Source organism: Phacochoerus africanus, chromosome 15 (assembly GCF_016906955.1).
Source record: "Phacochoerus africanus isolate WHEZ1 chromosome 15, ROS_Pafr_v1, whole genome shotgun sequence".
Lineage (NCBI taxonomy): Eukaryota > Metazoa > Chordata > Mammalia > Artiodactyla > Suidae > Phacochoerus > Phacochoerus africanus.
In genome coordinates this window covers 111769944-111840798 of record NC_062558.1, presented here as the reverse complement: position 1 = coordinate 111840798, position 70855 = coordinate 111769944, and the positions used below count along the sequence as shown (strand labels likewise).

General features: G+C 46.2%; 2 protein-coding genes and 2 pseudogenes across 4 annotated transcripts in view; 2 read left to right on the top strand and 2 right to left on the bottom strand.

The window, feature by feature from the left end:
* Positions 1-27115: 27115 nt before the first annotated feature.
* On the bottom strand, positions 27116-30488 carry LOC125117000 (uncharacterized; annotated as a pseudogene). Its single transcript, XR_007132454.1, has 2 exons — positions 30442-30488; positions 27116-29325 (listed from the first exon to the last, which is right to left on the bottom strand). The product of XR_007132454.1 is annotated as an uncharacterized LOC125117000 (transcript).
* Positions 27116-43556, bottom strand: SCD (stearoyl-CoA desaturase). Its single transcript, XM_047760840.1, has 6 exons — positions 43105-43556; positions 42304-42586; positions 37417-37547; positions 35847-36052; positions 34140-34372; positions 27116-31175 (listed from the first exon to the last, which is right to left on the bottom strand). The coding sequence occupies exons 1-6, from the start codon at positions 43129-43131 to the stop codon at positions 30976-30978; spliced, it is 1080 nt and encodes a 359-aa protein (XP_047616796.1). The 5' UTR covers positions 43132-43556; the 3' UTR covers positions 27116-30975.
* A 5039-nt stretch (positions 43557-48595) lies between these two features.
* Positions 48596-49871, top strand: LOC125116012 (60S acidic ribosomal protein P0-like; annotated as a pseudogene). Its single transcript, XR_007132230.1, has 2 exons — positions 48596-49093; positions 49373-49871. The product of XR_007132230.1 is annotated as a 60S acidic ribosomal protein P0-like (transcript).
* Positions 49872-68101: 18230 nt separating this feature from the next.
* PKD2L1 (polycystin 2 like 1, transient receptor potential cation channel) overlaps positions 68102-70855 on the top strand; it is a 35302-nt gene continuing 32548 nt past the window's right edge. Inside the window, exons 1-2 of the mRNA XM_047762678.1 lie at positions 68102-68571; positions 69224-69337. Coding sequence (XP_047618634.1) covers positions 68337-68571; positions 69224-69337 — 349 coding nt within the window. The 5' untranslated portion in view covers positions 68102-68336. The remainder of the gene's footprint in view (positions 68572-69223; positions 69338-70855) is intronic.

Sequence of the window (70855 nt, the reverse complement as noted above, 5' to 3'; positions counted from 1 at the left end):
CGACCTATACCACAGCTCACAGCAATGTGGCATCCTTAACCCACTGAGCGAGGCCAGGGATTGAACCTGCATCCTTTTGGATACTAGTCAGATTCATTAACTGCTGAGCCATGACGGGAACTCCTGTGTTATTTTTTAATATTTAAAAAATTTTTTTTCATCTTTTCTAGGGCCACACCCGTGGCACATGGAGTTTCCCAGGCTAGGGGTCTAATTGGAACTGTAGCTACCAGCCTACACCACAGCCACAGCAATGCCAGATCCCAGCTTTATCTGTGACCTACACCACAGCTCACGGCAACACCGGATTCTTAACCCACTGAACAAGGTCAGGGATCGAACCTGCAACCTCATGGCTCCTAGTCAGATTCGTTAACCACTGAGCCACGGCAGGAACTCCTAAAAAAATGTTTTTAATATAGTCTATATATTGTATATATTACATACACTTTCTTTTAAGTTAGTTGGACTCATATTGTGGCAGGGAATACCATGCTAAGGAGTTTAGATATTGTTAGGTAAGTAAAATGACACTTTCAGGCTCTAGTGCAAGAATTATATATATATATATATATATATATATATATATATATATATATATATAAATTATAATTGAGCTTCCTAATCCATTCATTTGTTGATGGGCATTTAGGTTGTTTCCATGTCTTGCCTTGTCTTGTGAATAGTGCTGTAATGAACATACGGGTGCATGTATCTTAAGTTTTGTCTGGAAATATGCACAGGAGTGGGATTGCTGGATCATATGGTAGTTCTATATTTAGTTTTCTGAGGTATTTCCAAACTGTTTTCCATAGTGGTTGTACCAATTTACATTCCCACCAACAGCCAAAGAGGGTTCCCTTTCCTCCATATCCTCTCCAGCATTTGTTGTTCATTGGCTCGTTAATGACGGCCACTCTAAATGGTGTGATGTGGTACCTCATTGTTGTTTTGATTTGCATTTCTGTAATAATTAGTGATGTTGAGCACTTTTTCATGTGCCTGCTGGCCATCTGTATGTCTTCTTTGGTGAAATGTCTATTTAGGTCTTCTGACCGCTTTTCAGTTGTGTTGTTTGTTTTGTTTTTGAGTTGTATGAGTTGTTTGTATGTTTTAGAGATTAAACCTTTGTCGGTTAAGTCATTTGCAAAAATTTTCTCCCATTCTGTGGGTTGTCTTTTCATTTTTTTAGTAGTCTCCTTTGCTGTGCAGAGGCTTTTGAGTTTAATTAGGTTCCTTGGTTTATTTGTGTCTTTATTGTTTTTATTCTAGGAGGTAGGTCAAACAAGATGTTGCTGTGATTTATGTCAAAGAACATTCTGCCTATGTTTTCCTCTAGGAGTTTTATAGTATCTGGCCTTACATTTAGGTCTTTAATCCATTTTGAGTTTCTTTTTGTGTATGGTATTAGAAAATGTTCTAATATCATTCTTTTACATGCAGTTGTCCAGTTTTCCCAGCACCATTTATTGAAGAGGCTATCTTTCTTCCACTGTAGGTTCTTGCCTCCTTTGTCATAGATTAATTGCCCATAGGTGTTTGGGTTTATTTCTGGGCTTTCTATCCTGTTCCATTGATCTATATTTCTGTTTTTGTGCCAGTACCATATTGTTTTGATGACTGTAGCTTTGTAGTAGGGTCTGAAGTTAGGGAGCCTGATTCCTCCAGTTCTGTTTTTTCTTTTCAATATTTCTTTGGCTATTCGAGGTCTTTTGTGTTTCCATACAAATTTTAAAATATTTTGTCTAGTTCTGTAAAGATCGTCATTGGTAATTTGGTAGGGATTGCATTGAATCTTTAAAAAAACAAAACAAAACAAAAACCCCCAAAAACCCTGGGAGTTCCCATCATGGCACAGTGGGAATGAATCCAACTAGGAACATGAGGCTGTGGGTTCGATCCCTGGCCTTGCTCAGTGGGTTAAGGATCAGGTGTTGCCATGATCTGTGGTATAGGTTGCAGATGTGGCTCAGATCCGATGTTGCCATGGCTATGGTGTAGGCCAGCAGCTGTAGCTCTGATTAGACCCCTAGCCAGGGAACCTCCATGTGCTGCAGATGCAGCCCTAAAAAGCAAACAAAAAAACCAAATCTGTAGATTGCCTTAGGTAGTATGGTCATTATGACAATATTGATTCTTCCATTCCAAGAACATGGTATATTTTTCTACCTATTTGTGTTGTCTTTGATTTCTTTCTTCAGTGTCTAATAGTTTTCAGAGTATAGGTCTTTTTTCTCTTTAGGTATGTTTATTCCTAGGTATTTTATTCTTTTTGATGCAATGGTAAATATGATGATTTCCCTAATTTCTCTTTCTGCTCTTTCATTGTTAGTATATAGAAATGCAGTCGATTTCTGTGTATTAATTTTGTATCCTGCAACTTTACCAAATTCATTGATGAGCTCTAATAGTCTTCTGGTAGTACCTTTAGGATTTTCTAGGTATAGAATCATGTCATCTGCAAGTAGTGATTGTTTTACTTCTTTTCCAATGTGGATTCCTTTTATTTCTTTTTCTACTCTGATTGCTATGGCTAGGACTTCCAAAACTATGTTGAATAATATTGGTGAAAGAGGACATCCTTGTCTCATTCCTGGTATTAGTGGAAATGCTTTCAGTTTTTCAACATTGAGAATGATGTTAGCTGTGGGTTTGTCATAATTGGCTTTTATTATCTTGAGGTAGTTCCCCTCTGTGCCCACTCTCCAGAGAGTTATTTTTTTAATCAGCAATGGGTGTTGAATTTTGTCAAAAGCTTTTTCTGCATCTATTGAGATGATCATATGGTTTTTATTTTTCAGTTGATGTGGTATATCATATGGATGGATTTGTGGATATTGAAAATCCTTGCATCCTTGGGATAAATCCATGGAATATGATCTTTTTTATGCATATTTGTATGCAGTTTGATAATATTTTGTTGAGGATTTTTGCATGTGTGTTCATCAGTGATATTGGCCTGTGATTTTTTTTTTTTTTGTGGTGTCTGTCTAGTTTTGGTATCAGGGTAATTGTGGCTTTGTCAAATGAGCTTGGGAGTGTTTCTTTCTCTGCAATATTCTGGTAAATTTTCAGAAGAAGAGGTGTTAACTCATCTCTGAATGTTTAGTAGAACTCAGCTATGAAGCCATCAGGTCTCGGACTTTTGTTTTTTGGAAGTTTTTAAATCACATTTTCAATTTCAGTACTTGGGATTGGTCTATTTATATTTTCTATTTCTTCCTGGTTCTGTCTTGGTAGGTTGTACCTTTGTAAGAATCTGTCCATTTCTTCTAGGTTATCCATTTTATTGGCCTACAGTTGCTTATAGTAGTCTCTCATGATCTTTTGTATTTCTACAGTGTCAGTTATAACTTCTTTTTCATTTCTAATTTTATTTATTTGAACCCTCTCCCTTTTTTTTTCTGGATAAGTCTGGCTAATAGTTTATCAAGTTTGTTGATCTTTTCAAAGAACCAACTTTTCGTTTTATTGATCTTCTCAATTGTTTTCTTTGTCTCTGTGTTTTTAATTTCTGCTCTAATCTTTTTTTTTTTTTTTTGGTCTTTTGCCTTTTTTGTTGTTGTTGTTGTTGTTGTTGTTGCTATTTCTTGGGCTGCTCCCGCGGCATATGGAGGTTCCCAGGCTAGGGGTTGAATCGGAGCTGTAGCCACCGGCCTACGCCAGAGCCACAGCAAGGCGGGATCCGAGCCGCGTCTGCAACCTACACCACAGCTCACGGCAACGCCGGATCGTTAACCCACTGAGCAAGGGCAGGGACCGAACCCGCAACCTCATGGTTCCTAGTCGGATTCGTTAACCACTGCACTACGACGGGAACTCCCCTGCTCTAATCTTTATAATTTATTTCCTTCTACTAATTTTGGGCTTTGTTTGTTCTTCCTTCACTAGATGTTTAAGGTCTAAGGTTATATTGCTTATTTGAGTTCTTTCTTCTTTCCTGATGTAAGATTGTATTGTGATAAACTCTCTCTCAGAACTGCTTTTGCTATGTCCCATAGGTTTTGGATTGTTGTATCTTCACTGTCATTTATCACTATGTATCCTTTCATTTCCTCTTGGATTTTTTCAGTGATCTATTGGTTGTTTAGTAGCAGCATATTGTTTAGCTTCCAAGAGTTTGTGTTTTTGCTGTTTTCTTGTAGATGATTTCTAATCCCACAGCATTGTGATCAGAGAAAATGCTTGAAATAATTTCAGTTTTTAAAAATTTACCAAGGCTTGATCTGTGGCCCAAGATGTGATCTCTCCTAGAGAATGTTCTGTGTGCACTTGAGAAGAAAGTCTGTTCTGCTGCTTTGGGGTAAAAAGTTCTATAGATATCAGTTAAGTCTATTTTGTCTAGTTTATCATATATGGCCTATGTTTCCTTATTGATTTTATGTCTGGAAGATCTGTCCAGTGCTGTAAGTGGAGTGTTAAAGTCCCCCACCATTATTGTGTTTCTGTCAATTTCCCCTTTTATGGCTCTTAGTAGTTTCCTTATATATTGTGCTGCTCCTATATTGGGTACATATATACTTACAATTGTTATTTCATCTCTTATATTGATCCTTTGATCATCATGTAATGTCCTTCTTTGTCTCTTGTGACCTTCTTTATTTTAAAATCTATTTTGTCTGATATGAATGCTACTCCTGATTTTCTATAGTTTCCATTTCCATGTAATATTTTCTTCCATCCCTCACTTTTAAGTCTGTATGTGTCCTTAGATCTTAATAGACAGCATATAAATGGGTCTTGTTTTTGAATCTAATCAACTAGTCTTTTTATTTTAGTTGGAGCATTTAATCCATTTACGTTCAATGTAATTATGGATAAGTATGTACTTATTGTCATTTATTTAATTTTTTATTGCTATTTTGGGTCTTTTTTCTTCCCTTCCAGTTTTTGTTGTTTTCTCTTGCAATTTGCTGACCATCTTTAGTGTTATGTTTGGCTTGGTTTTTCTTTTTTATGTGTGTGACCATTATGGTAATTTGATTTGTGGTTCCCCTTATATTTGAATATGCCCATCTATGTGTGTGCCGAATTGTTTCTGCTTACTGGTCTCTTAATTTCAAATGCATTTTCAGGTCTGCCCTTGTGGCTCACCACCTAACACCTCAAATGCATTTTCATTGTTCTGCTGTTCTTATGCTTGCTAGTTTAGATATCATATTTGTCAGTGGGTGATTTCCTACTTTTAAATTATCTTTGCCGTTACTGGTGAGCTTTTTCATTTTTAACATTCTTGTTTCTAATTGTGGCTTTTCCTGTTCCGCTTAGAGAAGTTCCTATAGTAGTTGATGTAGAGCTGGTTTGGAGGTGCTTTTGCTTGTCTGTAAAGCTTTTGATTTCTCCATCAAATATGAATGAGAGCTTTACTGGGTAGATTATTCTTGGTTCCAGGTTCCTCCTCTTCATCAAGTCAGATTTATTTTGCCACTCCCTTCTGGCTTGTAGAGTTTCTGCTGAAAGTTCAGCTGTTAGCCTTATGGGGGCTCCCTTAAATATGATTTGTTGTTTTTCCCTTGTGACTCAATATCTTTTCTTTGAACTTATTTTTGTCAGTTTGATTAGTGTGTGTCTGGCTGTATTTCTTCTTGGGTTTATTTTGTATGGAATTCTCTGTGCTTCTCCCGCTTGAGTGTTTCCTTTCCCATATTCGGGAAGTTTTCAGTTATAATCTCTTCAAATATTTTCTCCGGCCCTTTCTTCTTCTGGATCCCCTATGATGTGAATATTGGTATATTTAATGTTGTTCCCAGAAGTCGCTTAGACTCTCCTAAGTTTTTTTTTTTCATTCTTTTTTCTTTATTCTTTTCTGTAGCAGTGATTTCCATCACTCTGTCTTCCACCACACTTATTCATTCTTCTGCCTTCGTTAACCTGCTATTGGTTACTTCGAGATTATTTTTCATTTCAGCTATTGCACTATTCATCTTGTTCTTTAAATCCTCTAGCTCTTTGTTAAACATTTCTTTTAAGTTCTCCATTTGTATCTCTATTCTTTTTCCAAGATCTTGGATCATCTTTACAATCATCACTCTTAATTCTCTTTCAGGTAAATTGCCTATCTCCTCATCATTTAGTGGTTTTTGTGTGTTTTTGTCTTGTTCTTTCATCTGAAATCTTCTTCTTTGATGTCTCATGGTGTCTACCCTTCTGTTTATCATTACCTTGACAGTTGTGGATCTTGAAGCAGGTGCCAGTCCTGGAGTTCTCAGGGGTGATAGTGGTTCACATGTACCCAGAGCATGTGTTGGGAGCAACAGTATCACACTTATTCTCCTGTAGCTGGGTGGCTGCCAGGAATAGGGATAGGGTTTGTGAGGCAGGTGGTAGTATTTCACCATTCACAGGATTGCTTTTTTAGGTCTCAAGGGCAGCAGTGTCTCTTACAGGCCTTCCCATAAGAGGGCTATTTGAGGGCTATTTTTCATGGCTTGCAATGTCAGCAGTTTCTCCTGCATCCTCTCCCTTTGCCAGGTGGGCTCTAGGGGCTGCTCTCTGAAGATATTGGAGCAGGTGCCACTGTTCTGCCAGCACTCCCTTTGCTTGGCCACTCTAGAAATCTCTCTCTAGAGCTCCAGGGGCAGAGGGCTTCTCCCTAATTGTTGCTCACAGGCTCTCTTTGTAGATGCAGGATGTGTGTTTCTGGCAGTCCCTCCACCTGCCTTGCTGCTGGTAGGAATGCTCTCTGTAGAGCCCTGTGGATTGGAATGTGGGTTAATGGGCCTCCCTCAGCTCCCTTGGTGTGAAAAAAGTGCCACTGACATGAGCCTTCGCAGGGCCACTGGCAGAGGCCCTGTATCTTGGGCTTTGTTCTGGTTGGGCAGCCCACAGCTTCTTCAAGGAGTGGGCATTGGTGGCCCTCTCATGGGCACTGCCACCAGAAGTTTTTCTGGCACTAACAGGTGCCTCTGTAGATTATATGGGCAGAGCCAGGATGCCTGTGTTTTCCCTGATCTCTTAGGGGATGGGCAGCACAGCTGCCACCCAGCTGGGTTGCCTCCACTTAGATGCTCTCCACTGCGGTCGCCCTATACTCTAGTCCCTCCAGGCTGTTTCTGCAAGGCCGACCCCAGTTTTTTCCCCCACATAACTGGCCCCAGCTCCCTCTTTGGGTCTGATCTCTAAGGCCAAAGTTTTAATTCCCAACACCTGCTGGCACCCGCCTATGGTTGTCTGTTGCCTGTAGCACTGACCATTTGTGGAGTACTGTCTCCTTTTTAACTGCTTCTCACCATTTGTCTGGAGTTCCTGTTCCATTTTTGGCTGATCTCGTCACTGGTGGAAGAACTTCCTGGGGTGACGGAACTATTCCTCTTTTCAGCTCACTCCTGGGAGAGCAGATCCTGTCTCCTTTCCTTTTTTTTTTTTTTAGGGCCACACCAGTGGCATATGGAGGTTCCCAGGCCAGGGGTCGAATCGGAGCTGTAGCCATTGGCCTACACCACAGCCACAGCAATGTGGGATCTGAGCCGTGTCTGCAGCCTACACCACAGCTCAAGGCAATGCCGGATGCTTAACCCACTGAGGGAGGCCAGGGATTGAACCTGCAACCTCATGGTTACTAGTTGGGTTTGTTAACCACTGAGCCATGATGGGAACCCCCTATCTCATTTCCCTTTGCTTCTTTCTCTCTTGTTCTTCTTCTTTCTTCTGTCCTATCTGGTTTTGTAATGTTTTTCTTGTTCTATCATAATCTTGAGGTCTTTTGTCAGTTTTTTGCAAATTTTCTGTACAAATAGTTCCACATGTAGTTGTATTTTCAATGTATTTGTGGGAGTAGGTGAGCCTTACATCCTGCTACTCCACCATCTTAGACCTCTTCCCTATAGTTGAGCTTTAAATCAGCTTAGAGCAGTGCTATATAAGATATTGAGCAAAGGAGTTCCCATTGTGATTCAACAGGTTAAGAAGGTGACACAGTGTCTGTGAGGCTGTGGGTTCTATCCCTGGCCTCGCTCAGTGGGTTAAGGATCTGGCATTGCTGCAAGCTGTGGCATAGATTACACATGCAGCTTGGATCCAGTGTTGCTGTGGCTGTGGTGTAGGCTGGCAGCTGCAGCTCCAATTTAACCCCTAGCCCGGGAACTACTATATGCCACAGACTTGGACCTAAAAAGAAGAAAAAAAAAAAGATTTTGAGCAATAGTCACAAAGACATGCAGAAGTTCCTAGGCTTGGGATCAAACCTGCACCACAGCAGCAACCTGAGCCAGAGCAGTGACAATGCTGGATCCTTAATCTGCTGAACCACCGGGGAACGTCCTGTTTTCCTTTCTTAAAAGCTTAAGTGTTTTGTTTTTTTTTAATTTTTCAATTTTTTGGTCTTTATGCCATTTCTTGGGCCGTTCCTGCGGCATATGGAGGTTCCCACGCCAGAGCCACAGCAACGCAGGATCTGAGCCGCGTCTGTGACCTACACCACAGCTCACGGCAACGCCGGATCGTTAACCCACTGAGGAAGGGCAGGGACCGAACCCGCAACCTCATGGTTCCTAGTCGGATTTGTTAACCACTGAGCCACATGGGAACTCCTCTTTTTTTTTTTTTTAATCAGTTGATTTCCAGATTCTTCTGTCAACACTTGATATTCCTTTCCCATTTTATTTGTTCCTTTTTTTTCCATTTTATTTGTTCTTATAAAATCCTCTCAATATTCACTCTGTTCTTGTCTCTTGACTATTTATTATGTTATTCCTATCTGGGGATATCTTATTTCCAGCCTTTAAATATTTTCTCAACTGACTTGTGCTACAAAACTTTCTTAGATTAAATCAAAACAATCTCTAAGATAAGGAGTTTCTATTGTGGCTCAGCGGGTTAAGAATCTGACTAGTACCATGAGGATGCAGGTTCTGTGGGTTAAGAATCTGGCATCGCTGCAAGCTGCATAGGTTGTGGATATGGCTCAGATCTGGTGTTGCTGTGGCTGTGGTGTAGGCCAGCAGCTGCAGGTCCGATTTGACCCCTAGTCTGAAAACTTCCACATGCTATAGTTGTGGCCCTAAAAAGACACAAACAAACACAAAAACAACTCTGAGATAAACATGTTTCCAACACAGTCTAAAACAAACAATGACATTTATCTACAATAACTAATTCCTGGAGTTCCTGTCATGGCATGGGGGAAACAAATCCGACTAGGAACCATTAGGTAGAGGGTTTGATCCTTGGCCTTGCTCAGTGGGTTAAGGATCTGGCGTTGCTGTGAGCTGTGGTGTAGGTTGCAGACGTGGCTCGGATCCTGCATTGCTGTGGCTGTGGCTGTGGCATAGGCTGGCAGCTGTAGCTCTGATTTGACTCCTATCCTGGGAACCTCCTTTGTTGTGGGTGCAGCCCTAAAAAGCCCAAGGGGAAAAAAAAAGTAACTAATTCCTTAGTGTATTCCAGGCATTGTTCAATTTACATGTATTATCTCATTTAATCCTCATATAACACACCTATGAAATATGTGCCTTTATCTTCCTCCCTGGAGTTCCCATGGTGACGCATTGAAAACTAATCCGTGAGACCCCAACATCAAATGCTTTCACTGACATGTGGAATCTGAAGAAAGGATAGACTGAACTTCTTTGCAGAACAGTTGCTGACTCACAGATGTTGAAAAACTTATGGTCTCCGGAGGAGACAGTTTGGGGGGTGGGGGGGGGTGCTTGGGTTATGGGATGAAAACTGAAATTGGATTGTTATGATCATTATATAACTACAGATGTGATAAATTCATTTGAGTAATAGACAAAAAAAGAAAGAAAGAAAATGAATCCAACTGGTTAGTATCCACGAGGTTGTGGGTTTGATTCCTGGCCTGGGAACTTCTATATGCTGAGGGTGAAGCTCTAAAAACTAAAAAAAAAAAAAAAAAAAAAGGAGCTCTCGCCCTCTGTGCCTCCTCATCTTCATGACTCATGTTTGAGTGAAGGGGTCAGGAAAGTGCAAGCTTGAAACTCTTCTATGTCAATGAATGACCTTTTTTTTTTTTTTTTAAATCTTTTATGTACCTAATGTAAAAGAATCCTTAAAATGAAAACATCACTGGGATATTTAAGCTTTTGTATACATTTATTGTGGTGCAGCGGAAATGAATCCAACTAGTAAACCATGGCATATGGAGGTTCCCAGACTAGGGGTCAAATCAGAGCTACAGCTGCCAGCCTACACCACAGCTCACAGCTACACCAGATCCTTAACCTAGTGAGTGAGGCCAGGGATCGAACCTACAACCTCATTGTTCCTAGTTGGATTAATTTCCACTGAGCCACAATGGGAACTCCAGGAAAGAGCTCCTTGATCTGAATCTCTCAAGCTATTTGTTGAGTGAAAAGTAGACTCTGGATATTCAAAATTCATGCAGGACTCAAATATTAGACCAGTGGGAAAGACAAATTTAATTAAATTCATCTGAAACCTAGGAATAAGAGGGAAATCTAAGGGACTTGGACGTGGCAGTTTATATGATATTACTTGTTTCAATGGATCAGTTGGTAACATGGAAATCCTTGGAGTTGAAAATACTACTTGCCAGCACTCAAGATGACAGGAAGGGATCAAGATGATCCCCACACCACTAGATCACCTCAGGTACTTTCAGTAGATATTTGTGCTTCTGTCAATGAGTTCCTCCAATCAGCTTTTTTTTTTCATTTCAGCGTAGCAGAAATTAAGCTGACTAGGAACCATGAGGTTGAGGGTTTGATCCCTGGCCTCACTCAGTGGGTTAAGGATCTGGCGTTACCATGAGCTGTGCAGTAGGTTGCAGACGTAGCTCGGATCCTGTGTTACTGTGGCTGTGGTGTAGGCTGGCAGTTGTAGCTCTGATTTGACCCCTAACCTGGGAACCTCCATATGCTGTGGGTGCAGCCCTGAAAAGCAAATAAATAAATACATTTATAAAGAACACATAGTGTTCCACAGATAGATCAATGCAAGAAATAATTTATACTCCATATAAAAGACCTTTTATATTTCTCTTCTAATAATGCCTCTTAGAGAAATTAGTTTCCTAAATTTATTACCTACTGTGATGGTTTATTTTATGTGACAACTTGATGGGCCGCAGGGCGCCCAGATTGTCAGTTAAATATTATTCTGACTGTGTCTGGCAGGTGCTTTTGGATGAGATTAACATTCAAATTGGGAGACTGAGTAAAGCCAGTTGCCCTCCCCAACGTGGGTGGGCCTCATCCAGTTAGTTGAAAGCAAGAATAGAATAAAAATGTGAGTAAGAAAGTATTTCTCGTTCCCACTGTGGCTCAGTGGGTTAAGAACAACACAGTGTCCATGAAGATGTGGGTTCAATCCCTGGCCTTGCTCAGTGGGTTAAGGATCCAGCATTGTAGCAAGCCACAGTGCAGGTTGCAGATATGGCTTGGATCCTGCATTGCTGTGGCTGTGGTGGAGGCTGGCAGCTCCAACTTAGATTTAACCCCTAGCCTAGGAACTTTCATATGTCATAGGTTTGGGCCTAAAAAAGAAAGGAAAAAAAAAAAAGATTTTCTCTCTGCCTGTCTTTGAGCTGGAACATCAGTCCTCTGCTGTCTTTGGACTCTGACTCAGACTAGAACTATACCATCGCTCTCCTGGATAACTAGCTTGCTGACACACACAGATCTTGGCTTCTCTGCCTCCATAATCATATGAGTCAATTCCTTACAGTAAACCTACTCTTCTGTTGATCAGCCAGTAGAGTGTTAGATGGATAAAGATCATGTTGCTTCTTTCTCTGGAAAGAACTTAATATGCTTATTATATAAAATCAGTTTTTTATTTTCTTACTAACTTTCTCACATTTTAAAAACTCTTCCATTCAGTATCTCTGTGTTTGATGAATCATAAAATGTTCAGAACTGCAACTCTGGGAGACTGTCCTTAGAAACAGTGTGTTGTATAGAAAGGGCTCATGCTTGGGAGTCAGACTGTCATGGTTGAATTTTGGCTCTGCCACTTATTAGCAGTTTTAGACAAACCATTTAATCTCTTGAGATTCAGCTTCCTATTGAAATTAGGGTCATAACTTAATGTCTCATCAGGCTGTGTAGTGTTCACTGTGGGGCACAAAACACTGATGTTCCTTCCTTGATTGTGCCTCTGGATAGAACAGCATTGCTTGGACAGCACTGATCATGAAGATGGTCTGCAAAAATATGGGTTGGATCTTAAGGGGTGGGTGAGTGGGAATGGTAGGATCAAACTAGCTGACCTCAGTACAGTCTGAAGTTAATCTAAAGTCCAAGATAAGAAGTTCCCTGGTAGCTCAGGAGGTTAAGGATCTGGCATTATCCCTGCTCTGTCTCAGGCCACTGCCATGGCACAGGTTCAATCCCTGGCCCAGGAACTTCCATGGGCCACTATTTTATTGTAGCCAAAATAAAAATAAAGTCCAAGATAAGTTGAATATTTTCTCCCAGCTGAAAAAAACTGTGGGCTGTGTCAGTCACTCTTTTATCATTAAAAAAAATATCACAGAGTTCCTGCTGTGGCAGAACAGTATTTGCAGCAAGGGCACAGGTTCAATCCCTAGTCCAACACAATATGTTAAAGGATCTGGTGTTGCTGCTACTGCAGTGTAAATGGCAACCATGATCCCTGGCCTGGGAACACCATATGCCAAAAAACAGAAAAAAAAATAATAATAATGGGAGTTCCCATCGTGGCTCAGGAGTAACAATCCTCACTAATATCCATGAGGATGCAGGTTCAATCCCTGGCCACGCTCAGTGGGTTAAGGATCTGGCGTTGCTGTGAGCTGTGGTGTAGGTTGCAGATGGGCTCAGATCCTGGTGTTGCTGTGGCTGTGGTGTATGCTGCAGGTGTGCCCCCCCCCAAGAAAAAAATCATAATCATCACATGAGTTTCATTGTACTTTCACTTTACTAATCATAGAAGCTCATGGGTACTAGTTTCCAGGAAGAGAATGAGATCCAGCAATTTACCATTATTCCCACACACAAGTGGAGAAACTGAGATTTAGGAATTGCACCCTACCCAGAAGAATATGGCAAGTCAGTCCCTAGGGGTTTTTTTGTTTGTTTGTCTTTTTTTTTTAAGGGCTGCACCTACAGCATATGGATGTTCTCAGGCTACGGATCCATTTGGAGCAACAGCTGCCAACCTACACCATAGCCACAGCAATGCTGGATCCGAGCCGCATCTCTGACCTACACCACAGCTCACAGCAATGCTCACGGAAACACTGAGTTAACCCACTGAGTGAGGCCGGGGATTGAACCCGAAACCTCATGGTTCCTAGTTGGATTTGTCTCCACTGCACCACAACGGGAACTCCCCAGCCCCTAGGTTCAAACAACTCTCCAGGCACACAGGCAGCTCAGGTTCTTTGCAGAATTAAATGCCGGGTGCAGTGAGGGTACAAAATAAGGAGAAGACATTGCTCTCCCTGCAAGCTAAGGATAAGGAGAGGATAAAACTTAAGGAAAATATGTAGAAACCCTTCCTATGAAGAATATACATATTTATGATTCCAATTCCTTCAAGTCTTTGCTCAGATTTTACTTTCTCAATGACATCTGCCTTGGCTATTCTGCAGCCTACCCCCCTGCTCATAACTTCTATTCTCCATTTCCTGCAGCACTTTTTCCTTGCCTATATAATATCTATTACATAATCTATGTGTTTAGGTTTATTTTTTTAATTTTTAAATTTTTTTTTTTTAGTCTTTTTGTTTTTTCTAGGGCCACACCTGTGGCAATATGGAGGTTCCCAGGCTAGGGGTCCAATCAGAGCTGTAGCCACTGGCCTACACCAGAGCCACAGCAACTCGGGATCTGAGCCACATCTGCGACCTACACCACAGCTCACGGCAATGCTGGATCCTTAACCCACTGAGCGAGGCCAGGGATCGAACCCGCAGCCTCATGGTTCCTACTCAGATTCATTAACCACTGAGCCACGATGGGAACTCCTAGGTTTATTTTTTTATTTCCCACCCTACACACATACACACTAAAATATAAATTCCATAAGTACAAGGATATTCTATTCTGTATGCCAAGTTCTTTTTTTAATAATGATTTTTGTTCCATTATAGCTGGTTTACAGTGTTCTGTCAATTTTCTACTGTACAGCAAGGTGACTCAGTTACACATGCATGTATAATTCTTTTTTCTTACATTATCATGCTCCATCAGAAGTGACTACATATAGTTCCTGGTGCTATGCAGCAGGATTCATTGCTTATCCATTCCAAAGGCAATAGTTTGCATCAATTAACCCCAAATTCCCAATCCATCCCAATCCCTCCCCCTCCCCCTTGGCAAACACAAATCTGTTCTCCATGTCCATGATTTTCTTTTCTGTGGAAAGGATCATTGGTGCCATATATTAGATACCAGATATAAGTGATATCATATGATATTTGTCTTTCTCTTTCTGACTTCATTTAGTATGAGAGTCTCTATTTCCATTCATTGTTGCTGCAGATGGCATTATTTTGTTCTTTTTTATGGCTGAGTAGTATTCCATTTTGTATATATCCCACATCTTCTTAATCCATTCATCTGTCGATGGACATTTAGGTTGTTTCCATGTCTTGGCTATTATGAATAGTGCTGCCATGAACATATGGGTGCAGGTCTTTTTCACAGAACGTTTTGTCTGGATATATGCCCAAGAGTGGGATTGCTGGGTCATATGGTAGTTCTATGTATAGTTTTCTAAGGTACCTCCATACTGTTTTCCATAGTGGTTGTACCAATTTACATTCCCAGCAACAGTGTAGGAGGGTTCCCTTTTCTCTGCACCCTCTCCAACATTTGTTATTTGTGGATTTGTGAATGATGGCCATTCTGACTGGTGTGCGGTGGTACCTCACTGTAGTTTTGATTTGCATTTCTCTAATAATCAGTGATGTTGAGCATTTTTTCGTGTGCTTGTTGGCCATCTGTATGTCTTCTTTGGAGAAATGTCTCTTCAGGTCTTTTGCCCATTTTTCCCTTGGGTTGTTGGCTTTTTTGCTATTGAGTTGTATATGTTGTTTGTGTATTTTAGAGATTAGGCCCTTGTCAGCTGCATCATTTGAAACTATTTTCTCCCATTCTGTTAAGTTGTCTTTTTTTCTTTTTTTTTTTTTTTTATGATTTCCTTTGCTGTGCAAAAGCTTGTCAGTTTGATTAGGTCCCATTGGTTTATTTTTGCTTTTATTTCTGTTGCTTTGGGAGACTGACCTGAGAAAACATTTGTAAGGCTGATGTCAGAGAATGTTTTGCCTATGTTCTCTTCTAGGAGTTTGATGGTGCCTTGTCTTACGTTTAAGTCTTTAAGCCGTTTTGAGTTTCTTTTTTGTGCATGGTGTGAGGGTGTGTTCCGGTTTCATTGATTTACATGTGGCTGTCCGGTTTTCCCAGCACCACTTGCTGAAGGACTGTCTCTTCCCCGTTTTATATTCTTGCGTCTTTTGTTGAAGATTAATTGACTGTAGGTGTCTGGGTGTACTTCTGGCTTCTCTATTCTGTTCCATTGGTCTGAGTGTCTGGTTTGGTGCCAGTACTACACTGTCTTGATTAGTCTGGGAGAGTTATGCCTCCTGTTTGGTTTTTGTTCTTCAGGATTGCTTTGGCGATTCTGGGTCTTTTGTGGTTCCATATGAATTTTTGGATTGTTTGTTCTAGTTCTGTGAAAAATGTCATGGGTAATTTGACAGGGATTGCATTGACTCTGTAGATTGCTCTGGGTAGTATGGCCATTTTAACACTATTTTTTCCAACCCAGGAGCATGGAATATCTTTCCATGTTTTTGAATCCTCTTTGATTTCCTTGATGAATGTTTTATAGTTCTCAGCATATAAGTCTTTCACCTCCTTGGTTGGGTTTATTCCCAGGTATTTATTTTTTGGGGGTGCAAATTTAAAAGGCATTGTGTTTTTATATTCCTTTTCTAATACTTCATTGTTAGTACACAGAAATGCATCTGATTTCTGAATGTTGATCTTGTATCCGGCTACTTTGCTGAATTTGTTGATCAGTTCAAGTAGTTTTTGGGTTGAGTCCTTAGGGTTTTCTACATATTGCATACAGTGACAATTTTACCTCTTTTCTTCCTATTTGGATACCTTTTATTTCTTTAGTTTGTCTGATTGCTGTGGCTAGGACTTCTAAGACTATGTTGAATAAAAGTGGTGAGAGTGGGCATCCTTGTCCTGTTCCAGATTTTAGAAGGAAAGCTTCAAGCTTTTCTCCATTGAGTATTATATTTGCTGTGGGTTTGTCATAAATAGCTTTTATTATGTTTAGGTATGTTCCCTCTGTACCCACTTTGGTAAGAGTTTTTGTCATGAATGCATGTTGGACTTTGTCAAATGCTTTTTCTCCATCTCATGAGATGATTATGTGGTTTTTCACTTTTCTTTTGTTAATGTGGTGTATGATTGATTTGCTTAAGTTGAATCACCCTTGTAAACCTGGATGTATGCCAAATTCTTAAACAGTATCTAATATCCATGAAACACTCCATCAATATATGTGGGATAAATAAATTCTGAGAAACTACAGGAAACTTTCAAGATAAGGAAAACATTGTAAACACATGCATTTGCTCCCTCTCTAAACCCTAGTTATAAAATAATCGTAAACAGATATTTGAAAGAGGCGGAATCCTGCAAGGACAAGAATGGGAGAAGAGACCACAATAACACTTTGGAAGCTGGAAAACAGATGAATGAATGATTGTTGCCTTAGTAGAACCTGGAAAGTTGAAGCTTCAGCTGGCAGTGGGGAGAGCCAAGAAGCAATGTGATTTACCCTGAAGAGCCACAAATGTTCAACATTTGGGGGTACCAGTTCCCTTTGGAAGTGGGGCATGTGTGAAGTTATGGCTAAGAACAGGATGATTGTTCACTTGTGAGGAGATCCCCCAACTCCAGGCAGAACACTGGAGGTTTATCCATTGGACTGGATAAAAGCAAGGGCCCCTTGAAGGGGGAACACCAGATTGACTTAAAGGCAGAGTTTTTGTTAGTCTAGGTCCATTCCCGAGAGAGAAACTACACAGCATTATACCAAAAAATGGCAGCTAAGTAGAATATTTACATACTGAGGTTTAGAGTCCTCAGTCCCTTTCCTCTTTTGGCTTCGAAAATACCAGCAGCCAGGCTTAGCTATTTAGGCAGGAAATCGAAGGAAACTTCTTTGCAGCCTCTTGGCCTAAAAGAAAAAAAAAAAAATCTATTATACTGAGAATGACTCAAAGAAACAATTCAGTCAGAAACACAGAGATCTGCTTGCATCAGATGTGCTGGGTCACACACTCAGAGCTTCTGAGTGGATTTTGGTGCCCTGCTAATATACATGAACAGATAGCAAAGGACCATCAGTTACCTGTGGAAACATATCGGCCAAAACAAACAAACAAACAAAAAGTAGGAAAAAGAAAAAACTTGAAGGACTATGCAAGGAGAAGGAAAACATTCCTTCAAACTATCATTAAAATTCTTATAAGAATAAGAGAAAATATTGCATTCATGGAACAGAAAAGAGGCAATAAAAAAAGGAAATTCCAAAAGAACTTTTGGAATTTAAAGTATGATAGGGGAGTTCCCATCGTGGCTTAGTGGTTAACGAATCAGACTAGAAACCATGAGGTTGTGGGTTCAATCCCTGGACTTGCTCAGTGGGTTGGGGATCTAGTGCTGCTGTGAGCTATGGTGTAGGTTGCAGACACGGCTCGGATCCCTCGTTGCTGTGGCTCTGGCATGGGCCGGCAGCTACATCTCCGATTAGACCCCTACCCTGGGAACCTCCATATGTCGTGGGAGCGGCCCAAGAAAATGGCAAAAAGACAAAAAATAAAAAAATAAAGTGTGATAGCAGATCTCAAAAAGTCAATAGAAGGTTGAAGGATGAAGTTCAGGAAACCTGGAAAACCAAGCAAAAAGAAGACATGGAAAATAGAAAGTTTTGTTTTTGGATAGAGTATCAATTCTGGAGATTCTGGAGTGAGAGAATAAAGGAAATGGAGGCAGAGGAAATCATTAATTCAGAAAAAATATATCAGGAGTTCCCGTCGTGGCGCAGTGGTTAATGAATCCGACTAGAAACCATGAGGTTGCAGGTTCGATCCCTGGCCTTGCTCAGTGGGTTGAGGATCCGGCGTTGCTGTGAGCTGTGGTGTAGATTGCAGACGTGGCTCGGATCCCTCGTTGCTGTGCCTGTGGCATAGGCTGGTAGCTACAGCTCTGATTAGACCGCTAGCCTGGGAACCTCCATATGCTGTGGGAGCGCCCCTAGAAAAGACAAAAAAAAAAAAGTCAGCATTTTTGGAGTGAAAGAGTCCACCAAATGTCCTTGATGCTGGGCGAAAATTGGTCCTAGTTCCTGCTGTGGCTCAGTGGTAATGAACCCAGCTAGTAACCATGAAGACTGAGGTTTGATCCCTTGTCTGGCTCAGTGGGTTAAAGATCCAGTGTTGCTGTGAGCTACAGTGTAGGTCGCAGATGCAGCTTGGCTCTGGCGTTACTGTGGCTGTGGCGTAGGCCAAAAATTGCAGCTCTGATTAGCCCCCTAGCCTGGGAACTTCCATATGCTGCAGGTGCGGCCCTAAAAAAGAAAGGAAAAAGAAAAAAAAAAGAAGAAACTGGGTCCAAACCGAGGGACAGCATCAGGAAATTTTGGAAAACTGACGACAAAGAGACCATCTTAAGAACACTCTTTTTCAGGGGAGTTCCCGTCGTGGTGCAGTGGTTAACGAATCCGACTAGGAACCATGAGGTTGCGGGTTCAGTCCCTGTCCTTGCTCAGTGGGTTAACGATCTGGCGTTGCCGTGAGCTGTGGTGTAGGTTGCAGACGCGGCTGGGATCCCGCGTTGCTGTGGTTCTGGTGTAGGCCGGCGGCTACAGCTCCGATTCGACCCCTAGCCTGGGAACCTCCATATGCCTCGGGTGCGGCCCAAAGAAATAGCAAAAAGACAAAAAAAAAAAAAAAAAGAACACTCTTTTTCAGAGTTCCCGTCATGGCACAGCAGAAGCGAATCTGACTAGGAAACATGAGGTTGCAGGTTTGATCCCTGGCCTCGATCAGTGGGTTGGGGATCCGGTGTTGCCTTGAGTTGTGGGTGTATGTCACAGATGCGGCTCAGATTTGATGGTGCTATGGCTCTGGTGTAGGCCGGCGGCTACAGCTCTAACTTAGACCCCTAGCCTGGGAACCTTTATATGGCACGGGGGTGGCCCTGAAAAAAAAAAAAAGAACACTTTTTTCATGGAGTTCCTGTCATGGCACAGTGAAAACGAATCTGAATAGGAACCACGCGGTTGAGGGTTCGATCCCTGGCCTCGGTCAGTGGGTTAAGGATCCTGTGTTTCTGTGAGCTGTGGTGTAGTTCGCAGACGTGGCTCGGATCTGGTGTTGCTGTGGTTTTCACGTAGGCTGGGGGGGATGGTTACAGCTCTGATTCAACCCCAGCCTGGGAACCTCCATATGCCTCGGGTACAGCCCTAAAAAGACAAAAAACAAAAACAAACAAACAACACTTTTTCAGAGTTCCCATTGTGGCCAAGCAGAAATGAACCCGACTAGGATCCATGAGGATGCGGGTTCCCTCCTTGGCCTTGCTCAGTGAGTTAACGATCTGGTGTTGCCATGACCTGTGGTGTAGGTCACAGATGCGGCTTAGGTCTGGCATTGCTGTGGCTGTGGTATAGGCTGGCAGCTGCAGCTCTGATTTGACCCCTAGCCTGGGAACTTCCATATGGCACAGGTGTGGCCCTAAAAAAGGCAAAAACAAAACAAAAACAAAAAACCAAACTCTTTTTCATGAGTCTAACAGAAAATGGGATTCTTCAAAATAAGGAGGGACCAGGAAAGAGGGACACAAAGGATCCAGGGGCATAGAATCCAACCTAGGAGAGAAGAAAAGGGAATCTCCAGAACAATGCTGAAGAGACTTCCCTGGACAAGAACTCTGCTGCAGCTTAGAGAGCAACCAGCCTGGGTTGGAGGGTCAGAGGGCTTGGGATGAGGTTTCTTCAAGATGAGATTGATAGAATACTGAATGCACCTAAATGTAATGAGAAGAGATATAGGCAATTGGTGGGGAGGTTGGGTTGAATTAATGATTAAGTACAAAGAAAACTAAATGAAAGAAAGGTAATTATTAGGATCAGAGAAAACAAAAAGTTGTGTGAGAAAGGAATCATGGATATCTTACATGGCTATGTGTGAGCAATATTTGCATAGTCATAGTAATATAAACACTGAATATTGATATAACCAAAAATTACAACACAGTTGTACTGGGAGGACAGGAAAAGTGAAGACTGCACATGTCCACGCAGATGAGTGAGAATGTGGAGGTGGTGGGGTAGTGATGGTGAAGAAGGTGAAATTCTCTGAGTTCCCATCATGGCCCAGTGGAAACAAGTCCAACTAGGAACCATGAGGTTGCGGGTTGGATCCCTGGCCTTGTTCAGTGGGTGAGTTAAGGATCCGGCGTTGCCATGAGCTGCGGTCTAGGTCAAAAACAAGGCTCAGATCCTGCATTGCTGTGGCTGTGGTGTAGGCCAGCAGCTGTAGCTCCGATTCATCCCTTAGCCTGGGAACCTCCATGTGCCCTGAGTGTGGCCCTAAAAAGCAAAGCAAAAAAAAAAAAAGGTGAAATTATCATCAAATTCTTATCTTCCATGGAAGGAAGGCAATAAATAATGTATGAAAAATTTAAAAAATCAATAAGCAGCCATATAAGCATGCCATTTAGAGATACAGAGGTATATGCTGAAAGAGGCAGCTAAAAAGAGTTGAAACTTGTTACCTGTGAGGAGAGGAGGATGGGGTACTGTTATTTTCAAAACAAGTCTTTCATAACTCTGACTCTTTAAACTATGTACAACTTAGGCATAAAAGAAAAGCAAAATTCGGAGAAACTACGAGAGACGTTTCCAGTGGACCAAGCCCACTGGGACATTCCCCACCCCTCCCGTCTGTTACCACAACATTGTCTTATCTCACACTCGCCAGCCTCCTCCCAACACCACTGCTGCCTCAACACCCGAACCAGGGTACTGAGAAAGGAGACCCTGGTTGTGTCTGGGATCTGCTCTGCCAGGATCTTGTTAGGGGCCCTGGGTTATCTTTAGTCCATGATCAGTAGATAACTTCTCTCTGCACCATTTAAAGGCTTTCTACTGAAGTTATAAATATCAAAACCGAGATCGTCTCTCCTAATGTATTTCCTCTTCTTTACATTTCACTGAATATTTGATTCCGAAACCCTTGATTCTAAATACACATTTTACTCCTTCTTTCTTTAGATTCTCCCTATTTCCCTAAATAGGGGCAGCTTTGGCCTAAGGGTCCATCTGTTTTTGGCAGATGCTCACACTTCCCAAGTCCATAACACTAGGGTAATGCACTATTTCTGCTTCAGTGCTAAAGGCAGAGGTACTATTAGCTGTGATTACTTTTGTACAGAACATTACCCTTAACCTACCAAGTTCTAGAATATTTTTTCTTTCTTTCTTTTTTCATTACTCAATGAATTTATTACATTTATAGTTGTGCAATGATCATCACAATCCAATTTTATAGGATTTCCATCCCACAACCCCAGCGCATCCCCCCACCCCCCCTAGAATATTTTCTTTCTCTTTCTCTTTCACTGGCTATTCTACTGGCTCTGATTCTAAGGCTGATCCACGACATGCATAAGAGAATTCCTGGGAAGATATAGTTAGGTGACGCTGTTAGTTCAGGTGAGCTTATCCATTCATTGCACAGTATTCAGGGGAGAAGAATGTCTCGTTTTTTTATTATTATTATTATTATTTTTTTTTTCAGCCTCACCCTTAGCATATGGAGGTTCCCAGGCCAGGGACTGAATCTGAGCCACAGCTGTAGCAATGTTGGATCTTTAACCCACTGCACTGGGCCAGGGATAGAACCGGCGCCTCTAGAGAGACAAGCCAGATCCTTAACCCACTGTGCCACAGGGGGAACTCCAAGAATGCCTCATTTTAGATGTCTTTTTTTTTTTTTTTTTGCTTTTTAGGGCCACACCCACGGCATATGGAGTTTCCCGGGCTAGGGGTCCAATCGGAGCTGTTGCCGCTGGTCTATGCCACAGCCACGCCAGATCCTTAACCCACTAATCGAGGCCAGGGATCAAACATACAGCCTCATGTTCCTAGTCGGATTTGTTTCTGCTGCTCCATGACAGGAACTCCTGGATCATCTTTATTTCTCTTCTAATCACCAAGATCCTTATTATTGTTTACTAGATATTTTTTCCCATGTGGTTATTTTTCTTACAACTTAAACTCCCCACGTCCAAAAGTGAACTCCTATTCCCTTTCCAAAATCTGCTTCTCTCTCTCCGTCTTTTTTAACTACCTATTTCAGTTAATGCTCCCCTTCTAGTGACACAGGAGAGAAACCTTAAAGTCACCTCTGACTCTCCTCCCCACTTAGCTCACATATCTAATCAATTAAGTGCTATTGATTCAACTCCAAGATACCTCACATCCCAGTGCCCTTCCTTTCCATCTGACTGTTACTGTCTTAGTTTTTAGGTCTCATGACCTCCTAACTGATCTTCCAGCCCTAATCTGGTCCTTCTTTGATCTGCTCTCTATGTTAACTCTCTGAAACACGAAGATCATTTTCCTCTCCCAGTAGAGAGTAACCGACTGCTCCCTATCTCTTACAGAAGCCAAGTCGAAACTCTCCAGGCTGACTTTCCAGGCCTCCCTCCACGTTGCACTCCCTCCCTCTCTCTCTCACTCTTCCTGCACGCTCTATTCTACTCAGTTACATCAGCCCTGACATTCCAAACAAGTTCCTGGTTCTGCTCTACTCTGTGACTCGCCAACGTCTTTAGCCTGTTTTGCTGATTCTTAGCTCTTTGCCTCTCACGTGGTGGGTGATTGCGCTATTGCAGTGAGACTAAAAATTAGAGCTGCCTATTGGCCTGTCCTCCTTAGCAAGGTCTCACGCCCATCTCAAAGGCAGTTGTGGATTTAAGAGCCCGTGTTGCTGATCCTGGCTTAGGGAGGGGCTGACAGTTAGTGAGGGAGGAGAAACTCTCTTTATGTTTTTTTCTGCCGCAGAGAACCATTGGATTTGTGCTGGGAAAGAGCACTGCTCTCCATTCTTATGTAAAACACTCCTAGAATTCTCAAGTGCATGTATTTCAGTATTTTCCCCATTCCGGAGAAAGGCAAACCTGAGATCTAGGAGAGCCGAGCTCTGAGTCAGACTAGCCTCCCCAAAAAAGGCGAGAGCCGACCTGTGATTCAAAGTGAGAGAGGCTATAAGGCTAGCACCTCCTGATTGGCGCTGACGGAGTCAGACAAGCTTGGGGGCTGCTGATTGGCTCCGGCTTGATCAGGCGCTGTCGGGCTGTTGTAAATGTAAATAGCTCTGTGACCGCCAGTAACCCCGGTAAGAGGGGGTGGAGAGGGAGGCTCTTCTTCTCCATTCATGTCTGCTGCCAGCCAGGCCCAGACAGGCCCAGACGGGCAGGCCCTTGAGCAAGGGGGGCTGGGCAGGACAAGGCTAGGGGTTGTGTCTTCTGAGATCTTAAGCTTGAGCTGAGAGTTAAAACGCTCGCCTTCAGGTCGGGGGTGGGGGGTGGGGAGTGCAGCTTCCACACGGAGCTGCTTCCTTTCTGCTCTCGCTTTTGACTAAGACGGTTTAATGGTTTGTTCCGTGTGAAGACGGAGGTGTTGGAGGGTAGTTTATGGGGTAACATAAATGGCTGTGGTGGGTGTGCCACAGGGAGATGGGTGCCTGTCCTCACCTATTCCTGGTCACAGAATCTTATTCGTTCGTTGAAAAGGCAAGTGCAGAGACAGAACGGGAGAGCAGAGGAGTTCCTGCTGCTCAGCTGTGTGCAATGATCACCTTTCTACTAGAGGGGCAGCTTCTTCCACCCTCCACTCCAGGGGAAGGAAGGTCTGTGGGGACTGGCTTTCCTACAAGTAGGGAGGAAGGAAGGAACAAGTGAGTACATGTACACTTTAACAGTAAAGGGTGACCTTCACACGTTGCTGGTGGGAATGCACAATGCTGCAGCCACTGTGGAAAGTGATTTGGCTGTTCCAGGACAAGTTCAACAGAATTGCCATATCACCCAGCTCCTAGGTATAAACCAAAATGAATTGAAAACAGGTACTCGATTACTTACACACAGATGTTCCTAGCAATTCTAGTCACAATAGTCAAAAGGTGGAAACAATCCAAATATTCACCAACTGGTGAATAGAGAAATCAATTGCGGAATATTTATACAGTGGTATATTATTTGGCAACAGTAAGAAATGAAGTCCTGATACATGCTATGAAGTAGATGAACCTCAAAAGCACTGTGTCAAGAGGAGGAAGCCAGGCACAGAAGATCAGATATTGTAGGATTCCATTTGTATGTTATATCCTGACTAGGTAAATCCCTAGAGATAGAAAGCAGACTGGTGATTGCCAGGGCTTGGCGAGAGAGGGGAAGATGGAGAGTGGCTTTTGAACAAGTACAAAGTCTTCTTTTGGGGTGACGGAAAGGTTTTGATACTGAATAGACTAAAAGCCACCAAATTGTTCACTTTCAAATGGCTAATTTTGTGGTATGGGAACTTTACCTAAAACATACATATATATGAAACAGACACACTCAAAGGCTGAAGGGGAAATCCTTACTGCTGTTCAGAATTGTTTAAGGATTCTGACTGTGGTGATGAGCAATCCTTTCACTTTCCTCTCATTGCTCATTCCCTCTGATTGGTCACAAAGTTCCAGTGACGGCCCCTGGCTACTCACTGCTCCTATGGGAAATGGCCAGAGGAGAATGCCCCTAGGGCCCCTCTGGGATGGTCCTAGCCTGGACAGAGAAGCGCCATGTGAGTCAGCCCAGCAGACACTTGGGCTTTGTGAGCTCTCTGTGGCCTGGGTTGCAGCAGGCTGGGCAGGCCCCGGGCGGGGGAGGGGCAATCCCAGTATAGAATCTCAACTTCTTGGAACCTGCAATTAGAGCTTGTGGTATTTGCCCCAAAGTCAGCATGCAGGAATCGGCTTTTTGCCTGCAGTTTAGTAAGTTAACTACAGGTCACAGAATGCAATTCCCACTCCCTGTGACATTTCACACAGTTTGTCACAGAGACAGAATTTAAAACTAGAAACGAGGTCTTTCAATACTTTTATTAAGCACTGATCCATTAGGGGCAGGAGACATTTCTAAAAGAAGAGATGCCCTTAAAGATCTCAAAACACAAGAGCAGGGTGGAGTATGGTTTGCAAAACGTTAGAGGAGGAGTTCCCATCATGGCTCAGTGGTTAACAAATCTGACTAGGAACCATGAGTTTGCGGGTTCGATCCCTGGCCTTGCTCAGTGGGTTAAGGATCCAGCATTGCCCTGAGCTGTGGTGTAGGTTGCAGACGCGGCTCGGATCCCATGTTGCTGTGGCTGTGGCGTAGGCCGGTGGCTACAGCTCTGATTCGACCCCTAGCCTGGGAACCTCCATATGCTGCGGGAGCGGCCCAAGAAATGGTTTCTATGGTCTGAGAGCTTAAAACTCAGGTGTGGTTGAATGTTAAAACATGTCAGGAGGTGGAGTGAGTTGAGTTCCTCTGGAACAGAGGACACATCTGCGATTTGACTTTGCATAAACTAAGCTCTGTACCATTGCTACCAAGCTTTACCTCTGAGAATATCTGAATATCGCCAGGCATCTACTTACATATATGGGACTTAAGCATCCAGACTTATCAAGTTGCTTATCTACTTCACACCCATTTGGAGAGCAGTAAATAAGCAAAGTTCTGAGCTGAATCACAGCATCCTTGCTCACTCCCTCGCCTTGTGTTCTTTCTCTTCTAGGGAATTTCATCAATAAAATTAGGGTAATGATGGCACCTGCTTTGGACATGCTGTGATAATGCACTGTCAAGCACTCACTACAATGGCTGTTTATAGTAAATGTTATTGAGTCTGGTGGACTCACAATTTGGGTTTCCTGCACCAAATGTTGTCAGAGGGAGTTCCTGCTGTGGCACAGTGGGTTAAGGATCCAACATTGCCCTAGCTGTGGCATAGGTCACATAGGAACTTCAATGTGCTGCATGCGAGGCCAAAAAAGAAAAGAAAAAAAAAAAAGGTGTGAGATTTCTGTTGACGCATGGTCCCAATCCCTCTATCTGATATAGATTGTTCCAAGGAATTTGGTTTCATGAGTATCATCCTAGACTCACTATAGTTTATCGCAGCTGCCCTTTCTCATGTGGCTGATGTCTTTGCCTCCAAAAACAGAGACTTGGGAGGAACCATGCCATTATATAAAATGGAAAAATGGTCCAACCCGAACATTTTAAACACAATAGAGGGAAAGGGGTAGAAAGCCAGATATTAAGAAAGTGCCACCATCAATTTGTGTTATTAAGGCCTGGCAAGGCCTCACTGAATATAGACTTGATTTGGGATGAATCACTGAGACAGTCGTGCTTGTCCAAGGTGAGGGCAATGTTACACTAGAGTGTAAGGGGGGGTCTGGGGAATGCTCAGAAGCTTAGGTGGCTCCTGTTGGAAAATGAAGCCTCTTCAAAAAAAGCCCTTCTCATTTGCACATCAAGATTCTTAGCTAAAGCAGTAAAAGCCAAAGCCTTTCTACTTGATGATCATGAAGCCCTCTCTATTCCAGGAATTTACAAGGCTTCTCTAGGATTGCTTTTCCTTTCTTCCTGCTGTTGTTAATCAGCATTTTCAGGAAGCCACTTTATTCCCAGAAGGGACTACATTTCAGAGGAATGAAGCAGGATGGCCCAGCCTGGGTTGCCAGGTACAGAACCCCTTTCCAGGGAAGTGTCACCTGCTGCTCCTTTCCTCTCTCAGTATCATTTTTGGCCCATGTTACCGAAAGAGAACTGGCATTTCCCCAGGGCCAAAAAGCCAGCTGGGGTTAACATGTCTGATCTAATGGCAGCAGACTCCTGGCTTCCTGCTGCCAAGGCTGAGTTTAACCTAAAGTTACCCCTAAGAAGGGCAGGGAGGGCAGGGCGGGTTACTAGAGTGTGAATCAACCATTGTAGCTTCTACTTTTTTTACTCTCTTAAAGGTATAGGAACAGGACATAGGGTGGCAGATTAAGTCCTAAGAGACTGACTCACAGGCAAAAAACCTCTCAGACACAAGGCAATCAGATTCACTTCCCTTTTATTATGAACAAACACAATCTCAGATCAGTACAACTAGCTTCAGAGTTGATATTAATAGAAATTATTCCAAAATTATTCTTAGGCCACAAATAACTACTATCCCACATAAAAAGGGGAAAAAATCCCACCCAATCAAGGAAAAGGTATCCTGTGTATGTTTCCATGGCAATGAGTTTATGCATTCTCAGATTCTATCTGACTAGTTATCCACCACTTATCTATTGGGTTTATTCAATTTCTCAGAGAGAACCATATAGATTAATGACAGCATCCAGGACACAGGGTTCATGGTGGACACAGTTCATGGTGGATACTGTTATTATAAAAATACTCAGGACTTAAGAGAATTCCTCTGCTGAAGGATCCCAAAATGCTTTATAAAAAGCATTAGTCACGCCTCAAAACTGCCCTTTGAGGTAGGTCAGTATTATTATCCCATTTTAACAGAAGGAAAACTGAGGCACATTATAGTTAAATGACTTGCCCAGGGTCACATAGCAAGTCAGTGGCACAGTGGTAGGAGAGGCCCTGGCCTTAACCACCCGTGTAACCTTGACATCGTGCTTTCTTTAACTTTTCTTCGCGCTGACCCATTTGAGCTACACTTACAGAGAATACACTCAGGATACTAGCTAACCAGGAGAAAAGGTTTCCGTTTTAAATGCTACAACCATCTTTTAATCTAAAAAAATAATAATAATAACATTATAAATCAAATACATTCAAATTCCTTCCACCTTCCGTCAAATGTGGGCACTTAATAATAAAAACAGCCCTAAGGAAAGTTTCCAAAACAAAGCCCAGAAAGGAATCCTGCATACTGATAATTCTCCAGCCAGGCCCCCCCCTTCTACCAGCCACTTCTGCAGGCTCTCAGGGGCAAAGGAACGCCACAGAGGGAGTGCAGAGGGAGTGAGGGAGCAGAGCAGGCTCGGACGTAACACCGATTAAAAAAGATGTAAGGCCCCCAGATAAGTTGTCAGTACACCTACAAAGCAAGGCCTGTTAGAAATTCAGATTCGATCAGATCTGAGTTTCTGGGTCATTAATGCGTCATTTGAATTCAGCTTTAGAACCTTGAAAAAAGTATTCCTTACTCCCCGCCCTCCCACGCTACACATCCACACATATACTGGGGCCCTTGGCCTAAGAACCCCATCCAGCCTTGTGTAGGGTTATGGTATGGATCAGATCCATTGAAAACAATTAGAATAGAAAGATAAAAGTTGGTTTTGATCATCAGCTATAAAGCAGGCATCTGACGACCTGTGGAATTAAAACTAACCCAACAGTCATTTCCAAAGAGTAGGTGCTTGGGTCTGGGAATGTGAACTACAGTGATCTTCCATCAGCTTTTTTTTCTACTGAGAAGAATGGCTCAAAAGACAAAGATGCCTCTAGTCCAGCCCAACCCCTTTATCCTCCATTTACTCAGTTAATACAGGAAGAAATGCTCTCTGCCCTTCCATTCCTGGGGCTCAACAGTGGACAGAGCATCTGGTATTGTATATTTCCAGTCTTTAGAGTAAAGCCAGGCTTCTGTGTTGACGACTGAGGTTACAGGGACAGGAGTGGGCCAAGGTTCTTATTTTTTGTTTTCCAGCCCTCTTCTATTCTCTTGTCTGCCTTGGGCTGTGCTGTAGGGAATGCTGGTTAGTTTGCTGAACAGAGACGCTGTTCAGCCCAAGACTCAGCCAAAGCTTTGTGGTACACCCTAGCTCCAGGGGACGGGGTTCCCTTTCGAGTGAGGCACTTTGGAACTTGTCTTGGCCTCTTGTGCTTCCCAGTGAAGACCGGGCTCTCTCCTGTTTCTGCAAGCATTGCACTATCAGCTGCGAGCACTGACTCAGGCTGGGCAGGCTTACCGAGCAAGCAGGGGGCATCCAGCCTGCTCTCTGGTTCTGACCCAGATAGAGGAGACTAACCACAAACCCTCTTTTGCTCTGTGGCTGACTCACTGGCACAACGTGAGCATTTGGCTTGGCTGTGCCTTATGAGAAAGGATGCCCGTGCCCGGGATGTTTCTAGGAGGGTTTGCCCGCCTTGTCTTGAATCATTGGAGTGGCAGGGGAGCACAAGGGTGCAGGTGGAGACTCTGGAGGCCACGTGGAGGTGGCAGCTAGCTCACCTTTGTGAAGAGAAACAGTGGTTCAGTGACCCTGAGCATTCTGACTGTGGGAGAGGAAGCTGCCTGTAGAGCAGCAGCCATCACTGCCTTAGCATACTCCCAAAGGAGACCTGCCCTCCAGAGAGAGAAGAAAAACCTCAGGGAGGAGATAGAACCGGCAGGAAAAAACAGATAGACAGGGCAGAGCAGGAATCAATAGTCAAGGTAGTACGCTTGAGGCTAGAAGGCAGGAGTGAAAGGCTTTCACACTGTGGGGAGCAGCCTTCTAGTTCCTTATTCCAAGCAGCAACTGGAATGAATGAAATGAACCCCAATATCTAACTTGCCTGTGTGACCAGCTTCCCATAGGAGGACGTCCAGTAACTTACTCAGTAACCTTCTGAATCCCCCAGAGCCCTTCGTTTGCAATGTTATGTCTCAGGAGCTGCCTCTAGACCCTGCCCCTCAACCCCTCCATCTCCTGTTCAGCAGAGAGAGGAAAGGAGACCATCCACCCCCATTCTTCCTCTTCTCAAGCCTCCTTCTCTTTCAGAGGGAAATAGTCCAAGAGAATTATGTTGGTATTCCAAGCAAAGTACCGAGGTTTAACTATCTTTATGTGGGACCCACCTCCACCTGCTAAAATCCTTTCTTTTTGGGAAGATAGTTAAGCTCACCACGGTACCACCAACACACCTCAGTTCCGGATGTCTCAAAATGCGGCAGCCACCTTATTGTTACTATGAGGGGAGCTGTATCCCAAAGATGGCAGAGCGGGAAGATGAAAAGAGTGAGGACAATTCCATGAGTTGCCAATTCAGCAATTCCGGAAACAACCTCAAGATTTCTCGCTCTATGGAATAAGAAATCTTCCTGTTATTAAAGAGACAAGAAAGACTTCTTCCCCAGCAGAGACCACTGCTGCCACAAACTAAATGCTGCTTCTTTATCCTCAGCCTAACGTACATTGGGACACTGGGATGTGCTTTTGAATTCTAGCATTGCCAAGTTCCACGGCCATTCCCCAGAGTCAGGAGAGAAAGGAAGCATGCTGTGTGCCAGGGCGCAAAGCCCTCACTGGGCAGGCAGCCGAGTGTCCCATCACAGCAGGAGCCTCCTGCCTGGTTTCCCACCTCACCTCCCCCTTCTTTATCAACCCCACCACACACAGCATGCTAACTCCCTCCCCTGACAAGTTACCTGCTTTTGAAGCTTTGTGCCAAAATAGAGTTATTTTTCCATGTCATCGAGCAAAAGTCTGGGCTGAAAATAATGAACAGGGGCTTTCCCAGAAGATTTTATCACCTCTCTCCCTTGAGCCACCCACCTTAAAGCTCAGGACAACTCAAAGAAAGAGCTATCTGGGGCAAAGACCACTCACCAGTTTTGGACTACTGAAAGGTCTAGGCTTTGGAAGCTGGAAACCCACCAATGACTGACCAGCTCCTTGCCTGGGGCACAGTGAAGGGGAAGAGAGAGGAAGGTGACAGGAACAAAGCCAAGAGAAGGACAATGGGACTAGAAGAGAGAGAAGAAACAAGAATATGAGCTTAGAATCATAAAGGCAGAATTGTAGGCTTTCAATCTTAAAAGAAATTTTAAAAGAATACTGTACTGGAACGGGTTAACATCATCATCTTTAGCATCCTGGTAGCATTATTCAGTAGTTAATAAACAGAACATTAAACCTCTGCCCAGCTGGCTTTCAGAAAAGGAACCCAAGGGACCCCAAACTCAGCCACTCTTGTAGCTCTCATCTCCAGTTCTTTTAATCCTGGCCAAGATGGCAGCCTTGGATACTTTCTTCCGGTCATAAGCCAGACCCAGGGCAGCCATGCAGTCGATGAAGAACGTGGTTAAGTTGATGTGCCAGCGGTACTCGCTGGCAGAATAGTCATAGGGAAAGGTGTGGTGGTAGTTGTGGAAGCCCTCACCTGGAACAAAAAGCAGAGAAAAGTCATGAAGCTACACTGGGGGTGGCACAGCTCAAGCCTAGCAGATAACCTGCTGTGGTTGAATGAATGAATCCAGTCATAGATCCCCTCAGAGGCACCTTAAGAAACAACTGGGGACACCCAGGTCACCATGGCTCTCTGGGAGCCTCTGTGGGAAGAGGACTGACAGTTCCTCTGAGGGGATAAGATGACCGGAGAGAAACTGCTATCACAGGGGATGAATTTTAGATTGGGAAATTCCAGAGCTTCACTAGTTATTGGTCTGAGACCTTAAAGCTCTGTATGAGTGAGCATGTGTTAGGGTGAGGAGAGAAGAGTCTAGAACAAAGAACTGCTGCCGTGTTTCTGAAAAAGGTGAGCAAGGGGGTATACCTTTCCTCACTGTACCATACCATCTCTAAGGGCAGAAGGTAGCACGGAATCGGGCACCAACAGTCAAAAGTCAGAAAGAGGCCCAGACCAGGGGCCCACATTTCCTCAGTTTCCACTGGTTCAGAGGGGACTGCTCTAGCTTCTAATTCTTTGAGCTTGAATCCTGGTGTGGGGGTCAAGCTGATAAGACAGAAGCTCTCTGAGGGAAACAGAATCAAAAGGCTTAGAATTAGAATAAAAAACCTCTATGCTTCTGAGAAGAGTTCACTTTGCTCCATAGAAGAAAATCAGAGAAACTCTGGATTCAGAATAATGTCTGTCATGAGTAGAGCTGTGCAAACTCCAGAGCCAGAGGTCTCCAACCCTTGGTGGGATCTTTTTTCCGAACGGCATTCAACTATGACAATGCTGACCCCTTATGATGCCCAGGCAGAGCTGGGCAAGAATAGCTAATAAAAGAGCATGTTGAGCCCTTTGAAGATGAAAGAGCCTCAGTAGAGTAGTAATGACATTAATAACAAGCAAGGAAGGAAATTCTGCAAAGGAAATGACACCATCCAGGGCATCATTCGAGGTAGGTCCTCTGTCTGACTCTCTACCATGTGGATAATCAGCTTATCTAGTGTGAACTGAGTAGGAGGGTAGGATAACCCCAAGGCTAAAAGTACGAATTTCCATAAAATTCTGCAGCTAGGATCTTGATAAGCACTAGCCAGGCTTATCAGATATACTTATCAGATTTAAAACTTTAATCAGACACACACTAGTTGCCAAGGGAGAAAAAAAGAGGAGAAGGACAAGACTCTGCAACTGGGGCAGCAAGACACAGTCCAGGAGAGGCTCAAGGCAGGAGGTCAGCTTTGGCGGAGAGATGAGCATGTGACTGTGGGGGAGGTAATTCAAGAAGAAAAAGATTAGAATGACAGGGAAGCCAGTTACTCGAGAACAAAGGGTGAGGTGATAAGGGGGAGAACAGCCAGGATGGAGGGATGAATGATAATTGAGACAAAGGAAGATGTTGGCGGCTACTTTGAAGGGATGGTTAGAAAGAGACTGGGGTTGGGGAAGCTCATTATAAATCCAGGACCAGTCTCATTCCAGAAACTTCCACAACATTCATAAATCTTCTGTGAAAATAGCCTGTTAGATTTCAAACATGGTTCAGAGTAGATACATGCACAATGGTAGAGGGTCCCTGAAAGGAGGGGGAAGATACATGAAAGTTAAAAAGAGATACAGGAGTTCCCCTTGTGGCTCAGCAAAAACAAATCCAACTAGGAACCATGAGGTTGTGGGTTCAATACCTGGCCTTGCTCAGTGGGTTAAGGATCCAGCATTGCCATGAGCTGTGGTGTAGGTTGCTTGGATCTGGCATTGCCGTGGCTGTGGTGGAGGCCAGCAGCTGTAGCTCGGATTGGACCCCTAGCCTGGGAACTTCCATATGGCACAGGTGCGGCACTAAAAAAAAAAAAAAAAAAAAAAAAAGGATACAAATGAAATGTCTTTAGTACAGATTGTAAAAAAAAGAAAGAAAAAAAAAAAGATGCTCAGGGTTGAGCACATAAAGAAAGGTTTTAAAGAGAACAAAGCAAATGCTAGGCCGCAGTGTACACACATGTGGGGAGCAGGGAGGTTGCCTAGATATGCCAGACAACCAGTGGCACTGATCACTGGCGTGGAAGAGGCCACAGGCGCTGCTTAAGGAAAACTGCTTCCAGGCCTTAGTCAAGATCTATGTTTAGTTGAAAAGAGTGGCAGGGGAAAAAATAAAAGGGAGACAGATGGTAGAACACTGTTGTCTTAGATTCTGGCTATTGAAACTGGAATGAGAGAAAGATATTTTTTTCTTTTAGAAAGATATTCTTGAATAGTCAGCATTAGATCAGTGAGCAGAGACTTGTGATCAAATTAACTGCTTTATCAGGAGTTCTCCAAGCCATGTTAAGGGGAGTGGGTGTTCCCAGCACGGGATAGAGAAGAATAAAGGACAAGAGAAGAATAAAGGACAAGAGATGAGAGCGGTCAGTGGTGATAAAAGGGCCACCAACAGTTGCTTTGAGGTCCTTCATGTTGGCATCACCAAACAATAAGGCATGAAATACACTTTGAGTTCAGCCTCTCTGAATATAGCAAGGTGATAAAAGAGAAGCTTGTTGAAATGTTAAGGATTTGTTCTGCATTTTGTATAGCATGTCTAAATATAAAACACTAGGCTTACTGGCCACCCAGAAGACCCTACTGTTCTATTCATGCAGTCTCTGCCCCTAGCCAGACCATGTGCCAGCCCAGAGATGACTGGAAAAAGGACAAGCCAAAGTGGTTCCTCATCCAGAGCACCTGGGGATCTTTTTGGAACCTGGACTCAGAGACATTGTTATTTTTTAGCCCAATTCTCTTTATATAAGACTTGCTGCCCAACTCTCAAGGGGTTTCTACTATTGCTCCTTAGTTTTATAGCAGAGAAACAGAGAGGGGTCATAAAGCAGGTTAATCTGGTTTTTCTGGCTCCTAGTCTAATACTCTTAACCAGCAGCCCACTAGATGGGGTCTTGCTATGGACTGCTAACTTACCCACAGCTCCCAATGAAACCAGGATATTCTCCCGGGGGCTAATAGTCTTGTCATAAGGGCGATATCCGTATAGGTGGGCAGCACTGTTTACCAGCCAGGTGGCATTGAGCACGATGGCGTAACGAAGAAAGGTGGCGACGAACAGGCTTTGGGGAAAAGCTTCACCCCAGCAATACCAGGGCACGATCGTGGGCAGGATGAAGCACATCAACAGGATACCGGGTTTGTAGTACCTACAGGGAGAGATCACACACCCCATTCATGGAGGGGACTCTGACTTTGCCCTCTCATGGGGCTGAGCTGTCCCCTACCCTCTACGCTGTGAGCACAAGGTGGCAGGAAACAGAGCAAGAGGGATGGGGTGGGTAGTCTTTTGAGAAGGCAGTGTTATTATCATACTTTTTTGATGAGGTAAGGTAAGGAGGGGCTAAATGACTTTTCTAGGGTCATACCACCAGGAACCAGTGGAGCAAGGGCTGGAATGCCTTGTCTCCCGACTCTCCATCCATTGCTCTCTTTGACCACAGCCTAATCGTACCACAAGAGGGGCGGCCCAAATTACAGATTACTGAACTGAGTTCTCCTGCCCAGGTCTTTCCATTCTGCCTGCTCCTCTCTTGGTGTCAGTGCTCTTTGCAGAATCTGTGTTTGGTATCTTGCCTTCCTCTCTTGCTAGCCAGAAAGCCTTCTGATCCTTTTTCTTCTTTTCCCCTCAGGGGCACACCGAGTGTCCCGGATGCCTGCAGGCTGTCCCTCTGGAGGCCCTGGCCCATTCTTCATTCTCCCAAAGTAAAACAGGCTACTGACATTCCGAGGGAGCTGATTTCCTGCACCTCTTCAGCAGTCAAGTCTGCTACTCTTGGATCACATGTGTCCCCACATTTCGCCTCCTCTCTACTCCTGCCACCACTTCCCCAGCACGGATGCCCAGTACCTCCTCACCTGGGGCCCTGCAGCTCACCTCTTCAGCCCAATGGTTTCTTTCACCTATCTGCAGGGTGACCTCTCCAGAGCACACTTCTGACCACATTCCGGCTCAAAAACCCTTCCATGGTTTCCTATTGCTGGGGTTGAATTAAACCCTGTCTGCTCTTAAGGCCCCACAAGAAAGGTCTCGGTCTCTCTAGTCTTTATTTCCTACCACACCCTGTACTTTAAGCAGAGGGACTCTATTGCTGGAACATGCTTCATGCTTTAGCTCATTCTTTCTGTTTGCACTGCCTCCCCCTCCGCCAACACTTGTGAAAATCTCTATCCACCAGTGGATTCCTAAGCTACCTTCTCCTAAAACCCTTCCCTAATGTTCCCTACTCCACAGTCTCCCTCCCCTCTGTGCCTTTCCTGGGGACAGAAAAATATTTTGCCATGTCATAGGTATTTGGACACCTGGCTTAGTGCTCCCATCCCCAACAGGCCATGAACTTCTTGAAGGTAAGGACTATGACAACATGTAGCTTTGTATCCATGACTGTAACAGGTCAACACACATTGTTGACCTTAACTGTTTTTTTTTTTTTAGCTCAGAGAGAAAGAATCAACAACAGTCTATGGCTGTGGCCCATAAAAGAAGGGTTTTGAATTATGATTTGGGGTAGGCAGACCCTGTCAGTTTCCCAGCTTATGTGGACAAGTCCTAGAAGAAAAAACAGGGAGGGGAGAGGGTGTCCCCAAACACCAGGCGCCCAGCTCCACCACCACAGCACTCACCTCCTCTGGAACATCACCAGCTTCTCGGCTTTTAGGTCAGACATGTTAAGCAAACCACCCTTCTCTTTGACGGCTGGGTGTTTGCGCACAAGCAGCCAACCCACGTGAGAGAAGAAAAAGCCACGTCGGGAATTGTGGGGATCAGCATCTGTTTCTGAAAACTTGTGGTGGGCACGGTGATCTCGGGCCCATTCATAAACGTCATTCTGGAGGGACAGAGAAGAGGAATGGAGGCCTGAGGAGAGACACCCTCTCAGAGGAATGCCAATGGCTAGGTGCCTTCAAGAGCCCGAGGCGTTCAGCCCAAGCTCGCGAAATACCTGGGAGTCAGGGCTCCAAAGGAGGAGTCAGGGAGTTGCCTCCTCTCTTCCCCCATCTGGCCACTGATGCTTAAGTGGAAAAGCACCTTCAAGTCTCAGGACCACATGAATAGGGCTGGCTGCTTCTTGAGGGTTATATGGTGGGCAGAATGGAGATGGATTGTATAGAGCTTGAAGAGTTTCACTAGGAGGCAAAATTGCAATTCTTCCAGCAAGAACGGGAGCAAAGGGTCTTCACAGGCTGCCTAATCCCTTGGCAAGATTCAGCTCCCACAACTCAACAAGGCCAGACACATAATCATGATTTGACCGCATTTCCAAATGGTCTCTGGGCTCCTCTGAGACACTTTCTATCGCTTAGAGAGGGTGCCAATATCTCTTCCTTCTTTTGCCCCAACAGGGACCACATCAGGGGCCTTCAAGGCATTAAGTGCTATGGCAGAAGACAGTTATGCAACTGTGTGAGACACTGCCATGAAGAAAGGAACTGATTCGGTTTCCTTCTTTTTGCCCCTTGATCCAAGCTAAGCCCCACACAACATGCTAGCCTTTGCCCAGTGCTGCTGTTCAATAACTGGGAGTTCCCTTTCTCCAATTCCCTGCTATGAACTTCCGGCTTCGGCAGACCTCAATATTTGACTTAGACAGCTTGGCAGCCCAACATAGGACCATAATGATGGTCTACCTACACCCTCAGTGACACAGCTTCCCCCTCCGTGAAATGGGGATCACAACAGTACCAACCTCCTAAGACTGTTGGGAGGGCTTAATGGTGTAATCCTTGTCAAGTGCTCAGAATAGGGCCAGGAGGTATAGTTAACACTATAAAAGTGTTTGCTCTTCTCACCTGAAAACAATAGGGTTCATGAATCTGTGAAACATTAACTTTAATCCCTTTTGGTGGAGTCCTGAGATGTTCACCTAAAATAGTGAATGTATTGTCCAACGGCTGCCTGGGAAATCAGGGTCAGTTCCTGCCTCGTGCACTAATGAAGGGACCACAACGACCAGACTGTGTAACAACGGAGGCTGGAAAACAATCCTATACACAGAGGCTATTTCCTCTTTATCCCCTATTTCCCTTTTCAAGTCACTCCAAAGTACTGCAGGTGTTATGGACCCAAGGACTGAACCTGAACTTGAGGTGACTGGAAGCAGAGAGGAAAGTGAAGTAGCTGTCCAGGTGCTGCTCCCTTCCAGGCACCCATCGCCTGCGTTTGATAAAGAGCTGAGCACAACTGGCTTCTTACCTGGAATGCCATCGTGTTGGCAATGATCAGGAAGACCCGCAGGGGCAGTCGAGCTTTGTAAGTTCGGTGACTCCACAGGCGGTGAGCTCCTGCCGTGACACCCACAGCACTCAGCAGATAGTAGGCAAACGCTGCCGGAAGACAGGACTGGGAGTCAGTAATCGGGGCAAGTCTTACACGTGATGTTCTCCTCAGGTCAGCGTCTGGGTGTCGTTCAGGCTGCAGGTGAGGATGTGCTTTTCCCTGAACTCCACGGACACCTAGATCTCTTAGGCCCCTTCAATTTTACCACTTGGGAAAAAATTACCATCGCCTCCTATCCTCTTAGCCTCACAGCTGGAATAAGCTTACAGGTCCCAGAAAGTTCAGGAAGGCGGGACAGAGAAGAGGGCTCTCATCCTCCAGCCGCTTGTCATTCTCTGTCATGAAGGACATTATCCCAGGTCCCATCTCCTCTGACCTTCACTAAGCTTCTCCACAGTTTTAAGGACCACAGAATACTCTTGCAGAGCTGAAGACCCATAAGCAAGGGTAGTATTAAAATATGTAAGACAGGATGGCCTGGGCACTGACCAGTTGGAGGGACTCTGGGTTCTAGGGGACATGGGGGGCTGGGGAGAGGGGCTCAGAACTAGAGCTATTTACCATCTGGTACAAAACCATTTCAGTCTTTTGGCAGACTGCGTGGTCACAGAATGGGGAAAACTCGCCTTGCACCTAAGTCATATCTGCACAGTCTTAAGCTTTGCCAAGGATTTTTGTTTGTTTGTTTGTGTTTGTTTTTAGGGCCACATCCCCAGCATATGGAAGCTCCCAGGCTAGGGGTGGAATTGGAGCCACAGCCGCCAACGTATGCCACAGCCACGCCAGATCCCAGCTGTGTCTGCAACCCACACCACAGCTTACAGGAATGCTGGATATTTAACCCACTGAGTGGGTCCAGGGATCAAACCCGAATCCTTATGGATACGAGTCAGGTTCGTTACGGCTGAGACATAAGGGGAACTCCAGATTTCTATATTCTTTGATTCACTGGATACCTTGCATGGGGTTTAAGCCAAAGAAATAGACACTCAGAAAGATTAAGTGTTTATCTAAGGCCACATGGCTAGTAAGAAAGGGAGCCATAGGAGTTCCCGTTGTGGCGCAGCAAAAACTAATCCAACTAGTAACCATGAGGTTGCAGGTTCGATCCCTGGGATCACTCAGTGAGTTAAGGATCTGGCGTTGCAGTGAGCTGTGGTGTAGGTCACAGATGCGGCTCGGATCCTGAGTTCCTGTGGCTGTGGTGTAGGTGGGTGGCTACAGCTCTGATTAGACCCCTAGCCTGGGAACCTCCATATGCTGAAGGTGTGGCCCTAAAAAGCAAAAGGAAAAAAAAAAAAAATGGAGCCATGGTTTGAAATGAGGTGTTCTGTCAACAAGTAGTTGGTGCTCCTGAGCCCTGGCTCGAGGATGTTTACCATGGCCCCCCGCCCCCGCAAGATACTCGCAGCGCTCCTGCATCTCTCCTTTGCCACCTTCCTCAGTCAGCTCATACCCCCGTCAGGGTTAATTCTAGGCAACGGTAGGGCAGGCTCAAAGCTGTGGTGGGGGGCACCCCAGCGCTGTCTACCTCATCTTCCTGGGGGCCTGCAGGTTCTAGGGGTGCCGGTTGGAGTCTCTAACTGGGAGGCGGGTTGCTGGGCACACCCACCTTCCTCTGTTCAGCAGCTCTAGGAGGCAGAGGCTGAGGCCTTGGGAGAGCAGTGACTGTTGACAATGTTTCATTCCTAGGGAAGCAGCTAGAAACAATGGATCCTCAGTGGCCACTGAACTTAGTTGCAGTTGGAGACACCACACATTGTAACACATTGTCTTGTGTTCTCAGCCACAGACACCAATTTCCTAAACAAGCCCCACCCACCTTCCTCTACCCTAGCCTATTCCTCCTACAGGACAGGGAGGAGAGCCAGGGAGCCAGAGTCTGTCTCAGGGAAGTGCCACCCACGGTCCTCGGGGCTGCATTAGGGGTCCAGGTGATTTTCTGGCCTCCCCCGCCTTGTGGTAATATCCTCCCAGAGGCAGCATCTGCCTGCATCTGCACCTGGATAAATAACAGTTGAGCCGCAGCCCGCCAATCACCAAAGGCCAAGAAAAGTCTTTGAGCAAGAAAGAGGTAGCTCAGAACCCAGGAAGCTACTGGGGTGGTTACATGCAACCGAAGACCCTGGCAAGCTGACTCAGAAAGCACACGCAGGCAGTTCTGACTGTGGCTCAGTGAATTACGAACCTGACTAGTATCCATGAGGACGTAGGTGTGATGCCTGGCTTCACTCAGTGGGTTAAAGATCTAGCATTGCCATGAACCGTGGTGTACGTGGGAGTTGCTGTGGCTGTGGCGTAGGTCAGCAACTGCAGCTCCCATTTGACCCCTAGCCTGGGAATTTACATATGCCGCAAGTGTGGCCCTAAAAAAGCAAAGCACAAAAATGGAAGCACATATGATCCTAACAGAGAACCTGGGGAAAGCACCCAAGTCTCTGGTGCCTTTTTCTACCAGCACCCCTAAGCCTGTCAGTTGGATATTCATTCTCTACTAAAGTCTAGATTTATGGTTAAGCAAAACTTCATAGTTTTAGCCCTAAGGAAGAGCCTGGAGACGTTTCGCCTCAGAGCTCCCAGGTGCTGCCAGGTATCGCTTCAGCCCTCAGGGCTCTTCTGAGACACACTCAAAATTGCTCAGTCCTGACAAATGCTGGAATCACAACCATTTGCTAATTTAGCACTGTCCTTAGGGACAAGACAAGAAAAGATGAAGCCAAGTTCCTGAACTCTTAAGGTTCGGGAACTCTGACCCTCCCCCCAACTCCACCAGAGGAGCTCGGATATGGCCATACCAAAATGGTCATTCCGTCAGCTAAGCCATCCACCACCACAGGATCCAGGGACAAGAAGTAAAAAAGTCACCATCCAGTCTGTGTGACAGGTTTCTGTCCAAGGGCAGAGCACACATCTACAGGCAGGGCACCAAAAAGGTGGCAGGCACAGCCTTGGTTGGGGACAGCATCCTGTCCCCTGCAGTAGCAGCCAAGGGAGAAGAGCCAGCAGCAGCTGCCTGGCCAAACTCGGAACTTAACGAGGCCGACAGGGAGTCCTGAGGCTGGAGGGGGGCTTGGAAGTGACTAAACTTGTGAAGACTCCTCTGTGGGGGAGAAGGGGTCAGGAGGGGAGTCCACAGATTCCCTGGGGCATCCATGTCCCTGGCTCTTGATTCCTCATACTGCAACTCAAGCTCTGCCGGGTTCTCAGAGGGGCTGGGGAGCAGAAGTCCCCCTCCCCTTACAATTATAAGAGCCCTTCCTGGTCTGAGGATGAACTGATTTCCTCTGCACCTGGCTGGCCCCAGCAATGACACACGAGGAACTCCAGGAGCACCTTTCTTGGAATGTCCGCTGTAGCACAACGGGATCAGCGGCACCTTGGGAATGCTGGGACTCAGGTGGCATCCCGGCCTGGTAGGGTGGATTAAGGATCCGGCATTCCTGCAGCTGAGGCTTAGGTCTGATCCCCGGTCCAGCAACTCCACATGCTTCAGGGAGGCCAAAAGAGGAGCACTACCTTTCTAAGCTTAAAAAAAGTCCTGTTGTCCCCAGTTTGTGTCTGGGAAAATTGAGAGAGGGAATCTACCCAGTTGCATTTCTCTGTCTGTGGCACCAAGAGGATCTGCCAAGACAAGGCTCCGCAGACCAGATCCACCCTCTTTAGATCAAAGAGGTCCTGGAGGACTTTGCTGAAACTTGGCCCACCAGTCCTTCTGTAGAACCACCCTCCAAGAGCACAGCTGCCAGCAAGCACCCAACATCCGACACTGCTCCAGAAACCATACCGTGGCTTTCTGAACAGGGAGTTCTGAACCCCCCACCCATCACAGAGGGTAGCAGCATGGAGCTCCTGGATCTTTAGAGTTCCCTGCTCTCCTCTTCCCAAGTCAGACTCGAGGCAGGAGTGGCAATGCCTGCAGAGCGCATGTGTGTGAGGGGGCAGGGCTCCACTATCAGCCCAAGCCATGGATTCCTGAAAGAGCTGAGCTAAGGGCAGGTCAGGGACGCACGGGGGACTGTCTCCCTCACTGCAGCAGCCTGAGGGCCGGGGCTGCTCCGGAGTCTCTTTTCTGGCCTGGCTGTCCCCAGCAAGGAGGCACTCCTGGCATCAGGGGAGAGGGGCTGGAGCAGGATGGGTGGGGAATGGGGCAAGAAACGTTTCTTTAACCTTATTTCATTAGAACATTTTCTTGAGTGGCATGTGCAGTTCCCTGGAGACCCACGTGGAGTCACAGAGCAAGACATCCATGTAACATGAGTTATGCAGGAGCCGCCTTCCTCTGTCTGTGTAATTAAGGAGCCTGATAAGGCTAAGGATCAGGGCAAAATAATTTCATGGATGACCACAGCTCTCTTCCCCCCTCTTCTGCTTAACCCTCTTCCTCAGTAGTTTCTCTTGCTACCCCGTGAATATACCCAGCATGTGCCCTCTAAAGTCACACTAGTCTAGCCCCATGTTCCCATGCATCCAGGTAAGGGCCTTGATTCTTTCTAGGCTGGCAGGGCTGGGACAAGCAGTCAAGAAAATGACTTGAAACAGAAAAGCTGACTCCCTGGCACAGATCTACTCACTTCAAAGCCTGTGGCCCATAGTCCCAGGGCTCCCTCTCCACCCCACCCCCCCAAATTAAAGGCCCCAGAATCGACACTCCTGCATCCCAGACCACCACAACACCTAGGAGAAATGGTTGGAAAAACCTCGGCCTGGAGGGGCTGGTGTTTCTACTCTGTGTAAGTTGCTACTGTATTAAAAGAGTGGAGAGAACCTGGGATACTGAGACAGGAGGACAAGGGGACCTCTTACCCCAGAGCAAGGTGTATATCTTGCAGGTGGGGATCAATATGATCCCATACAGGGCTCCCAAGTGTAGCAGACTCATGAGGATGATGTTTCTCCAAACATATTCAAGCTTGGGCCTTGGGCCCTCCTTATCCTGGTAGGTTGGGTCATAGATGTCATCTTTCATTTCAGGGCGGATGTCTTCTTCCACGTATTGGGGAGTCTTCTCCAACTTGCCCCCTCCATTCTGCAGGACCCTGGAGGAAGGTGCTGTGATGGTAGTGGTGGTTGTGTAGGAGCTAGAGATCTGAAAGAGAGTGGAAGTGCAGAGCTGGGAGAGAGGGGAGGACACGTGGAGACACTAGGGGCCACTTCACTCCCTGGTCTAGCTGGGGGAAGGGCGGGGTATAGGCACAGACCTGGCCCCAATACCCAGGTTACCTGAAGGCAAGGTCTATCCTAGATGGAAGAGACGCAAGTCCCCAGGAACTGTGCGGAGAGATTGGGGAGGAGGGTGAAACCTCAAGGGGAAGGGGAAAGAGAGGGGTAAAACACTTGCACCCCTTCAAACACACAAAGGAAAGCCCGCATGCTTACACACATCAGGGTACAGGTACCGCCAGATTTTTCTTTGAAGCTTAGGAAACAAAAGTTGGAGAACTAAGTTCCCAAATTACAATCCACATTCCCAACAAACTGAAGACTATACAACTCGAAAAAGGTGGCTGTCCTCGGCGATCTCAACTCTCTTCTACACCGAGTCACCTAGAAGCCCAACCAGCACCGGCGAGCCCGCGGTCTGGGGGCCATTACTTGGAAGCTCACCTCCTCTTGCAGCAAGTGGGCCGGCATCTGGGCTCTCGGACGTTGGGATCACTTTCCCAGGGATGAGACTTCGGGGAGGAGTTCGTGGCAGACCGCACTGAGCGTAGACTAGTGCCGGAGCCGGCTTTTGCGCGGAGATCAGCGATGCTGCACTCGGAACCCTTTGCTGCACGGGGCGCGTTGGGTCGGTGTCCGCACCCGACCTGCTGTTCGTGGGTCTCCCCAGGCTGGGTATTTAAAGGCTAGAGCTGGCAGTGGGCGACCGTGTTCTGTATTTCCTCTGACCCCTTTTATTCGCTGCCAAGAAGGGGCAAAGTGCGCAGAGTTGGCTCACCGTGGGAGAACCGCACGGGCGGGAGAGGGGAGGAGACAGAGAGCCGGGGCTTGCTGGGGGCCGGAGACGCAAAAACTGGATGCTGCAGACACTCCGCGGCTCGGTCTCCGCAGCCCCTGCCTCTGCCCCTGCCCCTGGGGAAATGCTAATGGGCTTCTGTAGACTCTGGCGCGTCATTGGCCGAAGGGAATTTGGTGCCACCTCGTCCTGCCGTTGCCATTGGCTCGGCGCAATCTGCTGTTCCCTCTGCCGCGAGCTCCTCACTCCCCCTCCCCTCCCTTTCTCCTCCTCAGCTTCTCTTCCACCGGCCGCTGGGCTTCTGCCCGGCGTCCTGCCTCCTCGGAGGCGCTCAAGAGCGTCTTCCCTGGAAGAGGAAGAGGACTCAGTAGGGGGGTGGGAGGTGGGTGCTAGCCCAGGACTGGCCCTGGGGCACTTCGCGAAAGGATGGGCACTAGGGAAGTTTCCGGGGAAAGTGTGGGTGAAGCCGCGCGGGCGGCCGCTACGCACAACTCCACTCCCGCCTTCTAGCTCGTGGAGACGCGTGGGAGGGGGAGACGTGCCTTCAAACCCCGGGTTGGGGGCCGGGGGCCCGGCGAAGCCCCACCTCCCTCCGTGACGAACGCGCGTGCCACAGGGGCTGAGGGTCGGCCGGCGGCGGAACAATGGCTCTGCGCCGCCCACTGGCGGCGGGGCGATAGATGCGGACCGCTGAACTCGCCGGTCTCCAGGGCGGCAGCCGTGTACACACACGTAGATGCATAGATAGATGTGTGGACCTGCACGCGCGCACGGCGTTCAGCTACTAGGCAAGCCCAGCAGGGGACGTTCGCCGCCAGGCACCAGTGCGCGATCCCGTCCTTGTGCCCACGCCCCCCCTCCCCCCCCCCCGCGAACGTGTGCGGGATGTTTTGGAAATTCTTCAGATTGTCGAGTTGTAATTTTGGAATGGCTTTCATGAGGAAAGGGAGGAAGCGCAGCGTGTGCCTTCACCCAGAAGCAGGCGAAAGGACTTGTAAGTGGGACAAAAATAGCTATCAGCTATAGAATTATTAGGCAAGTCAGTCCACAAGAATCATTTTACTTAATCACTAGTCGTGGGACTTCCCGTTGTGGCGCAGCGGAGACGAATCCGACTAGGAACCGTGAGGTCGAGGGTTCGATCCCTGGCCTCACTCAGTGGGTTAAGGATCTGGCATAGCCATGAGCTGTGGTGTAGGTCACAGATACAGTTCGGATCCAGTGTTGCTGTGGCTGTGGCATAGGCCAGCAGCTACAGTTCCTAGCCTGGGAACCTCCATATGCCATGGGTGCAGGCTTAAAAAGACCAAAAAAAAAAAAAAAAAAAAAAAAATTTCCCCTTAAGAGAACAGGCAAGCATATAATCGTCTACCATTTCTAGTCAACATTGTGCTAGAAATCCTAGGTTGCATGATGGACAGGAAAAAAGAAATGAAAGATATAAAGATAGGAAAAGAAGAAAGAAACTGTTATTATTTGCAGAAGACATAACTGTGTGTATGGAAAATGTATAGAATCTACCACCAAAAAAGTGCCAAAATTGGTAAGTGAATTTAGAAAGGTCAAGATAGCCAATATAAAAAAATTATTCTGTCCTATATTCTATTAAAAAACAATTGCAGAATGAAATTTAAAATATACTGTTTAAAGTAGCATCAAAAATGGAGTTCTCCTTGTGGCTCAGTGGGTTAAGAACTCGACTAGTGTCCACGAGGTTGTGGGTTACATGCCTGGCCTTGCTCAGTGAGTTAAGTATCTGGCATTGTCATGAGCTCTGGCGTACATCACAGATGCGGTCCAGACCTGGCGTTGCTATGGTGGTGGTATAGGCTGGTAGCTTTGGCTCTGATTCGACCCCTGGCCCGGGAACTTCATGTGCCACAGGTGCGGCCCTAAAAAAACAAAAATTAAAAGAACCTCAAAAATGTCACAAAGAATAAATCTAAATGTTTATAGGATAGCTACACTGAAAGTATCAAAACAATGCTGAGAAAAACTTTAAAACTCTTAGAGAGAAAAAAAGAATTTGTTATATTCTGTGTTCATAAATGGACAGACTCAGTGTTGATCTATAGATTAATTTAATTGCTATAGAAATCCAACAGATTTCTTTGAGGAAATAGACAAGCAGATTCTAAAATTTAAGTGGAAATTCAAAGGGTCTAGAATAGCCAAAAAACAATTTTGGAAAAGAAGAACAAATTTGGAGGAATTAAACTATTTTAATTAGGAATTACTATAAGTCTAGAGTAGTTAAGAGAGTGTGGAGTTAGAAAAGGTAGAGACAAATAGATCAGTGAAACAAATTACAAATTTTAGAAATCCTCCAACACCTGTACGGTCAGCTCACTTTTTATGAAGTTCCCAGGTCAATACAATGTGGAGGAGCAAGTGTCTGTAACAAATATTGCTGGCACAGCTGGATATCCACATAGAATAAATGAACTTCACCCTCACTTCACATACAAAATTAATTTGAGAGGCATCAGAGAGCTAAATGTAAAACCCACAACTGTAAAGTTTCTATATAAAACAGAGGAAAATATCTTTGTGACCTTGAGGTGAGAAAAGGTTGTTTGGACAGGACTCAAAAAGTATTGACCATGGGGGGGGGAATGGATAATTTAGACTTCATGAAAGTTAAAATCCTCTGATACCAAAAGGAACTTTTTTTTTTTTTTTATTAGGGCCGCACCCCTGGCATGTGGAAGCTCTTAGGCTAGGGGTCAAATAGGAACCGCAGCTGCTGGCCTACACCACAGCTGCAGCACAGCCACAGCAGTACCTAATAGGTACTTGATACCTACTAGGATAGCTGTATCAACAAGACAGATAGTAGGTTGTTGGTGAGGATATGGAGAAATTGGAACACTGCTGCTGGAAATGTAAAATGGTACAGCCACTTTTCTAAAAGGGTTTGGCAGCACAACAGATTAAACATGGAGTTACCACTTAATCCAGCCATTTCACAACCAAGAGAAATGAAAATATATGCCCACACAAAAACTTGTGTGCAGATATTCTTAGCAGCTTCAGTCATCACAGCCAAAAGTGGAAACTACCTAAATGCCTATCAGCCAACTAATGGATAAATAAGATGTAGAATGTTTTTACAAGAGAAATATTATTCAGCAGTTAAAAAAAAAAAAAGAAAAGAAAAAGAATGAAGGGCTGGTATTCACCATGACATAAAAAAAACTTGAAAATACACTAAGTGAAAGATACCACTCAACAAAGAACCACATGTTGTATGATGCTTATATGAACTGTCCAGAATCGTGAAATCTATAGAAACAAAAGCAGATTAGTAGTTGCCTAAGGGTTGGAGTGGGCAATCCAGAGGTTGTGTGTGTTGGGGGGTTGTGATTGCTGAGGGGTACAGGGATTCTTTTAGGGATAATGAAAACGTTCTAAAATTGACAGTGTTTTTGGACATACAACTTTGTGAATATACCAAAAGCCACCAAATTGTACAATTTCAATGGATAAGTTGTATGGTATGTGAACTATATCCTTTTTTTTTTTTTGGTTTTTTTGGTAATTTATTCTATAATGATTATGAGTACTTTCATATGTGGAAAAAATAATTAAAAAAAAAATCGTCATAGGGGAGTTCCTGTCGTGGTGGAGTGGTTAACGATTCCAACTAGGAACCATGAGGTTTTGGGTTCGATCCCTGGGCTTGCTCAGCGGGTGCAGGATCTGGCGTTGCCGTGAGCTGTGGTGTAGGTCGCAGATGCGGCTCTGATCCCGAGTTGCTGTGGCTCTGGCGTAGGCCGGTGGCTACGGCTCCGATTTGACCCCTAGCCTGGGAACCTCCATATGCCATGGGAAGCGGCCCTAGAAAAGGTAAAAAGACAAAAAAAAAAAAAAAAGGCGTCATAGGAGTTCCTGTCGTTGCTCAGCAGTTAACAAACCTGACTTGCATCTATGATGACGCAGGTTCGATCCCTGGCCTTCCTCAGTGGGTTAAGGATCTGGCATTGCCATGAGCTGTGGTGTAGGTCGCAGATGAGGCTCGGATCTGGCGTTACTGTGGCTGTTGGCGTAGACCAGCAGCTATAGTTCCAATTCTACCCCTAGCCTGGGAACCTCTGTATGCTGCAAGTGCAGCCCTAAAAAGACAAAAAGACAAAAATAAATAAATAAATAAAGCCATCATAAAAACCTGAGGTTCATTTTCTTTCTTTTTTTTCCTTTTTAGGGCTGCACTGTATCTGTGACCTACACTGCAGCTCATGGCAACACCAGATCCTTAACCCACTGAGTGGGGCCAGGGAATGAACCCGCATTCTCCATGGATACTAGTCAGGTTCTTAACCCATTGAGCCACAGTGGGAACTCCCATGTGAACTATACTTTTTTTTTTTTTTTGGTGTTTTTAGGTCTACACATGCAGCATATGGATGTTCCCAGGCTAGGGGTTGAATCAGAGCTGTAGCTGCTAGCCTATACAATAGCCACAGCAACGAGGGATCAGAGTTGTGTCTACGACCTACACTATAGCTCACGGCAATGCCAGATCATTAACCCATTGAGTGAGGCCAGGGATGGAACCCACATCCTTATGGATCCTAGGCAGGTTCATTAACCACTGAGCCATGACAGGAAGTCCCTGAACTATGTCGTAATAAAGCTATTTTTTAAAACTACAGTGAGATATCACTAACACTAGAATGCCTAAACTCTAAGGACTGTGATCACTAAATGGTGGTAAACATGTGGGATCACTGACACTCTCATACAATTCTGGTGGGACCATGAAACAGTACAACTACTTTGGAAACAGTTTGGCAGTTTCATAAAATGTTAAACATTCAGGAGTTCCCACTGTGGCTCAGCAGTTAAAGAATCCGAATAGCATCCATGAGGACATGGGTTCAATCCCTGGCCTGGCTCAGTGGGTTAAGGATCCGGCATTGCCATGAGCTGTGGTGTGGGTTGCAGACACAGCTCAGATCCTGCATTGTCATGGCTGTGGTTTGGGCCAGCCGCTACAGCTCCGATTCAACCCCTAGCCTGGGAACCTCCATATGCCGTGGGTGCAGACTTAAAAAGGAAAAAAAAAATGTTAAACATACATCCATCCTGAGATCCAATTCCATTCCTGGGATATCCTCAAGTGAAATTTAAGCTCTCACCAGGCGTCCTTGTGTGAGTGACATCATCTTTAAACCCTGCGTGGCAATTCCGGACGCACTGCCGTGATGCCCAGGGAAGACGGGGCGACCTGGAAGTCCAACTGCTTCCTTAAGATAATCCAACTTCTGGATGATTATCTGAAATGCTTCATTGTGGGAGCAGACAATGTGGGCTCCAAGCAGATGCAGCAGATCCGCATGTCCCTCCGCGGGAAGGCCGTGGTGCTGATGGGCAAGAACACCATGATGCACACGAAAGGCCATCCGAAAACCACCCAGTCCTGGAGAAACGGTTGCCTCACATCCGGGGGAACGTGGGCTTTGTATTCACCAAGGAGGACCTCACTGAGTTCAGGACATGCTTCTGGCCAGTAAGGTGCCAGCTGCTGCCCATGCTGCTGCCATAGCCCTGTGTGAAGTCACTGTGCTTCCCCAGAACACTGGTCTGGGGCCCAAGAAGACCTCCTTTTTCCAGGCTTTAGGCATCACCACTAAAATTTCCAGGGGCGGGGAGTTCCCGTTGTGGCTCAGTGGTTAATGAATCCTAGTAGGAACCATGAGGTCACAGGTTCAATCCCTGGCCTTGCTCAGTGGGTTAAAGCTGTGGTGTAGGTCACAGATGTGGTTCGGATCCCACGTTGCTGTGGCTGTGGCATAGGCTGGAAGCTACAGCTCCGATTCGACCCCTAGCCTGAGAACCTCCATATGCCGTGGGAGCGGCCCTGGAAAAGGCAAAAAGACAAAATAAAATTAAAATAAAATAAAATAAAATAAAATCTCCAGGGGCACAATTGAAATCCTGAGTGATGTGCAGCTCATTAAGACTGGAGACAAAGTGGGAGCCAGTGAAGCCACGTTGCTGAACACCTCCCCCTTCTCCTCTGGGCTGATCATCAGCGGGTGTTTGATGGCAGCATCTACAACCCTGAAGTGCTTGACATCACCAAGGAAACTCTGCATTCTCGCTTCCTGAACAGTGTCCACAATGTTGCCCGTGTATGCCTGCACACTGGTTACCCAACTGTTGCATCTGCACTCCATTCTATCATCAAGGACACAAGTGGGTCCTGGCTTTGTCTGTGGAGACTGATTACACCTTCCCACTTGCTGAAAAAGTCAAGGCCTTCTTGGCTGATCCATCTGCATTTGTGGCTGCTGCCCCTGTGGCCGCCACCACCACTGCTGCTCCTGCTGCTGCTGCAGCAGCCCCAGCCAAGGTTGGAGCAAAGGAGGAGTCAGAGGAGTCGGGCGAGGATATGGGATTTGGTCTCTGATTAATTACCAAAAAGCAACCAAGTCAGCCAGCTTTATTGTGAAACAAAGAAATAAAGGCTTACTTCCCCTTAAAAAAAAAAAGAAAGAAAAGAAAAGAAATTTATTTATTTATTTATTTATTTATTTATTGTCTTTTTGCTATTTCTTGGGCCGCTCCCGTGGCATATGGAGGTTCCCAGGCTAGGGGTCTCATCGGAGCTGTAGCCGCCAGCCTATGCCAGAGCCACAGCAACGCGGGATCTGCAACCTACACCACAGCTCACGGCAACGCCGGACCGTTAACCCACTAAGCAAGGGCAGGGACTGAACCCGCAACCTCATGGTTCCTAGTCAGATTTGTTAACCACTGCGCCACGACGGGGACTCCAAGAAAAGAAATTTAAAACCTATGTCCATAAAAAGATTTGTACAAGAAAAAAATTCATTATAACTTCATTCGTTATACCCTCAAATGGGAAATATCTCCAAAGTTCACCAAGAGGAGAATGGATAAGCATTCATGGAAAGAAGGAACTACAGACACAGGCAACAACATGAATGATTCTAGAAACATGCTCGCCAAAAGCTAGACACCAAAAAGTACATACTAATTTTACCTAAATGCACAGGAAAAATTGATATTTAGTGTGAGAAGTTAGAGTGTGGTTGCCCGGGATGGGGGATTTGACTTGGAAAGAGGCCCAAGGGGAGAGTCTGGTGGTTGAAATATTTTCTATCTTGTTTGGGGTGCTGGTTACCTGAGTATATACATCAAGATTCATCAAACAGAACACTTAGGATCTACTTGTTTTCTTGTATGGCAGTTTTATCTCAACTGAACTAGACGGGCTGGGAACCAGAAGAGAGCTGAGGAAAAGGAGTCCTGAAATTTGCATTATTCATTTTTTTGATTCATTCATTTAAACTGCAGTAAATACTCTTGGAGCCCCTGCTCTAGAGCGGGCACTGTTCTGGGAGCTGGGGACATTGGTGAAAAAACTCCAACTACATATATATATGTATGTATAAAATGTCAAGGGCAGGAAAAAAGAGAATTTAGAACAAATTGTTCTATGAAATGCAGGAACTTTGGAGATTCTGGGCATGTTCTGGATTCAAGAGGAACCCAAAGCTCACGTCTTTCTTTTCTTTCTGTTTTGAATGGCTGTCCATTGGCCCTACTAGTTGCCTGCTTCAGTGTTTGCACCTATTACTGAGCCACGTTCCCACTGAGCTGTGACTTTTCTGGCTTCTCTTTGGGACACAGATCTTGTACTCTGGATGTTTCTGGGCCAGACCCAGGGTCTGCAGAATCTCCACCGGATGAGGCTGAGGTTCACCTGGTACAGGTGGATGCAGGGGACAGCCTGGGGGCAGAGCTCACCAGAGGGGCTGGCCTCTTCTTCTTCACCTGGCCTCTCCACACTTCCTGACCTCCACCAGGGGTTGAGGATGTTATGTCTTGGCTCTTATTTCATTTTGCTTCCCATCAGAGTCTGACAGCTGCACTGTCTCTCCCTAGTACTTGTGCTGTTGCATGGATCTGGCCTCTGCCTCCCTGGGCCACATGAGGAAAGGGAGAGCAGTTCAGGGGATTTCTCTACCTCTTCCCGCTGCTGGGAGGGCAAAAATGTTGACTCTCCTGTCAAAATTTCATTCCACCCATAAAGAAAGGACATGACCCCAAGCAGGCAAGCAGGTCACTGTCAAGAGAGAGAAGAAAGAGTGAGAGAGAGAGAGATGCCTCTGGGATTTAAAGGCACTTCTCAGTGTGGCCTCAGCCCCTCTCCTCTTGCAGAAGCCTCTCTTTAATGACCTCCCTGCTCCAAGCCTGGCTTTCGGTGTCCTGCTCTAAGCAGCACAGAGAGACTATGAGACTACTGTAGACTTCCCTGGGAAGCCGTGGCCTCCCTGGGGGGGGGGTGGGCGGTCCTCCAGAGGTGGGCCTGGGGAGAGTGGCCCACTCCCAGAACTTTCTTTCCTGGGCTTTCAGGAAGAAACAGACTTGTGAGGCAAGGTTGCTTCCTCCTTTTTCACCTCCCGTGGTTGTGAGTCACTCTTGGCTGCAGAATCAGTTGCCACTTGTCTGTTAGGGCAGTCCTTCAGTTGACTCTGACATGGCCTGGTCAAGGGTTGTGAAATGTGGGGGCACCCTCCACGGGCTGGATCTTAGGACAGTGTATTATTACTGTCTTTCTGCTTCCTGGATTCAGGTTGAAGCCTTCAAGAGTCACCATGAAGACCCTGGAGTCCTGGGTGTTAAGGCACTGGCTCCTGGATTTCCAGTTGTGACTTCGTGGTGACAAACCTGATTAGTATCCATGAGGACTCTGGTTTGATCCCTGGCCTCAATCAGTGGGTTACAGTTCCAGCATTGCTGTGAGCTGTGGTGTAGGTCGCAGACGCGGCTCGGATCTGGTGTTGTTGTGGCTGTGGTGTAGGCCGGTGGCTACAGCTCCGATTAGACCCGTAGCCTGGGAACCTCCACAGGCCACAAATGTGGCCCTAAAAAGCAAAAAAAAAAAAAAAAAAGGACAAGAAAGCCGCAAAGAATGGGGACCCCACACTTCCTTAGGTATACTGGTTCCCCATTCACATTCAGTGAATACTCGTGCAAGGCCAGTGGTCCCAGGCACAGTGGTAAGTGCTGAGGGCATAAAGAGGTCCTGATCTTGAGCAGGTCACCATAGTGGAGGAGATCCATATAACTCTGGATGGCAGAGCTTAGCACAGGGTGCTGTGGACTCTAGAGGAGAGGCACACACCAGCCCAGCTTGGGAGAATCAGGGAAGACTTCCTGGAGGAGATGGCAGTGCTAAATCCCAAGGGGCCACTGGGATGGCTATGGAGAAGGGCAGTTGACAAGCTTAGAGGCCCAGAAGAGGGAGAGATGCTCAAAAGGGACACTCCATGGACTAGGACCTGGAACATGCTCCTCTAGGGCCCCAGGCATGAGGTCTTGTGCTGTGTGACCCTGGTTGAGAAGAGGCCAGTGCACTTGTCCCGCCAGCTCCCTTTGTTACCAGATGTCTGCCTATCGCCACCAGGCCTAGAGCCAGGGCTACAGACCTACCTCTCTGTAGCCCTTCTCCCCCAGATTCTCCCCTGTCAGGCGCAGGACAACAGTGTGTGTGTGCCCATGCCTGTGTGCACATACTTGCCAGGGCAGCTGTGTGTGCCAGGGGAGGGGCCTCTTCTAGGTAATTACTACCCATCTCTGGGAACTGGGGATATGTCTGCAGATCAGAGTGAGTACTACTGGGAACAGTAACGCCTCTGGGCAGAATGTGTGACCCAGGGACTGACAATCTGGGCAGGTAAGACCTGGGGACAAAGGTCTGATGATCAGAGCCAGAGATGTCACTGATACCCCGGGTAGGTAGGGGCTGGGCACCGAGACCAATGGACCTGGGCCAGGCCTGGAGATTTATGTGGTGGCCTGACCTCCCACAGGGAGCCTTCTTCCGGCCTGGAAAGGCATCCCACGCCTGGGCTTTTCATCTGTGGTGGACACAGGGAGGACAGGCATGCAGAGGCCCAGGGCCTCCAGTAACAGATACACGAGTGGAAAGGAAAGTCTTTCTTGTTTTGACTCTGTTCGAGCTGAATCAAGAGGAGAGGGCTTGTGCCAGCCTTGCTTTTGTGGTCAGAGAGAGCTATACCCCCATTTGCTTCCTGTAGTGCTAAGAGGGCCCCGAGGGGCTCACACAATCTTCTAGAATTCCAAACCACTGCCCCCTCTCTCCCCCAGGTGGAAGGTATGGGACCTTAGCCATTCCTTGCCCTTCACCCGCTTAGTCTGGCTTCTCTTCTTTTCCCTCCCTTCCTGCTGCTCCCTGCGGGCCTCTGTTCTTTCTCAACCCCATAAGGCACCCTCTCCCCAGCTGATCCAGCCTCTAGCCTCGTGCTCCAGGGAAGCACCGCCAGCCAGCCTGCTCTCCCCTGCTCTTCCCTTTGCCTGACAGTAACCTCTTCCACAGCTGATGTCACCCTGCTTTGCACTGACACAGCAGCTGAGCCAGGCACAGCAGGGCTGCAAGGTCCAGAGGGCAACTGGCTGTGTCCGGAGCCAAGCTTCCCTCTGTGGCCCCTCCAGCCTTTCCCATCCAAGAGTCGGCTGCTCTCCCTCTGAGTCAATTCCATCTCCGAGCCAATGATGTGTCCACCTGGGGACTGAGTGTTGACGGAGACTTTCCAGTGCCCACTGGAACGTCAGTTGTCTGTTCTGAAGAATGGAGTCAGAGTTCTGGTCCCGCCTCTGGGGAGCTCGCGGATTTCCAAGAGAAAAAGGACAAAGCACAATAGCCAAGTGGGCAGGATAGTATCTGATGACGGCGCAGTGTAAACACACCATAAGTGGGGCATAGGTTCAGGAAAGGGAGAGGGCCCTTCCTAACAGAAGTGCCCCTAGAGCTGGTTCAAAAAAGAGGATGGGCTTGAAACAAATGCATTTAGCATTTTTCTAAGTGTCCCCTCCTGTGCACTGGCTGGGTGCTTTGACTAACTACCAATATTTATTCACACGTGTAACCTTATTTTACAAGCTCAGAAAAGTTGTACGAGAGTTCCTGTTGTGGCTCAGTGGATTAAGAACCCAGTATAGTGTCCATGAGGATGTGGGTTTGATCCCTGGCCTTGCTCAGTGGGTTAAGGATCTGGCATGGCTGTGAACTGTGGTGTAGGTCGCAGACATGGCTCGGATCCCGAGTTGCTATGGCTCTGGCGTAGGCAGGCAGCTGCAGCTCCGATTAGACCCCTCACCTGGGAACCTCCATATGCCACAGTGCAGCCCTGAAAGAAAAAAAACCAACAGAAAAAACGGTTGTGCCAATTGAAGTTGGGGGGGAGCTGATAGGGTGGAGATGACATGGTGGGAATATGTCAGGTCCATCTGTTAGGTGTGCGGTAGGTTGTCAGATTTTCTCTAGTAAGTGGTCGGTTCTTTTCTTTCTTTCTTTCTTTCTTTCTTCTTTTTCTTTCTTCCTTTCTTTATTTCCTTCTTTTTCTTTCTCTCTTTCTTTCTTTTTTTGTCTTTTTAGGGCCACACCTGTGCCATTATGGAAGTTCCCAGGCTAGGGGTCAAATCAGAGCTGCAGCTGCCAGCCTACACCACAGCCACAGCAACACAGGATCCCATCCACGTCTGCGACCTATACCACAGCTCATGGCAATGCTCCCCCACTGAGTGAGGCCAGGGATGGAACCCGAGTCCTCGTGGATGCCAGTTGGGTTTGCTAACTGCTGAGCCATGAAGGGAACTCCAGAAAATGGTTCTTTCTAAACACATGCCATCCCTCCCAAGCCTGTCTTTCAGCTGAGGACCAGCTGCAGGGGAGAGAGGCGTCAAATTCAGAGATCTGTGCACCGCAGGCCCCTCAGAGGCTACTGACGAGGTCAGTCCCTTCACGCTGGGCGCCCAGCAGTCTGCTTCCTTAACACCGCTTCTTACCAAACCTCAGCTTCCTGCAGCACACCTTTCTTAGATGACTATACTGCACAAATCCACCAACTTTCCTACTCTCTCCCCTTCATTCAGGGTTAGACTTACACGATGGCCTCAGCCTTCCTAGGCTCCCTCCCTATTTTCCTTTATAAGTGTTTCCCCCATTAAAACTCTTGCACCTTTATCCAGCCTTGGCTTCTGCTTCTCTAAGGACCAGGTTAACACAGCAGGTGCTGTGTCTCCTGAATGATAAATCCCCATGGGTTAGGACCTGTTACCAGGGTCAGATATGAACCTTTAGAGTTACCCGGAAGAAAAGAATAAGTAATAGGAAGGATCTGGGGAAAGAAAGAGTCTCTCTCAGTGCCTTAGTCTTCCAAACTAGTTTGGTCTGCTCCTTTACTAAGAGACAGCGCAGGGTCCTGCTGCCACCTGGTGGACACTTTAGGCCAAGCAGCTTTCCACTCTTCTGTGATTCTGCTTAAGAAGGTGGGGATGGAATTTTTTTTTTTTTTTTTTTGCTTTTTAGGGCCGCACCCTCAGCGTATGGAAGTTCCCAGGCTAGGGGTCAAATTGCAGCTGCAGCTGCTGGTCTATGCCACAGCCAAAGCAACGCAAGATCCGAGACGCATCTGTGACCTTCACCACAGATCATGGCAACACCCGATCCTTAACCCACTGAGCGAGGCCAGGGATCAAACCCCAAACCTTAGCGATCCTAGTCAGGTTCGTTAATGCTGAGCCACGAAGGGAACTCCCAGGGGGTAAAAAATTTATTCTGGGTTTCATTTACAGCATAAATTAGTAGGGATTGAATTCCAAACTTTGCATTCAAACATTCACCTTTTAAGATCAGCCCCATAGTTGTACATGTCTGAATTTAATAAAAATCATTGGGGAGTTCCTGTCGTGGCTCAGTGGTTAACGAATCCAACTAGGAGCCATGAGGTTGCGGGTTCGATCCCCGGCCTCACTCAGTGGGTTAGGATCCGGCATTGCCGTGAGCTGTGGTGTAGTTCACAGATGCCATTCGGCTCTCGCAATGCTGTGGCTGTGATGTAGGCCGGTGGCTATGCTCTGATTAGACCCCTAGCCTGGGAACCTCCATATGCTGAGGGTGTGGCCTAGAAAAGACCAAAAAAAAAAAAAAATCATTGGATTGTACACTATAAATGGGTGAACTCAAAGGTATGTGGATTATATCTGGTTTTAAAATTCAGAACCACAAGAGGAGTTAGAATGAACTGAAGCTTTTAGACCATGAAGATGAGGATGACTGGTTTTGTTTTCCTGGGACATCTCCAAACAGACACACAGGAAGGTCACACAGCACGTACTCAATAAAGACTTAATAACTTTCATGTGCAGTTAAATGGAGGCATTTCTTTCATGGCTTTTACCACCCACTCTTTAACCTCTACACTCCCATTCTTGCAAATGCAGCATCTCTAGCCTTCTCACTTTCCAAGGTCTTCTGGGAGATTGTAGTCTAAACTTCCGAAGACTTTTTACCAGAATCCTTGACCCTTTAGCAGCATTTGATACCGTGCAGCAGCATCCCCTTCTTAAAACACTCTTATTTTTGTGTCTTGAAAATCCTTGGTTCTCCTTCTATCTGTAATGACTCTCCCTTTCTGGCTTCTCTTCCTTCCACTCTTACGCCCTTTTCTCTCTTTATTCGATCCAGTCCTTTGGCAATCTTGACTGTTCCTGTGGCTCCAATAAAAACTTCTAGCCACATGATCCTCGCATTGCTCTCCTCAGTCTTTATTACCTTCTCAAACTTTAACCCAAATTGTTCAGCAGCCTCTTAGATTTCATCATCTGAGTGTCCCATTAACACTGTAGACCGGAATATACCTAAAGCTGAATTCATCACCTTCCTACTGAAACCTGCTCCTTTTGCCTCTTTTCCCCACTCCCTTTTATTTTTTTATTTTATTTGTTGTCTTTTTGCCTTTTCTAGGGCCGCTCCTGCGGCATATGGAGGTTCCCAGGCTAAGGGGAAAATTGGATCTGTTGCTGCCAGCCTACACCACAGCCACAGCAATGCCAGATCCAAACCATGTCTGCGACCTACACCACAGCTCACGGCAACACCAGATCCTTAACCCACTGAGCAAGTCCAGGGATTGAACCCAAAACCTCATGGTTCTTAGTCAGATTCATTAACCACTGAGCCAGGACGGGAACTCTCCCACTCCCTTTTAATAGTGCCACCATTCTTCTAGTTGTCCAGGTTTTTTGGGGGGGCAGGGGGGAGGCACATGGAAGTTCCCAGGGTAGGGGTCAAATCAGCGCAGCAGCTGCCGGCCTACGCCACAGTCACAGCAAAGTGGGATCCAAGCCATGACTGCAACCTACCCCACAGCTCACAGCAACGCTGGATTTTTAACCCACTGAATGAGGCCAGGGATCAAACCCACATCTTCATGGATACTAGTCAGGTTTGTAACCTGCTGAGCCACAGTGGGAACTCCCTAGTGGTCCAGGTTCGAGACCTTAGACCTCCCTTTGATTTCTCTCCCTTGCATCCCCATCCAGTCAGGCGCATTATAATCCCCACAGGTCCTGCCTCTCAGATTTTGCATAATCTTTCCATTCCTTTCTAATCTTATTTCACCACCACAATTCAGGCTTTTATTATCTGTTCCTAAACTAAGATAGCAACCTTTCAACTGATTTTCTTACTTCCATTTTCTCCCCAAACCAGCCCATCCTATTGTCAGACTCTTTTTCATAAAATATACCTTTGATTTCATTACTCTGTTCAAATCCTCTCTTTTTCTGTTGCCTAATGAATGAAAAGTCTGGCATTTGAGGCTTTCCATATTTGCTCCCAACCCTCCTTCCAGACTTACTTCCTATTTATTCTCCAGCCAAAGTGGGATTGTTCTTCCAAAAGAGCACCCCAAGTTCCCACCTGTTTGCCTTTGCACAGGCTGCTGTCCCTGCATGAATGTCACATAGGAAGTCATTACCACTGTAGTCAGAACTGATTCAGAAGCCTGATGCCACTAAAAGTTCTCGCTCTGAGCCTCAATTTCTTCCTTCTGCAAGATGCAGATAATGGCAAGTTGCTCCATAGGACTGTGTGACAATTAACTGAGATGATATGCAATAAAGTGTCTGGCATGTGAGTGTTTAAATATGGTAACTATACTCTATGACCGTCTCTTAAAATATTTCCATCCCTTTGAAATCCATCTCAATACCATTCCATTCAAAATTCCTTTCTTGACCTTCCCACTTCCAAACCGTCACCTTCCTTCCTGTTAGAGACTGTACTTCTCATTACATTGCTTCTCATTACTTTTCATACCTGTCACACATGTCACTCATTCTTCCTAACTGTAATCTCCAAGGAAGCAGCAATTAGGCTTAGAGCAAGCAGTGATAAGCAAATCTATTGCATGATGACTCCCATGTTAAGAAACGAACTACACAGACTTTCTTTTTCTTTTTTCTTTTTTTGCTTTTTGGGGCCACACCCTCGGCTTATGGAGGTTCCCAGGCTAGGGGTCTAATCAGAGCCACAGCAGCCGGCCTACACCACAGCCACTGCAACGTAGGATCCCAGCCATGTCTGTGACCCACATCACAGCTCACGGCAATGCCAGCTCCTTAACCCACTCAGCGAGATCAGGGATCGAACCCGAAACCTCATGTTTCCTAGTCGGATTTGCTTCTGCTGCACCACAACAGGAACTCCATATGATGACTTTTTTTTTTTTTTTCTAGGGCTGCACCCATTGCATAGGGAGATTCCCAGGCTAGGGGTCCAATTGGAGCTGTAGCTGCTGGCCTACGCCAGAGCCACAGCAATTCGGGATCCGAGCTGCAACCTACACCACAGCTCACGGCAATGCCAGATCCTTAACCCACTGAGCCAGGCCAGAGATCGAAGCCAGAACCTAGTCGGATTCATTAACCACTGAGCCACAATGGGAACTCCATGACTTTTTAAAAATAATTATTCTTTTTTCCAAATGTGAAAGTACCACCAGTCATTGTAGAAAAAATGATCGGAATTAAAAGCATCTATAATCACACCCAGGGCTACCACCGCTAAATTTTTTATTCTCAAAATTAGTCCTTTTTGGAGTTCCCATGTGGTCAGTGGGTTAAGAAGTCGACTAGTGTCCATGAAGATGCAGGTTCAATCCCTGGCCTTACTCAATGGGTTAAGCAGCCAACATTGTTATGAGCTGTGGTATGGGTCACACACAACTCAAATGTGGCATTGTTGTGGCTGTGACATAGGCTGATAGCTGCAGCTCTGATTCAACCCCTAGCCTGGGAACTTCCATATGACACAGGTGTGGCCCTAAAAAGAAAACAAAAACAAAACCAAGCAAAAAAATTCGTCCTTTTTGGAGTTCCCTTGTGGTGCAGTAGGTTAGGGATCCAGTGTTGTCACTGCAGTGACTCAGGTCACTGCTGTGGCATGGGTTTAGTCCCTTGCCCAGAAACTTCCATGCTGGAGTCCAGGCTCCAGCGGCCAGGGATGCACACCCTGTCGGGGATGGATGGTGTCGGCAAATGCACACGGAGACAGCCTCTGTGTCTCTTTTTCAGAGCGCTGGACTGCTCAAATTTTACTGGCATAGGTGATTGTTTATATAGACAGTTTTCAATTACACCACAATGTTAAAAGTACACCCAAAGGCCAAGTTCTAAAAGTTAACTCCCAGACTATGCTTCCTAAAAGGCTACAGACATGAGGATGTGGCATTCACAAGTCTTGTTTTTAGATTAGTGCTTATCTTCAAAGCGTCATGGCAGGAGGACAGTATGAGAAAATCAACTTCAGTTAGCTATCACTTAAAAGTTTCTAAAACCAAGGACGACTCTCATAGCTAGGTTTCTTTGACCATGAATAATGTATGTCTAACTTTATCTAAGTCTGTAGTACATTCCAACTTCTAAAGTGTACAGTATAACCAGTTAGTAAATAAACACTATGTTTTTAATTAAATTGGATTTGAATAGGGGAAAGTCCATCAGGATGAAATTCTTATATTATTGTTGTAATTTTGTTAAATCACAAATCACCACAGGAAAATAAGAATAATAAGCAAATAACAGGAAAGACTGAGGAAAAACTGAATAACAAGTAAAGCAGGAAAGACTAGGTCACCTGGGAAACAATCCATGTTCTCCGGTGCAAACACTGAAATTGTTTTCCCAGGGAAGCCCCAGTTCTTCCCCATCAGCATCAACAAGAGAGCCGTGTAATCTGAGGCCTGCCCTCGGATTGCACCACACAGGCAGGCCTCAGCCTGCCCTCGGTTTTGCACCGTAAGGGCAGGCTTTTATCCTGACCAGCAGCCCACCTATGGCATGCAACGTTCAGGTGAGCTCCCTTCCTTGGTTAGGAACCTGCCTTTGGGTTGTTTTTTTTTTTGCTGTCAGGCAAGGAAGGTCCCTTTCCTCAAGTCCCTGCATCATCCTTGGCTCCCCGCACTTCCACATGCCGCAGGCGCAGCCAACAAAAAAGAAAAAAAATTACACATACACATATATATGCACAGAAAACTTGGATTCTGTAGATGTATATGCCAGAATTTTTCATACACTTTCTTATGACATTAAGTAACGTTAAAAAATGTTGTTAATTTTGGCAGAGTACTCCATTATGTGAATGTGACAATTTGTTTAACCTTTTTGTCTGTTGATAGATATTTTGGGTTTCCTTTTTTTTTCCTTCTTCTTTTTTTGGCCAAGCCCATAGAATACATGCAAAAGCTCTTGGGTCAGGGATTAAATCTATGCCACAGCAGTGACCCAAGCCACAGCACTGAAATTGCTGGATCCTTAACCTGCTGAGCCACCAGGGAACTCTTTGGGCTTCCTCTTTTTTCAGTTTTTTTTTTAATTGTTATCAGTCATGCTGATAAAAGTCTCAGGATAGAGTTCTAGATTTGAGATTACACAGCCAATGGAACAAAAGAAAATAAAGATCTTGGGAGTTCCCGTCATGGCTCAGTGGTTAACGAATCCAATTAGGAACCATGAGGTTGCAGGTTCGATCCCTGGCCTCGCTCAGTGGGTTAAGGATCCGGCGTTGCCGTGAGTTGTGGTGTAGGTTGCAGACGCGGCTCGGATCCCACGTTGCTGTGGCTCTGGCATCGGCTGGTGGCTACAGCTCTGATTCAACCCCTAGCCTGGAAACCTCCATATGCCGGGGGAGTGGCCCAAGAAATGGCAAAAAGATGAAAAAAGAAAAAAAGAAAATAAAGATCTTGGTTCTGAATTACTGTTCAGGAAACTAAAAAAAAGATGTTAAGTATGATTGACTTTTATTGAGGTATGAATGATATACAAAAAGCTGTACAGGAATTCCTGCTGTGACCCAGTGGGTTAAGGATCTGATGACAGTGGCTCTGGTTGCAGCAGAGGTGCTGGGTTTGATCCCCAGACCAGCACAGTGGGTTAAGGATCCAGCGTGGCTACAGCTGCGGCGGCTCAGATTTGATCCCTGGCCTGGGAATTTCCATATGTGGGTGCAGCAGAAAAAGAAAAAAAGGAAGAAAGGAAAAAAAAAGAGCTGTATGTATCTAAAGTACACAACATGGTGTGTTTAGGGCTAAGTATGCACCAATAAAACCATCACCTCAGGGAGTTCCCATCGTGGCTCAGAGGAAACAAATATGACTAGATTTCGCTCAGTAGGTTAAGGATCCAGCGTTGCCCTGAGCTGTGGCAGCATTGCTGCAACTGCAGCTCTGATTTGACCCCTAGCCTGGCAATTTCCCTATGCCATGGATGCAGCCCTAAAGACAGACAAACAAACAGACAATCCCATCACCTCAGGAAAATTTTAATCCACTGGTAATTTCATCAGCTACTCTAGCTTTTTTATCCACTTGCCTCTTTTTCAAGTTTTGAAGAGAGAACCAATTTCAGGAGAGAAAAAGTAGTTGGATTCTGTGTCTTTGGAAAGAAGACAACGCAAGAGTAATTCAAGCTTAGCTCAGCTCACATTCCAGTGACCATGAGGGATAAAGATCACTCTAAGTCCTGACATTTCTTTTTTTTGTTTTTGCTTTTTAGGGCCACACCCGCTGCATATGGAGTTTCCCAGGCTAGGGGTCTAATCAGAGCTACAGCCGCCGGCCTGTGCCAGAGCCATAGCAATGCCAGCTCCGAGCCACGTCTCACCTACACCACAGTTCATGGTATCGCCAGATCCTTAACCCACAACCTCATAGTTCCCTAGTCGGTTTCGTTTCCACTGCGCCACGACGGGAACTCCAGTCCTGATATTTCTTGCGGGTGTTGAAACTTTCTCCTTGTTTGGTTTTTAACTCAGTCTGGTTCCTTATGCATACTTGCAGTAAAACATTTTTGTATCTCAGGGACAAGAAAGGGGAAGAGAGAGAGAAATCATTCCATTCCTCGTTAGCCTCAGAAAGTTGAGTCTCCTGCCGTGCCTTCTCCTAACACCTTGTGCTTTTCCCTGGCAGCACTTTTTGTGATTATAAATCATCAGTTTTGGGGTATTTGTTTAATGTTTATCTTCTTCATCAGAATGTAAATTTCAGAGTTCCCGTCGTGGTGCAGTGGAAACGAATCCGACTAGGAACCCTGAGGTTGCGGGTTGGATCCCTGGCCTCGCTCAGTGGGTTAAGGGATCCGGCATCGCCTTGAGCTGTGGTTGCAGACGCAGCTCGGGTCCTGCATTGCTGTGGCTGTGGCATAGGCTTAGCTCCGATTGGACCCCTAGCCTGGGAACCTCCATGTGCCCTGAGTGCGGCCCTAAAAAGCAAAAAAATAAAAAAGTTAAAAATTAAATTAAAAAAAATTTTTTTAAAAGAATGTACGTTTCATGAGGCAGGGGCTCTGATGGTCTCATTCATTGCTTCATCGCTAGAGTGGAGCATAGTCCCCGCCGTATGGTCAGCACTCAGTAAACCTCTCTAGGATGAACTGCAACTGGAACGAGGACTCAGAATGGAAAAATATGTGTCCTCTGTATTGAGACTCTCAGAGGTGGGGACAAAGAGGTGTCTTGGGTGCCTGAGATGATGCTGGGAGAGTGAGCCCAGAGGGATCTGCCCTGGTGCTCCAATCTCCCCTCCTCATAGGCTCGGGACATTCAGTCAACCGTGCCTTATATGAAATGTGGTGAGTGGCTCTGAGGGGAAGAATTGCATCTCTTGCATCCTCTTCCCTGAGGCTCTCTGTCCTCCATCCCTTTCCTCTCATGCCTTTCTTGCTCCTCCTCTCCCCTTTCTAGCTTGAGGTCTCAAACTCACCTGGAGCTCTTTCCTTCCCTGCTCCGCCCCCACCAGCAGGTGGCCTGATCTACACACAGAGCCCTGCCTACCCCAGCAGGAGCTCTGCCTGCGAGGGATAATACTGATGGGTTACTTCAGGACACCTGAGCTCTAGATGTCAGGCCCTCACCCAGCAAGAGAACACGGTCGTGGCCTCAGATCCATGTTCCCAGGGGCTTAGTCAACGGACAATGAATTTCCTTATTTGTGTTGATGATATCACCTGTCTCCTATCATCTAGGTTTGACTGCTTCCTTCCATGTGTCTGGTTTTCTGTAGAAGGTATGGGCCGATGGACATAGATATCCAGGAGGGTCTTCTAGAAATGGGAGGAAAGCGGAGGGTCTCATTCGAAAGGGCTCTCTTTGGAGCGATGGAAGAGGCAGAAAGTATTCCAGTAGGACTTTGAAATCAGGGAGGTGAAAGGAAGGGAGAAAAAAGCTAAAGTGGGTCCTTTTGATGAGGAGGTGGGTCACTATCAGCCTCTCTGTGAGGTCCTGGTGAAAGAACAGAAGCCATTTCTTTGCTTTCCTGGGCTGGGACAGCTGCAACAAGATTTCACACCCCGAAGCTTCCAACAGACCTGGCTCGTTCGTTCTGAGGTGTGGAGCAGCTGGGGCTTGTGGAGGCCCCTAGTGCAGTGCTGTGGTGTTTGTTACAGCAAAACAGTTAGGGTAGGACTTCCTTCAGCCTCGCCTGCTCAGGTCAGTTTGCTTGGTCCACCACGTTCGTTCTTGAAAACTTGAGCTACCCAAATTTCAGTATTTTGTACATCGGTGACGATTAAACCCTTACACTCAGGTTTCTTTCTTATGGATAAGTGATCTCCAGTGTCTTCCACTGAGAATCATCGCCAGGAGTTCCCGTCGTGGCACAGCGGAAACGAATTCTACTAGGAACCATGAGGTTGTGGATTTGATCCCTGGCCTCGCTCAGGTTAAGGATCTGGTGTTGCCATGAGCTGAGGTGTAGGTCGCAGATGCAGCTCAGATCTGGTGTTGCTGTGGCTGTGGTGCAGGCCAGCAGCTGTAGCTCCCATTCGACCCCTAGCCTGGGAACCTCCATATGCCGTGGGTGCAGCCCTAAAAAGCAAAAAAAAAAAAAAAAAAAGAGAGAGAGAGAGAGATAGAGACAATTACTGCCACAATGAGCCGGTGTTACTTCTGAACTGTGTTTCCTACTGTTTATGTCTGTCAAGGTGGAAAAGTTTGAGTCACTATGTAGCAGACAGGAGGTGGTTTGCAGCTTGCTTCTCCCTGTAGAACCTGGACTATGAGTCACCCCAGGTTCTTTTCTCTAGAATATGCAGAGCAGCTTATCCTAGGGGATCTTCTATAGAGAACTTACAAAACGGTAGGCCACAGGTTTCCATCCTGTAGACGTTGATGTCTCTGGACTCTTTGCAAGGCCTAGTAGATCTGGGTAGCACGGAAGCAGCTGGCTGGGATGTGATGTTGCAAAAAGGGAGTGCGCTGGTGGCAGGACCAGGGTAATCCTCTTCCTGGTGGCTGCATGAGGAGAGCACGTGACCAAAAAAATGTATCCCCAGTGAAGAAATGGGAGCAATTCACCAGGTGGCTGAGAGGTGTCACAATAACAAGGTATTTTGCTTTTGATGAGCCACGAGACTTGCCCTGTAGTTATAAAACTCTTCTAAGAGGTGATTTCATTCAAAGGTTATGTGTACAATACCTCCAGCCGAAATGCTGCCATTGCATTATGTTGGTGTCAGCTGAAATGGAATGGGCATGGGCACAGGGAGTTCTGGGACCTTTGTCCCTCGGAGGCAAGGACAAGAAAGACCTAGCCAAAGGCGTCCGCCTTAACTGCAAATTGCTTGTATGAATGGAACACACAAGGAAGGATGCTCTGCTATGTGCATTATTATTAAATTAAATTAATATTAAATTTGCTGTGGGCTTTATAGTGCACAGTTTATAAGGACTTCTATATTCTATTTTACTTCTAAAATAGTCCTTAAGGTCAACAGGGCAGGCCTTACTATCAACACTTTGCAGACAGATAAACCTAGTCTCAGAAGGACCCATCTGATTTGTATACTGTTGAGCCAAGAGTTAAATGCAGGAGTTTTGGGTTTAAGTTCAATCCTCCTAGGTTTTGCTGAACTGTTAAGAGACAGCCTAAGTCGCAGGACTTCCTTGAAATCGGTTGCTCTTTTTTTTTGTCTTTTTTTTTTTCCATTTCTTGGGCCGCTCCCGCAGCATATGGAGGTTCCCAGGCTAGGGGTCGAATCGGAGCTGCAGCTGCCAATCTACACCAGAGCCACAGCAACACAGGATCCAAGCCACATCTGCAACCTACACCACAGCTCACAGCAACACCCAATCCATAACCCACTGAGCAAGGCCAGGGATAGAACCCGAAACCTCATGGTTCCTAGTTGGATTCGTTAACCACTGAGCCAGGCCGGGAACTCCCTCGGTTGCCCTTTTTAACAGAGCAAAGTCAAATGCCTATAGAGGCTGGAGGGCATGGAGAACTACTGGCCACTCCGTCATCAGGAGATACCACTTGATTACCACATTTGAATACAGAATACCTCCCCAGAACATTTCTCAAACTCTGTTGCACAACATGAGTTCCCCAGAGGCATTATAGGTTGAGCCACATGTGGGGAGTTGTCAAGATCAAGCAGGGAAAAGCAGTGTTGGCTAAGTAGATGGCTGTGGCACCTCCCCCCGCCCCCTCTTTCCCCCCCCCCCCCCCGCCCCGGTCTTAAGCTCCCAGGAGTCTGAGAGCTGTCATGTGATGAACCTCCTTGAGTCCATCCAAACCTCTCCTTTATTTTTTTTTTAAGCCTCCCTTAGAATACAGAACTACCCCCCCGGGAGTCAGACCCCATCTCCTGTTCCTCTCCCCACTTCTCTGGATCCTACTGTTAGCTTCCTATATGTTCCCTCTGTCCCAGAGTTCAGTTTTGCAAGCCAGAGGTCCTTTTGCAACTGTTTAAAAAGCCTGTGGGTGACAAGTGGCAAATCCTGTTCCTTCACTCTGACATGATTGCAGAGAAAACATTCTGTAGAGGCCCAGTTCCTAATCCTTTGTCTTCTCAAAGAAAACAAACACCTTGGAACGGGTCTCACTAGCCAAAAAAATGCAGAGATGGGAACTCTTCCATGGAGGAATGCTCACAGAGCTGTCCTAGCTGTAGCCCAGATGGAGAGTTAACTTTAGTCTTTAATGGTTTCTGGGCCTGGGGCAGGAGATCCATGCAGCAGACTCAGGATAGGACAGTCAGTGAGCTGTCGAGGTACACTTATTTATCAAGGAGCTGAGCCCAGCCCTGGGTTGTCTGGGGTCAGCACCTCTTTATGGGGACATTTGAGACTGGTGACTTCCACCAGGGTGATGGTCTGTTGCACCTGAAGGTGGCCTCAGGCCAGCGCAGCGAGAGAGCCCAGAGGGGGAACCAAGTTGGAGAGAGGGCAGCCCCCACTCCAGCCATCAAGGAGGAGGGAACCACCTGCACTTGTGGGTCCAGCCCCACGCTGCGCCACAGCACATGCCCATAGGCGAGCCAGGGTAGGTGATTGGAGGCCGGAGCTGGCTGGACACAGGCGAGGATGTGCTTGGGGGTGTGGGTGTGGGGGAGTCCTTGCTGGGGCTTTTAATTCAGAAACCTGAGGTTGAAAAAAAAAAAAGCAGACCAGCCCTGATATCTCCCCTGCAAGCATTTTGTGCTCATGCTAACTGTTCTAGGTCGGGTACTGAACAGATCCAAAAGAGAGGGTTGTCAGCTGAGCTAGGTCCAGGTATACACTCCCCTTAAGGAGTCTCAAGTCACACGATCCTGGCCCTTTGCTCTCTAATCCATCTCCCCAATCAGTGCTTAGCCTCTTCCCTAGCCTGAGCCCCACACCCTTAAGGAAGACCTTTCTATTGGTATCGCTCACCCATAAGCTATAAGAGCCCAGACAAAAAAAAAAAAAAAAAAAAAAAAAGAAAAAGAAAAAAGGATACAGATGATCTGGAATTCTGTAGGGTTTTCCCCCTCCTCATCTGTGGTCAGAGAGCCTGTCCCTTCAATATCTGAAACAGGGGATACTCCTGCCACCATCCTTTTCCCCCAGCTGTGGGGGTGGAACGAGGGAGGAGAGGTCTCCCCCCCCCCCCGCCCGCCCCGCCTTCTCCACCAGGGGGACAGCTCAAGGTAAGACAGTAAAAGAGCCTTAGACACCACTGGCTGAGCCTGGGAGGGAGGTGGCACTTTTCAGTCTCCCAGGCCTGGCCATGGTCCCCACCCTAATCCATGTCCGTCCTTTCAGGAGCTTTTAGTGGAAATTAGCTCTGACCTGCCTCCTCTTCTCCCAGCTCCGCCCAGTGCTTTTTCATCACTGTTTCTGTCAGATGCAGGACCATCCCCCCAGGCCCCATCTGCAAGCAGCCCTCCTCTCCCCCCAGCATTTACCTCTTTCACCCCTCCTTCCTGCCAATCCCAATCTCCATATCCTCTATCCCCATGCCCCCCTCTCCCCCCTCCCCCCCCCCGCCCCCGCACCTATCAGACTGAGAGCCCCTGACGGGATTAATGGCCACCCCCCACCTTCTGCCTCTGCTCGCTCCCCCAAATGGGCACAGATTTCCCCTACAAAAGGCTGGAGGCAGAGGCTGTGGGAGACCAGCTGCCCTCACGCTCCCTTCCTTTGCCCTCTGCTGGCTGGACTGGGCTGTGGCTTTGCTCCCTCTTTCTCCAGGTGAGAGTGGGTACCTGAGGCGCCAGGTTCCCCACCTCATTCCCCATGAAGGCTGTGGAAAGTCCCGAGGCGCAGGAGCTACACAAGCTGGGGAATGGAGCCTGGGACAACCCAGCCTACAGTGGTCCCCCTTCCCCGCATGGGACACTGAGGATCTGCACCATCTCCAGTGCGGTGCCTCCTCAACCCCAATCCAAGCCGCCTGAAGATGGACCCCAGGAGAAGGCACCCAAGACTCTGGTGTCCAGCTGTTGCCTCCAGATCTGTCGCAGCATCAGAGGTACCTGGTTGGGAGGCGGGGTGTTCTCCTGGGAGAGGAGTCAGGAGAAGGGGTCACCAGAAGCTTTCAGAAGGGCATACAATCTGGAGTTCCTGTTGTGGCTCAGTGGTTAACGAATCTGACTAGGAACCATGACGTTGCGGGTTCGATCCCTGGCCTTGCTCAGTGGGTTAAGGATCCGGCGTTGCCGTGAGCTGTGGTGTAGGATCCCACGTTGCTGTGACTGTGGCATAGGCTGGCGGCTGCAGCTCCAATTCAACCCCTAGCCTGGGAACCTCCATATGCCACGGGAATGGCCCTAGAAAAGGCAAAATAAAAAGGGGGGGGATACAATCTGAAGGAGAGGTGGAATCTCAGGATCTCTTTGGGGGTTGTGAATTGTCTGTGTTAGAGCTGAATTCCCCAGAGTACAGAGGCTGGTCTACTGGTCTCCCAGAGGATGAGGCTGGCACAGTCATCTCTTGGGGCCACAGAATGTTATGCAGAGCTAGTTTGAGAGAAGACATGGAACCTTAGACTGCCCCACCTAAGATAAGGTGATGGGGAAAGGGGCTGGGGTGGAAACGAGAATAAAGTGCAGGGATGGATGGGTGGGGTCACTGGAAGGCACCCTTCTGTTGGAGATCCTGGGCATCTTTCCAATGTCCCTTAGGACTCTGGGGAACAAGCTTGACTGAGAATACAGCTGAGAACCGGGAACTTTATGTCAAGACCACCCTTCGGGAGCTTTTGGTGTACATCGTGTTCCTGGTGGATATCTGTCTCTGTGAGTAACATCTGCCTCTATGTACATCAGTCCGTGAGGACATCTATGTGTACAGTATCTGTGTACACACCTCCCTAGGCAATGTCTGTGGGGACAGCCTCCATCTATGTAAGCAGGCTGTGTCCTGGGATCTGTATATCAATAGTAACCATATATATATATATATATATATATATATATATATATTAACCTTTTCAGCCCAAGATATTTTGATTAAAAAGCACTTGTTAACTGAGTTCAGGAGAGAAAGGCATATTGCTGGAAAACTTTTAATGTACGTTTCTTTGTCAAGAGCTACAAGGGAAATCCAGTTTTTAAGTTCAAGTTCCTGGTACCTACTCAGCAGTCACTGCTTTCTATTAGCAGGTGGAAGTTTTGACTCTTCTGTAAAGAGTGGAAGACACTTCTTTCTGTTCAGAAAAAAATAATTTGCTGGGTTACACATAGTTACACGATATCTGATCCATGTTTCTTTAGAGGCAGGAAGAAAAAGATTCAGCACACCTTTGAGCTCAGATCCCTGATAAAAGAAAGGCTTAAAGATGTAAGCAGTGGTCAGTGCAGCTAAGGTTCTCCCATGTGAGGGAGCGCCCTGTCACAGGCATTGAGGGAAACTTAACTGAAGCTCTAGCTCTAGATATACGCTGCGAAGGTTTGGTCTTTTAAGTTGAGAGAAGCAAGTGAAAATATAGGTTGGTAAACCATGGAAGGATAGAGTCAAAGAACTGTAGGTCATAATAAAGATGCACCAAACAGATGCTATAAGGCTGATAAGGATGTGTTGTACTTAGTTCATTGCTTCTTTAAAATTTTGTGCACCAAGAGTTCCCACTGTGGCTCAGTGGGTTAAGAATCCAATGGCAGCATCTTGGGGTGCAGAGGAGGCTCAGATTCAATCCCCGGCCCAGCACAGTGGGTTAAAGGATCTGGCAGTGCTGCAGGTGCCGCGGGTCAGATTCAGTCCCTGGCCTGGGAACTTCCACATGCCATAGGTGTGGCCATAAAAGGAAACATTTTTGGCACAAGAGTATTTCAGCTAGTCTCATAGCGTTGTGTGTGTGTATATGTGTGTACTGATTGAATTTGTACCTCAGACCATACAATTAAGGTACTTCCATCACTAGGTGTCTTTATACCCCCACAGAAGTCTCTGTTCTTCTTCGCATGCATGAGTCTCTTGCAAGTAGAATCTGAAGGTCTGATAATATAAGTTTTGGTTAAAAATTTCATCATCTTTGTGAACCATCTACATTTATATGAGCCCTCTAGGAAAGGTGAATATTTGCTTTCAGTTGTACTCTGTTGGGACTCACTCTGTGGGGGTAGAGGGGACAGTTCTGAGTGTTGACCACAGGCCATGAGCATGGAGTGAATGGAATCAGAGTTTGGGGGGGACAACAGTTGGCCCAGTGAACACTTTTGGGACCCATTTGATTCAGCAAATGACTATCAGAAATTCATTTGTTGGAGTTCCTGTCATGGCTCAGTGGTTAACGAATCCGACTAGGAACCATGAGG

Bases quoted from the DNA above. Each gene is read 5' to 3' on its own strand.
- SCD (XM_047760840.1), bottom strand. From the start codon at position 43,131: ATGCCGGCCCACTTGCTGCAAGAGGAG. The intron at 36,053-37,416 runs GTAAGAAGCCAG...CTGTCCCTCCAG, and splicing joins CCAACACGATGGCATTCCAG to AATGACGTTTATGAATGGGC. The intron at 34,373-35,846 runs GTGAGTGCTGTG...CTCTCCCTGTAG, and splicing joins CTGGTGATGTTCCAGAGGAG to GTACTACAAACCCGGTATCC.